A 72,089-nucleotide genomic window follows, 5' to 3' on the forward strand; every position below is an offset into this window, starting at 1 on the left:
GCCCTGACCTGGTTGCCAACCTATTCTGTCTGTGCAAACTGCTGTGATACCGTATTGTGAGGTTGACTCCGTCCCTCTGCCTCACCTCCGCAGCTGCTCCTGAAATTCATACTTTCCTACAGGTGGAATTTGCTCTGAGGGGAAATACTTTAAGGCATTGCCCATATGATACCAGTGTTTCAGCAACTGAACAAATATCAGCTTGGAGTGGGTGAGGGGGATGGCACAGGAGGAAGGATTACACCCCATTCTTCCAGTGCCAGAAGCACAATTTAAATCTGAGGCTGCTATTTAATTTCCGAAAAGCAATGGGAGATTTGGCCCTGAGCGATGGTTTCATCCCTACACTCATCACATAAAGGCTGCAAGAGTGAAAATGTGCCCCTCCAAAGTGTCCATAACTGCAGAGCTTTAATCTCACCAATCTTGCTTGTACATCCAGCTGCTCACCATCAACATGCATTGGAGGCTCAGTCTAAGGTAGGATCCTGAAACACCGTGTTCCACCAAGAGCTAGGACCAGTGGTGTAGCATGGGGGGTGCAGGGGGGCCGGCCGCACCGGGCGCAACATCGGGGGGGGGGGGCGCTAATCTACTGGAAGAGACTCGAGTGCTAAAATCCACGGGTTAGGGGGCGCAAATTACTTGCCTTGCCCCGGGTGCTGACAACCCATGCTACGCCACTGCACCATGAATGTTAGTGGGGGCACAGCCAATCCAGGAGTGTCATTGTGCAAGCGCTGTTCATTTTGCTGAAGTCATTCATGGGCCTGGGTTGCTGATGCCACACATCCTGGACCAGCTCAGGCTGGCATGACATAAAGTCAGCCACACGTGTTTCCAGCTTAGTCAATGTCCAAATGTTGCCTAATATGCCTCCAGTTTGTTTCTAAGTATTTTAAAAGTCCAAAATAGAACCTTCCAGCATTCCTCCTTTAGTTTCCCATGCTTCTTGATCTCACACCTATTAGAGTACTGTAGACTTACTTTTCTCCTTCATGGATCACTGCCTTGCCGTGGCGAAGGGGCTTGAATAACTCAGAGAAGCTATGAGCTATGCCGCGCAGGGCCACCCAAGATGGACAGGTCATAGTGGAGAGTTTTGACTAAACGTGATCCACCTGGAGCAGGAACCGGCAAGCTACTCCAGTATCAATGCCAAGAAAACTCCATGGACAAAAACAACAGGCATATAAAAGACAGGAGTGCCTTGCGTGCTCTGGTCCATGGGGTCACGACTTAACGACTAAACAGCAACAACAGACTTATTATCAGACATGTCCTGTCCCCTTATAAGCGATAGACTCCAACATCTAGTATATATTTATGTAGTGCACACTTGGTGAAGAAAAAGGCATGCAGTAGAAGTGGATGTGCACCAAACGTTTTGTACGTGCTTGTTGGAAATAACCCTAATAGATTGCAATAGGTGAGGGGAGAGACTTCATCAGGCAACGTCTTCTTCCACCTGCCTTGCTCAACCCTCTAGTCTCTGCTTCTCAATTTGTACTGTATTATTCAATGTACTGAGGCTTTCCGTTGTTTTATTTATTGTAGTTTAGAAATTATTTATTGTTGAAGGCTCAGAAAAATATGGAGGCCAAATGGCCGAAATATTGGGAAATTTTGGAACAAGAGGGAGATAGATTAAAACTGCAGAGTTTTGAAAAACTAAAAAATAGAGTGCATTATTACCAGATAATGGAGGCATATAATTTGGACAAAAAAATTGGCTTCCAGGTGGAAAAATCAAAATTGGAAACAGAACTGCTAGATCCCAAAATTAAGAACTTGTCAAGAATGTATAACTTGCTGTTGAAATGGAACACTCAGGATGAAACGGTGAAATCTGCTATGATTAAATGGGCACAAGATGTTGGACATAACATTCTGATGGCTGACTGGGAACCGTTATGGACCACAGGTATGAAGTTCCTGGCATGCAATGCCTTAAGAGAGAATATAATGAAAATGATCTACAGGTGGTACATGACACCAGTCAAGCTTGCAAAAATTTATCATTTGCCCGATAATAAATGTTGGAAATGCAAAGAGACTGAAGGTACATTCTTTCACCTTTGGTGGACTTGCCCAAGGATTAAGACTTTCTGGGAGATGATCTATAATGAAATGAAAAAGGTATTTAAATATACCTTTCTGAAGAAACCAGAGGCCTTTCTCCTGGGCATGGTCGGCCAATTGGTGCCAAAGAAGGATAGAATTTTCTTTATGTATGCTACATGGAGCTTTGCATGTTCCTTCGGCCCTAAAGGTGTTCAAGGCAAAAGTGGTTGCCGTGCTTGCTTATGCTGCCCCGCTTTGGGCCGTGATGACAGATCTTGCTCCTCTTGAGACACTGCAAAATCAATTCCTACATCGGCTCCTAATGCTCCCCCTGTGCGTAAGCAACGCAGCCATGCGACTAGAACTGAAGATCGCATCCTTAGAAACTTGCCTGTGGAAGCAAATCTTCAATTATTGGTTATCATTGTGGCATAGATTACCAAACCACTACCTTGTCCAATGCTTATGGCAAGATGAATTCTCTAGCCTTTGGACTAGTAGAATTCATGCCAAACTCCTGAGCTATGGAATCTCTCCTTCAGATTCCCTAAAACTAGACCAAATTACTGCTCAAAGACTGATCCGCCAAAGACTGGATGACATCGATCTACAGCGAAATTATATGCTGGGGGGAGGTGTTTGTTCGCCCCAGAACATTGGTATCACCTTAACTTACTGCGTTCCATCATACTTCTCCTCCCTTTCGACTGTTGCCCATAGACTGGCCTTCACCAAAGCGAGGTTCAACGTTTTTCCCTCCAACATTCTGAGACATAGATTCTCAAAGGGCCAAGCCCCCGCCACGTGCGAATGTGATAAGGAGACGCCGGAGTCGCTCCAGCACATCATATTCACTTGCCCCCTGTTCAATGTGCCACGGGCAAATTTGTTGGGATCAATCATACAGAAACTAGAGGGTACCCCACCAAAATTCCACCTTGCTCAAATCTTGCAGGATAAGGATACTCATACGACCCTGAAAGTGGCCAGGTTCCTGGTCGCTGTCCTTACCCAAAAGCGACGCCAAGGAGCTCTACAAGCTAACTAAGGCGTAGTATGCCATTCTACTTTATAGTATTTTATTGTTATAGTGGTGTTTTAGCGGCTGTTTTTTTTTCCCCCTACGTGCACAAGCTGTTATTTATGTGTTGTTTTTAACCTGTATGGGCCTACGGCCGTAATAAATATTGTTGTTGTTGTTGTATGCTACAACAGCAGCAAGAATACTATTGCAAAGTACTGGAAGACACAAGATCTACCCACCCGGGAAGAATGGCAGATGAAGGTGATGAACTAAATGGAACTGGCAGAAATGACTGGCAGAATCCGAGACCAGGGAGAAGAGTCGGTGGAGGAAGATTGGAAGAAATTTAAAGACTATTTACAGAAACATTGTAAAATGAATGAATGTTAGAAGGATGTTGGAATGACGTTATGTGGTTTTAGCAGAAATGTTATAAAGGATTAGGAAAAAACAGACTGTTAACTGGTGAAAGGAGGGAAAGTAAAGTTACATTGTATTAAGATAAATAACAGGACAAAAATTGGAAAAGATGGAAAGGATTTGCTGAAATAGTTAACTAAACTAGAATACAAAAAGGGAGGTGTGAGGAGGTCAAGGAAGCAAGCAAATGAAAGATAAGTTATGGGAAGATTCGCTATGTTTTTTTAATGGCTTTTATTTTTCTGTTTTCTTCTTTTTCTTTCTCTTTCTTTTTTTTCCTTATTGTGATGTGTTGCTTTGTTTTTGTTTAATATGGTGTTTTTACTTTTTCTTTTTGTAACTCTTAAAGCTTTAATAAATATTATTTTTAAAAAAAAAATAGAATTTTTTTATTGTAACTGTTAACAGTGAATTTCTGTTTAATTTTTATATGCTGATATTATTATTTTATACTATTCTAATGATTGTTGAATGTTACTTTTTGGATGCAGGGTGCTTATTTTAAAGTTATGTTTTATTATCACATTTTTGTATTGCATGAGATTGTTATAAGATGTACATTCTTTGTTTCTTCAGCTTGTAAACCGCCTTGAGTATGGTAAGACAGAAAGGCGGTATACAAATTAAAAATGATGATGGTGATACGGATAGGGAACAATTAGGTCAAAGCAGTGCTTTAGCAGCAAGTGTTCTCTGAACTGCAGGCTAAGTTTCTTGTTGGCCTCCATCATGCAAATGTTAAGTGATTAGGGGTCTGCTTTCTATGGTGTTTTCGCATAAAGCTCTGGTGCATAGGTGGATAATGCAACCCTGTGGGTGGGCATATCATATACCCAAGAGGCAGTAATTTTGTACATACACTGCAGCCATGTACACCACAAGGGATGCAACTTTCCCTGCGAGAGGGAGAAAGAGAGACGATTGCCTTTCAGCTTAGCTCTCATCCAAAGCAACAGGATATAATGTCTCTCCTGGCAATATTGTGTGCAACTGTTTCTTGTGGGGTGCAACATAAATAAATAGTTCTGTCAAGAGGGGCACGCCCTCCGTTCAGTAGAATAGATAGGCAGACCTATGGTGGGGGCGGGGAAGGAAGCTGCCTCCCCCCCCCCCTTCAAAGGACAAGCTGGCGGAAGAGAAATGGCTGGGAATAATACCACATGGCTAATTGCAGTTGGCACTCTTGTTATCGCACAAATGCAGTAGGGTGTTATTGTGGGAAGAGGAGGCAGGGCTCTAATTGAGGGATTACAGGGGGTAATCCAGCTCGCCTTGTTAAATCAAATTTGTTAATTTACTACATATGAGGGGAAAGGACAAATGGGAAGGTGAATTCCTCTTGTTAAACACTTACCAAATGTTGGGCTATTTGAACCCTGGGGAGAGGTAAATACATTCATTCGCCACTTAAAGTTTGGAGCATTTGGTCCTCTCAGTGGGGCTTTTATTGTGGTTTAGAGCTGAATGCCTCTTCCTCTTCATACTGCCAGCTGAGGTTTGATACAAGGGGCCACAACTGCAACTGGATTCCTGTAGCAATGGATTGGCACTGTTATAGTTAAAGCCTCAGCCGAAATTTGCAGTATATGCTGCTCTTTTACAACTCGGCTGTAAAAATTTACTCTGGAATGAAACATGATATACAAGATCTTGGTCCATAAATACCTTTCAGAAGGGAGGCGGGGGGGGGGATGTGTGGTTACAAGTAAGAGGCTGGCCAATTTTCTGTTGTATTATTATTAAATAGAAACTATATGCACTTGTCAGCTGTGCCTCAGTATGTTTGCTGCACTCCCAAATGTTTTAATGCGTTTTGAAAAATCTCATGTGGCAAACTTGCTACTAGTGCTTGATGGAAGTATTGTTGCATCCAGACGTGGACTGTGGCATGCACAGTCAATGCACATGGGTTAGGGAGTGGAGCATGGTTGCACAGTGCCATTTGCATTAGTAATTTCAATAGCGCTAATGAAACGATGGCACAGTATGGGATAAGAAAGCCTATATATTAGACAGAGAATGCATCGTCAGTGCCCTAAGAGAGAATATTATGAAAATGGTATACAGGTGGTACATGACCCCAGTCAAGCTTGCAAAAATCTATCATCTGCCCGATAACAAATGTTGGAAATGTAAAGAGACTGAAGGTACTTTCTTTCACCTTTGGTGGACATGCCCAAGGATTAAGGCCTTTTGGGAAATGATATATAATGAAATGAAGAAGGTATTTAAATATACTTTTTTGAAGAAACCAGAGGCCTTTCTCCTGGGCATAGTCGGTCAATCGGTGTTAAAAGAGGATAGAACCTTTTTTATGTATGCAACACCAGCAGCAAGAATACTTATTGCAAAGCATTGGAAGACGCAAGATCTACCCACCATGGAAGAATGGCAGATGCAAGTAATTGACTATATGGAGATGGCAGAAATGACTGGCAGAATCCGAGACCAGGGAGAAGATCTAGTGGAAAAGGACTGGAAGAAATTTAAAGACTACCTGCAGACACATTGTAAAATCCATGAATGTTAAAATGATGTGAGATATTAAATAATATGGCATTAGTGAATAAGTGATGATTATGTAATAAGGAATGTAATTGGGATGAAAATATGGAAATAAGACTTACTTAAATATCTTAACAGATAATGAGATTTGAAAGAGGATAGCGATTTGCTGAATCTGATGGTAAACAGGAACACAAGGAAGGGAGGTGTGGGGAAGCCAAGAAACAGGGTTAAGAAACTCAGAACCTTAAAGGGAAAAATGCTTATTCTTTCTTTTTTATGTATTCTTTATTTTCTTTGCTTTATGTTTTGTATTGTTTTATGTTCTTATGTATCTCTCTAAAATTTTTAAATAAATATCTTATATATATAAAAAAAGAATGCATCGTCAGCTTGTTTGTTTAGGAAGTGGTCCAATTTCACTTGTAATGCACAGCTCCACCATTACAACTTTGTCTAGATTGCCCCCCCGCCCCCCAATCTGCTTTATTTTCTTGATGCATGCCAAATTACTTCTCTTGCCAGTTTGCTATTACCCCGGAAAATGGCTTTACACAAATGCAGAACAAATAGTTCATATATTGTGGATGAGTTGATGTATCTAGCTAGCTATTGCTGAAAGATGTCATATGCATTTTCTGAAACTTACAATCACTCAATTGTTTTTGATTTTTACTGTTAGATCGAAATTCGGCTCTCTGTTGCTAACATGCAAACCCCATGCCTCCACTGCCGTGAGAAAGGCAGATCAAAGGGGAGACTCCTGTTAAGCAAAAAGGAAATATACATATGAGATAAAATCTCCAGCTGGTGCAAATTGGCGCAGGCCTGGTGAACTTTTGCAATTCTGATGGAAAACCTTTCCAAGGCATTAACATACCCTGTTACAATGGATTGTGCATACCCAAGAAACAGAGCAGTGTCTCAGCACACACAGAGGGAGAGATTGTGCCCCTTCTAAGGCTGCAGCTCTGTGCAGATTCATCTCACGGTATGCTCCATTGAACACAGTCTCATATTCAGGAAAAGTGTCGTGAAGAAGGTGGCATGAATAAATAAAAAGTCTACTTTCCCCAACCATTGATGAGTATTGAAAAAAGAAAAACCTTGTAGTCGAAAAGTTTAAATAATAATAACGTAGGAGGAGGAGATGCTGATGGACCAGCGAAGGAAATGAGAAGAACTTTGGTTTTTTTGCACCTGGTCTGCATGTCAGATCTGTGCTTCCAATAGCAGTGCCCATTTTTTTATTCTATAAAGAACCTATTCAAACCTATGCACTTGACATAAGCTTGCGTTGATAGTTGCAATGATGTCGGCCTGGAACAAACAACTGGAGAAGATGCATGTTATAAATTTCCTGGTTCGTGTGCTCCAATACTGGGCGGATGCAATTTGCCACAGGGTAAACAAGAAAGGCTTAAATGTTGAGCCATACGTAATTATACATGTAATTATAGCCATTGACCTTATAGCCCAATCCCATGCAGCTAAATGACCTAATTCCCTTGAAATGGATGGGCTTTGGTGTGCCTAACTCTGCGTATTTGCAGCCTTACCCATCTTCTTCCACAGATACACTTCTTCTTCTCCCCCTCCCTCCAGGTGTGATTGCATCTGTCCAGGAGTTTTGCTGTCTCCCACAAGACTCAGCAGAACAACATGGTCTGCACATCTCATCAATTTCTCATTAGTGCTGACCGTATAAGCGTCTGTCAGTGTCACCTGCTAGTGAGTTCAGAACTTAAATCTTTTGGCACTGAAACAGAGAACTAAAAATCCTGGATGTCCTTTCATCCTCGTTTCCAAAAGTCCAACTTTCTGAAGGCTACTACACTGTGTCGTACTTGGGGCTACCTTTGAAGACTATGGGGGAAATGCGACAGCAAGGGCACTGACTGAGTGATTTTATCCGTTATTTTCTGCCTGACTTCGTTTTCATTGTCAGTTTTGATTGTAAGCCACATCGAAAACTTTTGTTTAAAATGGGGACAGAAGGTTTTAAAGATGCACATTATCATATTATTTCCAGGGTTTCCGTCCACTGTGAAATAAAGAGATTGTGTAAGAGGGTGGGTGGGTGGGGAATCTTAGCTCATTATAGCAAAGGCTGTTGCTATTAGACCAAAATTCTGCTTAAGTTCTAAGGACGAAAGTGGCTAATTCTCCATGACGGGGTGCTGAAACCTTGTAAGTCTGAGGGCCACCATCTTTTCAGGGCACCCTTTCAAGCGCCACAAGATTTGTTCAATTTTATATTGTTCACAAGGCAAATATGTGTGAAAAATTCTGATTTCTTTCAATTCCTAGACAGATAAAATATTACCAGAAGAGAACCAGAAATTATAATTATTCCCCAGAGAACAATAATTTCCCAATAAATTCAAAAACCAGCATGATTTCGCAAATGAAGCTGAAAGCCAAAGACACTAAGTACGGGCAACATCTTTGAAGCCATTTATATCAAAATTTATTTCTGATTGTGTTCTGTAGGTTTTCATTTTTTGGGTGAAAAGGACAAATGTTGAGTTCTTGACAAGGGTTGGAAGTAGCAAGAATCTACAGTGGTGCAGAGAAATGTTCCTCTCAGTGGCGTTACAACTGCAATTTGTCTTTCTGATATATTCTGGAAGTTTCTATTGCTGTTAACTGATAGATGAGTAGAACATCTTGTTCAAAGAGCAGCATGCTTGCATTTGTTATTCAGATGTTGATCATTCCATGTGCACAACTCATTTTTCATGTTGACTTCATAAGTTTCCCCCCTGTTTAATTATATAGACTATTTAGGATGCTGCAACGGTGAAACGGACCCACTTTCTTTAGCAATGTTATTATTTTGCCAACATGCATGACCAAAGTTAGCCTGGCCCCCCCCTGCACCCAATCTCTCTCACATACACGCAGACATAGTGCGCTCTCTCTCTCTCTCAAACGCACACACACACACACACACAAACACACTTGCTCTCCACCAAGTTCAAAACTGGGCTTAGAAGAGAGCTTTAAATCTCTCCACCAAGTGCTGGACTTGGTGGGCAGATTATCTATCACTTAGAAGGTTGAAAATGTCCCCCCATTCCTGCTCTACTGGAAGTGCTCCAGCCAGTGGAGTAGTGTGGGGGGTGCATGGGGGGCCGGCCGCACTGGGTGCAACATCTGGGGGTTAGGGTTAGGGGGCGCAAATCCACGGGTTAGGGGGCGCAAATCCACGGGTTAGGGGGTGCAAATTACTTGCCTTGCCCCAGGTGCTGACAACCCACGCTACACCACTGGCTCCAGCCCAGGGTTCCAGCCAGCCAGCCAGGTCTCTCCCCCCCCAGGATACTATAATCTCTGCTCCTTTCCTTTTGCCTTTTCCAACTGCGGCTGCAAAAACACCGTGCATTTAAACCACATTCTCCCCGTCTCCCAAAGAATCCTGGGAACTATGGTTTACCCATGACAGAGCTACGGTTCCCAGGATTCTGCAGGGGGGTGGGTTGCACTTTAAATGCATGGTGCACACACAGCCAGGGACTCAGCATTCTGTGGCTACAGTAAATGACTGAGCACATTCAGTCCTCATTGTGCTTAGTTTCCTCCTGTACTTTTTTCTTTTAATTTGCGAACTTTTGCTGTTCTGTATACCTATGGAGTTCCTCAACTACTACATTAATTTGGAAGTGACCCTTTTTCACTTCTAAATTGACAGTAAGCTCAGGGGGGTCAAATGCCTGTTAGAGGGAATGAAGTGTGCCAGTCTCATATTTTCTGTGATCCTGAAATGAGTATAAAATTCACCACGTTATTCAGTACAGATGTATCCTTTTCCCGAAAGTGAGACCGAATGCTATTCTCTTGGAAATGTTTGTCGGCCGCCAGAACAGAATTGCTAGTGAGACCGATTGGTGTGAATGGTTTGCAGAATATACATTTTAGAAGTTTACATTGTGCATCCAAATCCAGTATTCAAAATACTGCTTTTATTTAAATAAAAGCTTTAATTGTGCAGAAGTTAAATCACCTTCAAAGAAAAATTAGCAGCTTCTTTGAAGTACACTACAGAAAATAAGACTGCAGCTGCTTCTTAGCCACTGCAAGTAAGGCATAATAATTTCTGAAAGCACATGGAGAAATAGATAACCACTGCCTTCAAGCCTGGAAATGTATTTTGCTGAAGTCACGGTCACAAATGTTCTTTTGTAAAATATCATAGCAATACAATGCCACTGGATATGAATGGTTAGGTTAAAAGGAAAATAAGCAGCATATAGGAGTTTTACAGATAACATTCTTACCTATTTTTAAAAAAAATTGTATCCCATCCTAACTATCTCCAAAAGTACCCAAGTTAAAATATCTCAATGAAAACCAAAATAGAAAGGGATAAGGGGGGAAGTGCAATCAGAATTACCTAAATATAAGAAGTAGAGATGTTGTTGTGTATTGTCCAGAAGCACACAAACCTCAATAGTCCCATACAGAATGAAGATTCCTCTCCCATGTATTTCTAAACACCTGTCTTCGAACCAAGAAAGGACTTCTGTATCTTCAGCACTGGCAGAGAAGGTTTTGATTATTTCTCCCAAGTCTGTCAATGCCCAGCCTCAAGGCTGATGTTGCAAACATGCCTATAAGCTTGTGAAACATGGACCACATATAAACGCCATCTCCAACTCCTCGAAAGATTCCATCAACAGTGTCTCCGAAAAATTTTACACATCACTTGGGAAGACAGGCAAACTAATGCCAGTGTATTGGAAAAGCAAAGATCACCAGTGTTGAAGAAATGATTCTTCAACATCAACTCCATTGGACTGGTCATGTTGTGCGGATGCTTGATGATTGTCTTCTAAAGCAACTACTCTATTCCAAACTTAAAAATGGAAAGTGTAATGCTGGTGGTCAACAAAAGATGTTTAAAGACTGTCTCAAGGCAAATCTAAAAAATGTAGTATAAACACCAACAATTGGGAAACACTGGCCTGCAAGCGCTCTAGTTGGAGAACAGCCTTTACCAAAGGTGTCATGGGCTTTGAAGACACTCAAACTCAAGACGAAAGGGAGAAATGTGCTAAGAGGAAGGCATGCTTGGCAAACCCTCACATTGATCATCTCCCACCCAGAAACCTATGTCCCCACTGCGGAAGGACGCGTGGATCCAGAATTGGCCTCCACAGTCATTTACAGACTCACTGTTAAAACCGTGTTTATGAAAGAGAATTTTACTTGGCTACAAGTGATAGAAGAAGAAGAAGAAGAAGAAGAAGAAGAAGAAGAAGAAGAAGAAGAAGAAGAAGAAGAAGAAGAAACTGGGCACACATTCCTGTATACCTGTGCTGCAGTGCTTTTACTGGTGGTACTCAGTGCCCCCCCACCAAATACATAAGAAGAGAAAGAAGGGAGGCAGCCAGGCACACTTTGCAGCCTCTCTTCTCTTTTCATGTCTCTGCGGCCACCTGAGGGCTATGAAGGAGATGAGCTGGACATGGCCTGCAGTTCATGTGGGGCAAGCTGAGCCCAAATGTTTTGGAGGCAGCATGGCCACGGTGTGGGGGGACGACGCCAATGGAGGGACAGTGAGAGCAGGGGCGCGGGGCAAGGAGAGAGGCAATTAGGGTAGGTCTTTCCCACCGACCCACAATGTCTGTGCAGGGCGAATGGTGCCCTTGGCAGCTGCTCCCCACTTTTCTGTGAGAGGTCTGCTTGCCTGCGAGTAAGCCCTGTGGATTTCAGCAGGACTTGATTCTAAGTCAGCAGAGCCAGGATTGCACCCCCCTCTTCTGATTTGCATGTTTTTGTTTTCATCCTCCAGCTTTCCCTCCCCACTTTCTGCATAAGGCTTCCTCCCCCCCCCCCCGATACTGTACACACGCTGAATACCTTTAGTACACAGCCTAAGACAAAAACCTTATTTTCCCCTCCTCCCAAGATTTATTTATTTGCAGAAAAGTTGGAAGCAGTGAATTCAGAAGCAGCACCAAGAGTGCAATGTTGTGCCTCGTTTTATTGCTATTATTACTTCACATTTCCAGAGAGGTAGCTTATATTACAGCCTGGCCATGTCTACTCAGAAATAAGTATTCTTGAGGTCAGTGGGCCTTTGAGGTTGGGGTTAGGATTGCATTTCTAGGCTGGTTTCCTTTTGGGTTAAAAAAAAGAAAAGGAGTAGTGTTTATGACTTTAAGTACTTCTGTCTTAAAACGCAAATGAAAACAATATGTTCACATGGATAAAATTAAAACTATATCATCTATTTATCTCTATTCCTAGCTATTTCTTTCTCTCTCTCTTCTATTAAAACCACACCAATAAACATCATGGTGAGTACCGGTACCTTTTTTCTAGAAAAAAAAGTACTGCTGTGCTGTGTTCTGACCACTGTGATTCCCCAATCCAAAACTGTGCTATGTAAAGCTCATTGTGTTGCTCTGGTGCAGAGGATGAGCTAGCATATAAGAGCTTGGCCCAATTAGACCAAAGTTCCATCTTCTCCAGTATCCTGTTTCCGCAGGAGCCAATCAGGTGCTACCATAAACCCCAAGCAGGGCCTGAAGGCAAGAACACCCTTCTCCTGTTTTTGCTCCCCATCAGTTCATATTTGGAGGTGTTGTCGCTATGGACATGGAGTTTACATATAGCTATCCTATCTAGTAGGGACACGGGTAGCGCTGTGGGTGGTGCTGTGGCTTCCTGATCAGAAGGTTGGCAGTTCGAATCCCCGCGACAGGGTGAGCTCCCGTTGCTCAGTCTCTGCTCCTGCCTACCTAGTAGTTCGAAAGCACGTCAAAGTGCAAGTAGATAAATAGGTACCACTCCGGCGGGAAGGTAAACGGCATTTCCATGCACAGCTCTGGTTTGCCAGAAGCGGCTTAGTCATGCTGGCCACATGACCCGGAAGCTGTATGCCAGCTCCCTCGGCCAATAAAGCGAGATGAGCGCTGCAACCCCAGAGTCGGTCATGACTGGACCTAATGGTCGGGGGTCCCTTTACCCTTTACCTTTATCCTGTCTAGTAACCACTGACAGACCAATCGTTCATGAATTTGCATAGCCCACTTTCAAAGGGTCTCTTCCTGATTCCTTGCATGGGATCTTCGAGCTGCTTGTTTCACAAAAGCCCATGTTAGCACTGGCCGCATATGAAGGGTGGATATATTCCTAGGAAGCTGAGCTTTGTCAGCAAACTGCACTCTGATTCCCCAATACGTGATCACCCTTTTGGAAGGGCCAGGCTGTAAATTCCAAATGTGGTTTGGGATACTTGTTTTCTATTAATTCTCCTCGCCCTGGACAAAGTGGATGCTGGAAGCCGCATTAATTTACAAAGTTTCCTGAACTTGTGGATAATTAGTAAACTCACTACAGAACTGACTCTGAAGGTCTGAATCTGTGGCACATTTGAAGAAGTGGCTTTGCCAAACCACCTGAGGAATAAGCACATACACACAGCACTATTCCTCCAGTCAATGGGAAAAAAAAATCTTGTTCTTTTAAGTCCAGGCTGCCAAATTTATGAACAATTAAAACGCTTTCTGCACCTTCCTAGCAATTCCAAATGTTAACTACATTTCCGCGCTGGTATACAGAGAGAGAATAATTAAGAGGAAGCAAGCAAGTTTATTCTTTGAAAAAGCATGAAAAGCAAAGTTAAGGAGGGGGAGGTTTGTGCCTGAAAATCCTTTCATTTCTAAAGAACCAGCATGATAATAAATTGTTTTTGCTGAAAACAGGAAGTTTGGCAGTGCTGCAAAAGGACAGTTAAACTTTGGCTGGGTGACCCAAAACATTGTGTTCCACTTTGAAAGTATTTCCAGCAACAACAGCAATGAAAAAAGAGAGAAGGAGAGGAGGAGAAGAAGAAGAAAACCACGAGTGCCTGAAATCCATAGAAAGCAAAGGAATTGCAAAGGCATCTGGCAGCTGCTGTCGCTTGCCAAGCTTGTGGTCATGTTGTGTTGGCTCGCAAACCGCTTTGCCAGTTTTCAATGACTTTTACTGAGCACAGCTGGAAATCTACATCTCAGAGACCTCAAAAGTTGCAAGCAAAGAACCCTCCCCCCTTTTTTCTGGAGCCTTTTCATTTGCTTTTCATCTGACCTGGACTGGCTAAATTAAAAATAAAATCACAATTAAACAAGGGCTCCAAAATATCTGGCTTTCAGTAAACAAATAAACAAACTAACAAATGAGCTGATTTAACTTGCACGTGACGGAGGCCTGGATGAAGAGCCTGGAGGAGAGCACACCAGGCAGGGTGCAGGGTCGCTTGCTTAAAAGGGTTTAAATAGTAATCATCACCAAGAGCCTTTCATTTAATTGATTATGTAGACAAGATGATTTCTGCGGGTTTCTCCCCTATTTGCAATGCAGTCAAGGATAGCTTAAGATGACATGGTCAAATGGCAGTTGAAGGCAGCATCCAGCCCACCACAATTTTGTTCACACCCCCCCCCCAATGTGCCAGGCTGAACAACATGGGTGCTGTTCATCACCTGGAAGCATGCAGGAAATTAGGACTTTATGTTGGATGGCTGCTAGTCAGGTGGGAAGAAACGCCACACCTGCAACTCTTTGGCCAATGGTGCTGCTTGAGTGATTGCTCTCTAGCCAATCCAAAAGGAGCACAGGGGAGTCACATGTGCTGCCCCCCCCCCCAGCTCACACATGCCTCTTCTGTGCACCCTTACTTTACTGGCTCCAGGTTCTAGAAGACCCTTCTGTGGCTTTGATCCCCCTGTAACACAATCCACTAAGATATGACATGAGGATGATGAGGGAAGAACATTGGGTGGCATAATATAGCGTTACAGTAATACTAGAAGCAACCTAATGTTTAGTAGGAATCTCCTTTCTTGCAAATTGAATCCATTGGTTTGAGTCTCCTACGCTCTGGAGCAGGAGGGGAAAAAAGTGTGCTCCATCTTCCATGTGGCAGCCCTTGAGATATTTGAAGATGGCTATCATAACTCCTCTCACTCTCCTCTTTTCCAGGCTAAAAATACCCAGTTCCCTCAACCACTCCTCAAAGGCTTCATTTCCAAAACCTTGATCATCTTGGTTGCCCTCCTCTGCACACGTTCCAGCTTGTCAATATCTACAGAGATGTACTCCATATTCAGGGAAGGACAACCCAAATGATCTAGGTGATGGAGTGACTCCTGGAAGGGGAAAGGTTACAACATTTGCGACGTTTCAGTTTAGCGAGAAGGCAAGTAAAGGGGAACACGAAAGAGGTGTATAAAATTAGGCATAGTGTAGGGAGAGTGGATAGAGAAATATTTCCTGCCACGCCTCTCTCATAACACTAGGACTCATGGACATCCTGTGTTGGAAGATGCAGGACAAGAACTTGTACCTTGGATGGCTTTTTAAACAAAAAGAGTAAACAGTTCATGCAGATTAATAATAATACTACTACTAATAATAAAAAATTTATTTATATCCCGCCCTCCCCAGCCGCAGCCGGGCTCAGGGCGGCTAACAACAATAAAATAATGCAACATTCTAAAAATATTTCATTATAAAAATTAATTAAAATCCAATTGGTAGCAACCATTAAGCTTAAGTTCTGTAAAGATTGCCAAAGGAGGGAGTCAGGCTGCGCCCTGACCAAAGGCCTAGTGGAACAGCTCTGTCTTGCAGGCCCTGCAGAAAGATGCCAAATCCCGTAGGGCCCTAGTCTCTTGTGGCAGCGTTCCACAAGATTGGAGCCACAGCCGAAAAAGCCCTGGCTCTGGTCGAGGCCAATCTAACCTCTCTGTGGCCTGGGTCCTTCAGGATGTTTTTATTTGAAGACTGTAAGTTGTTACGATAATGAAGCAATGCAGCTGCAAAGTCCTAGCTTGAAGTGTAAACATGATGGGAATGTTGGGACTGCTGTGGGAACAGAGGGGCAGTCATTTCACAGCACCGGAATTACCTCACAGTGTAATATGAGCTGTACAGGATGTACAGGGAGTGTTTGTCATAACACTGCTGGAGTATGGAGAGAGCAGTCACGTTTTCTGTAACGCTGCAAAGACAGAAATAAAAGCATGTAAATATGTTTCTGTCTATCTCTTTCCCCTGCCTGGGGAAGGCAGGAAAGAGGGGTGTGTTCTTCTCACGTTTGAGAAGAATCACCGATCGAGACCTTGCCTGCGTCTGCTGGGGAATACAGCCAGGGAGGTCAAAAGGGAATCAAGCTGGGTGCCTGGACTGTTGCCAGCTTCTCATGAGAAGGGCTTGAATTTCCAACATAAGTTCCTCTGTGGGACACACCAGGAGAGGCGGTCCCGTAGGACTATCAGTGGCTCCTAGCCACGATGGCTGTCCCTTGGTCAGATCAACAGTTGCTTGAAACTATAGGAGGGGATAATGCTGCTGTTGATGTTGCTGAGGTGAGGCTTACCTACAGTTAAGTCCAGTGGGCAAATGGTAGAGGAGTTCACCTAAGAGAGGACATGTGATCTCACATAGCCCACTTGAAACTGCAGTTAAAAGATCACTGCCATTACGTCAGCACTAGACCAATGGTGTCCTTCCTCACATTGATTCACTTCTGCCTTGAACCCAGTGCAATTCTTTGCTTCCATTATTATTTCAGAAAGACAACTAGTCAAAAACTACAGTTAATTAATTTTTTTTAAAAAAAAACCTTCTGCTATTTGGAGTGTGAGGCTGCACAAATGTAGCAGGAGACCCCTCTAAGTTGCCTTTGGTGCTACTGTCCACCAGACAAATCAAGTTGACACTTGGCTTCCAAACTGAGCCTGTGAAAAGAAATACGCAATTTCTTCAGGAGTGATCTCCCTTGCTCTGAAACAGTTGCACCATGATGCCAGTACTCCTTATAAAAAGCCTTCAGACAAGCCATGATCTTTAGTTCGCAAGGGGAAAACATACAGGAACAATGGTTTTAATTAAGCGTTCTTTTTCAGCCCTCCTACTAGGAACAGAGAGTACAAGAAATAAAAGATACAATTAATAGTGTCATGTAAAGAGAGGGGCTAAATATAGCCAGGCACTTGCTAATAGTGAAGGCACAGGGCGGGTGACGAGAACCCGTGTCACAAAATATTGTTGCACATTCATAACAGTATGCTTCAACCCATTTGATCAAAGCTCTGCACATGGAACCCAAATATCCAGGCTGCAATACTATACATACCAATGTCATGGGAAAGCCCCATTGAACTCAGTGGGACTTGCTTTGGGGTAAACAACAAGATTGCCCTGTTAGACATCTAAGAACTGCTATATGGTGTTCCTGAGCATTCAGGAAATCCTACTCTCAATATTATTGATGCTGAACTGGCTGAGACCAAAGCAGTGGCTATCTGTTCAATAGGATAACTATTCTTCATAGTGAAGAAGAAGAAGAAGAGTTTGGATTTGATACCCCGCCTTTCACTCCCTTTAAGGAGTCTCAAAGCGGCTAACATTCTCCTTTCCCTTCCTCCCCCACAACAAACACTCTGTGAGGTGAGTGGGGCTGAGAGACTTCAAAGAAGTGTGACTGGCCCAAGGTCACCCAGCAGCTGCATGTGGAGGAGCGGGGAAGCGAACCCGGTTCCCCAGATTACGAGTCCACCGCTCTTAACCACTACACCACACTGGCTCCTTTCTGAATCTAGCTTATGCAGGTAAGTACTTTTTATTTTAATATTCATACACCAGCTGTCTCAAGACGGTAGCAAACTTTTAAAAAACAAAACAAAACATAAGACTATAAAAGCAATAATCAATATTAGCTAATAAAAATTAGAAATGAGCATGAAACAACAGACAAAACACCAGCAAAAGCCAGCATTAATTATTTTAACATACTCTATTTACAGTTGCCTTGGAGAGTTATTGGAGAGTTCTTGAGAACTATCACTGATGCAGAATGTGGTTATAAGGTTCCTGGATGCAGTGGGTCATTCAATATGGTGGTTTTTTTTGGGGGGGGAATTCTTAGGCTGCTTATTGGCTTCTGATCCCAATTCAAAGTGTCGGTACTGTTCTTTACAGTCTTTAAATGGTTTAGGTCCAAGATACTTTAAGGCCTACCTTCTCATCTATTAAACTAACCACGTTTTAAGATCTTCCTTGGAGGCCCTGTCAAAGGTGTATTTGAAATACAGTGCTGGGTTAAAGGTAAAGGTAAAAGTACCCCTGACCGTAAGGTCCAGTCCCGAATGACTCTGGGGTTGTGCGCTCATCTCTCTCTATAGGCCGAGGGAGCCGGCGTTTGTCCGGGTCATGTGGCCAGCATGACTAAGCTGCTTCTGGCGAACCAGAGCAGCACACAGAAATGCCATTTACCTTCCCACTGGAGTGGTACCTATTTATCTACTTGCTTTCGAACTGCTAGGTTGGCAGGAGCAGGGACCGAGCAACGGAAGCTCTCCCCATTGCAGGGATTCGAACCGCCGACCTTCTGATCGGCAAACCCTAGGCTCTGTGGTTTAGACCACAGTGCCACCCGCGTCCCATAGTGCTGGGTTAGCCAGGACAAATCTATCTCAACAGTGACTCCAGAAATCCCAGGGGACATTTGCTCTGTCCTCTCTCTATTAGTGTTTTATGATTTTTCAGATGGCTTTGTGGAAGTTCTGCATGTGACACAAAGGCAATAAAGATTTCACCTCTTTGTGTTCCCCCACACCAGCTGGTGGCAAGAGAAGGAAGACTGCATGGGACACAAAGAGGAGAAAAACTTTTCTGCCCTTCTTTCCCACTAGCACCCCTGCCCCTGAGAGAAGGAACCTTGTGGACAAATTTGCAGGAGATGAGGGTGGCAGTGGAAACTTTTGCTTCCTAGGGTGAAATTTGTAGCTCCAGCATTGCACACTACATGTGACATCAAGCATTTATTTAAACCAGTGTTCTCAACCTGGCTACCTTTATTTTAGAGAAAATCTAGCTGTGGGCTGCCAAGCTGGAATGTGCTTTTGATTTGTATTTGGAAATGGGTTTTCTGTTGAAAATCAGTCCCGCCTTGCTGCTTCCTCCTTCCCCCCAAGTAGCAGCAGTGTGCATTTGATTTTCAGTAGAAAACTGGTGCGTGCCCCTGATTTGGACTGGGAGCACATTCTGGATCATGGCACATGGCTGTTTTCTTCCTTCCTTCCTTCAGACTAAAAGCAGCCAGGTAACATACATGTGCAATTGTTTAGAATAACACACCCCTTGTTCTGGCTAGTCTTAGGAGAATTTCCTATGTTATATGTGGCACCAAAGCAAAGTTTGAGATGAGCACCTTTGCTAGGAACCTGAAGCCCACGCCAGTTTTCTGGTAAGTTTTGTCTATAAAGGCAGATATGCTTTAAAATGTGGCTTTCTCTCAGATAGATAGATGATTGATTGATTGATTGATTGATTGATAGATGATTGATAGATGATGATAGATGATAGATTGATAGATAGAGATAGATAGATAGATAGATAGATAGATAGATAGATAGATAGATTGATAGATAGATGATAGATAGATGATAGATAGATAGATAGATAGATGATAGATAGATAGATAGATGATAGATAGATAGAGATGATAGATAGATAGATAGATAGATAGATAGATAGATAGATAGATATAGATAGATAGATAGATAGATAGATAGATGATAGATAGATAGATATAGATGATAGATATAGATAGATGATAGATAGATATTTTAGAAAATCTAATTCTCATGAACTTACGCATGATTTAAAAAGATAAAGGACCCCTGACAGTTAAGTCCAGTCACGAATGACTCTGGGGTTGCGGTGCTCATCTTGCTTTACTGGCCAAGGGAGCCGACATTTGTCCGCAGACAGTTTTCCTGGGTCATGTGGCCAGCATGACCAAGCTGCTTCTGGCAAACCAGAGCAGTGCACAGAAATGCTGTTTACCTTCCCGCTGGAGTGGTACCTATTTATCTACTTGCACTTTTACGTGCTTTTGAACTCATGATTTAGTTTCTGTTTAATGCATTACTCAAGTTGTAAGCGTATGTTGAATATTTGTATTAAAACTTTATATACAAGCAACAGTATCTCATAAAGACCACATGATTCAAAAGTGGCAGAGATGGGACCACTTTTTCTCAGTTGTAGTTTTTCCTGCCTTTGAGGTTTCTTAAGTTGTTACAAAGCCTGTTGGGTTTTATTTAATCCACAATATTTTTTTAAAAAAAAATTGTTCATCTCCTCCCTATGCATTTGGATGCCTCTTAAGATAGTGTAACCAAATTTGACATGGCAGTTCCTGAGATTAAGGAGCAGGCTTTCATCTATGTTTGGATACAAGTGGACACCATTTTGAATCCAGATGGCAGACCGAACTTTTCAAAACTGCACTTTTTGGTTCTTAGATTTCCTGAGCAATGTCAAGTCACAAATAATGAAATCTAGATTTTTCTGTTTCCAAACGAAATTGGTCCCCATGGAATTCAAAGAAGCATCACTCGTTGGTTCCTCTTCTAACTCTTCTAGGGCAGTGGTTCTCAACTTGTGGGTCCCCAGATATTGTTGGACCACAACTCCCATCATTCCTAGCCAGCATGACCAGTGGTCAGGGGTGATGGGAGTTGTAGTCCAACAACATCTGGGGACCCACAGGTTGAGAACCTCTGTTCCAGGGCATCATCACTTAGGCTATATACTGTAGTTACAGATAGGTAGCCGTGTTGGTCTGCCATAGTCAAAACAAAAGAAATTCCTTCCAGTAGCACCTTAAAGACCAACTAAGTCAGTTCTTGGTATGAGCTTTCGTGTGCATGCACACTTCTTCAGATACAAGTGTGCATGCACACGAAAGCTCATACCAAGAACTGACTTAGTTGGTCTTTAAGGTGCTACCGGAAGGAATTTTTTTTGTTTTGGCTATATACTGTAGAAATGTTACCTCTTTGACATACCAGGAACAAGCACTTACTCAGTCTTTGTCTGGGTTATTTAAATTACTCTTTGCTACAATAATTCTTCCTTTGGATGCCTCTTTGATTTCATTCATCCCTTCTCCACCAAATTTTATAAGGATTATTTATGCTTCCAACTAAGACAAAATCCACGTGATAAAAGTTTATTCAGATTAACTATCAGCCTTTAGTTCCATGCTTTACAATCAATAATACAGATTATAATTTTAACCACATGCATGTGGTTACAACGGTAACAAGAATTATCTGTTTAAAACTTTCCAGTCACCTTGATTGATTGAACAGGGTGGTTAAGTGATACACATCCTAGGATGCTGCTCTTCAATAATTATACGTCTGTCTTTGACAGCTTTTTTCTCAACCTGATACTTAAAGTTTTTGACTTGCCTTAGGCATTAATCTCCATGTTTCATTTAGAACCAGGACTACAGGTAGATGTAAATTTACATTTCCAAAGAACAAAACAAACCCATAATGTGGATTTAATATCTCTTAATTTGGATCCAGTCTTTCAGAGTTTTTTCAACATGGATTTCTATTCAATGAAAGCCTCATTCCTTGCCTTAATAACTTTCTGTTATAGAAAATGTAAATGAACAGTGTAGAAAATGATGACGTTATGTTAATAACAGGAACTTTCACAGTTTTTTTATACGGCTGCGAAAATGTTGTTAAATTTATGGCTTGATGTATATATGAAAGGAGACCAGGTTATTGAAGTTTCTTGGGGAACTGATTTTTTGTTTGACTTTTGCATGGTTTAAATTATCAACTATAATATTGTATTAAACAATTTGATTTGCTCCCACCATAGATGTTGTACCATAAAGCTTTCTGTTTGATGCTTTAACAACATTTGTATCCATGGGTTTCATTTTAAAGGTCCCTCTCCGATCCTGGGGCAATGTGATACAAACATTGTCTGCTGAACTAAAAGGATCCAAATATTTGAAAACATTCTCAAATTGGGTCTATAAAGGTGAGTCTATCTGGGTGGGGTAACTTGGGGATTTAATAATGTGAAAGCTTTTGGCTCTCAGTCACTATTCAAATTATTTCTAGATGGACAGAAACCTGTTAGTTACTTTTCCACAGGACTTTTGCAAAATCCTTTGCTGTGCTCTGTCCAGCCGATGGCAAACTGGTCATATACACATTGCACAAAACACTATGACAATTGTCCCTAATTGCTTCCCTTTTGGGGGGAAGCTCAGCAGAAGCAAATGAGTACCCTTTCACCTCAAGCAGTGGTTCTTGAAGTCAGGGTCAAGTCTTATTGATAGGGCGGTTCAAGGAAGCTGCTAGTGGCTTAAAACTTCTGTGGAAAAAAAGGAAGAGAAAAAGCGCTTCAGACTTCTGCAGCAATGCCTCTGTCAACTTGCATGGGCGTCACAGTAAGTGGGAAATGTTCTTGCACTCTGGCATAATTCTAAAACCATCTTTAATATATTTTACTCTCATCAGTTTCTAAACACACACACACACACAAATCTTTTCATGAACTATACAACAGCCAGGATTTTTTTTTAATGAACTATATGCCAGTCATAACATTTTACCCTTCACACAGACAGAATATCAGTAAATAAGTCAAAGCAACCTGGGTAACTCATTCTATCCTAGCTAGAGAAAAAAACAGCAATGGCCTGACTCAGATTTATTGTATTTTATTAGCCATTTATTAGATGCCTTTTTTGCTTCAGAGTGGCTTAACATTGGGTATAAGGCAGCTCCTATGTTCCAAAGTCGTTGTTGTTGTTACTGTTTATTCCCACCCCATTAAGTGAGTCCACCAATCCCTGAAACTCTGCCAGCCAAGGGCAAAAAGCCTGGTAAAAATGAAAGATTTTTTCTGGCATCTAAAAATAGATAAAGATGGTGTCAGACATTACTCCCTAGGGAGAGCATTCCACAAGTGGAGAGGCAACCCTACATGGCCAGCCTCCAGATCTGTAGAGGGACACGTGAAGAAGGGCCTTTTCCCAGCTCTGACTGGTTCACCACCAGATAGAAATTATTTGGCTACTGTACTCCATGCTCTGGTAACTTCCATACTGTATCATTGGAACACACTCTATGAGGCTGCCCTTGACGACAACTCAGAAATTGGTCCAAAATGCAGCAGCCAGATTACTGGCTGGAGTTCTGTTTAGATATCATATAAGCCCTGTTTTAATAAACAGCTGTATTGGTTGCCAATTTTTCCAGACCCAATTCAAGATGCTCAAATTAGTGTTTAAAGTCCAATATGACTTTAAAAAGGTAAAGGACCCCTGACAGTTAAGTCCAGTCGCGAACGACTCTGGGATTGCTGTGCTCATCTCGCTTTACTGGCCAAGGGAGCCGGCATACAGCTTCCTGGTCATGTGGGTAGCATGACTAAGCTGCTTCTGGCGAAACCAGAGCAGCACACGGAAATGCCGTTTACCTTCCCGCTGGAGCGGTACCTATTTATCTACTTGCACTTTGACGTGCTTTTGAACTGCTAGCTTGGCAGGAGCTGGGACTGAGCAATGGGAGCTCACCCCGTCGCGGGGATTCGAACCGCCGACCTTCCGATCGGCAAGCCCAAGAGGCTCAGTGCTTTAGACCACAGCGCCACCCGTGTCCCTCCAAAATGACTTAGGCACCAAATATTTGAAAGACACACCCTCTTGGGTGCTGAGGTAAGCAGAGAGAGCCCTCCTGGTAGTTCCACTGCCCTCAGAAGTTTGGGGGTTATGATCCAGGAGGCAGCCGCTGTGTTGTGAAATTCCCTCCCCCCAGAGGTGTGTCAGGTACCTCCATTATGCAGTTTTGGGTGAATGCTGAAGATACTCCTCTTTACCTGGCTGACGCCCGAGATGTATATTTTCAGGACCCCGGGGACAGAACTAAGCTTTCTTTCTCCTGGGTCAAAGACTCAGTTCGGCACCCCCCCATGCGCAATTGCATACACATGCACACATGTGCATACGTGCCTCAATGCATTTGTTTTTAAAGGGCATAAAAAGTAGGCCATATTATCTGAATACAAAGTTTCATTTTTTATGAACTTTTTTTTATCGATCACTTGCGTTTTTTCTAGCCCCCTCCCTCTTATGTTAGGAAGGCAGGCACGGTAATATGCACTGAACCAATTGCCCCCCCCTCCCCAGAAAAGCAGTAAAGAGCACACAAATTTGTCAAGTTCCTTTCAGCCTCTGAAGTGGCTTTTATTTCAGAGCACATTTTGGGTAGCGCTATTGAGCTAGAGAGACCATGTTTTCTGACACAGTATCAGGCAGTTTCATCCGCGGGTGCGCATTTCCCTCCTTCACACTCTCCTGTATGTGAGTGTCTGAGGGCCCTGCTCCTTCCTGCCACTCACCATCTGGCCTGGGGCGGGGCCTGAAGCCTCATAAAGGACTGCTGGACTCTGCTGCCCGGGAGGACTCTCCTGTATGTGAGTGTCTGAGGGCCCTGCTCCTTCCTGCCACTCACCATCTGGCCTGGGGCGGGGCCTGAAGCCTCATAAAGGACTGCTGGACTCTGCTGCCCGGGAGGACTCTCCTGTGTGAGTGTATGGGGTCCTGCTCCTTCCTGCCACTCACCATCTGGCCTGGGGCAGGGCCTGACGGGCCTCACTAGAACAGTTGCTGTCACTGCTGGAGGGCTGCAGAGTGCTTTTAAAATGTTTTAAAATTTTTATTTTGAATTTTTTGTATGTGGGGGGGTGCGCGGTGGATGTTTATTGGGCCTGGGAATTTGTTTGATTTTATGTTTTTGTAATTTTTATTGTTTTTTGTTTGTATTGTTGTATTTGTGTGTTTTTTTTGTTTTTTTTTTAAAGGGGTTATTTTGCTCTTAAGGGGAGGGGTCAGGGCTGCCGGGGAATGGGCCCCAGCCCACAAAATGGCTGGGATATGTTTCACAGGGGGGAATGCACTGGGACAACCGATCTCAGTGATCACGGGTAGGAGGAGGAGTTACGCTAAGACCAGACCATGTCATTACAGAGGAGGCAGGTTTAGTCGTTGTCTGAGGACTATCCCTGCCTCTGGGTCTGGTCCTGACCGGATGAATACTAGAATCAGCAAGGGATACCCACATGACCTGAAAGTGTTGCTGTGCAATGCCAGGTCAATGATTCATAAGACCACTGCCATCCATGACTTGATCATGGATGGAGGACTTGACCTGGCATGTGTAACAGAGACTTGGTTGGATGAAGCAGATGGGCCTGTCCTTGCCGCTGCTTGTCCACCAGGTTTCTCTTACGCACAGCAACCCAGGTCATGTGGGCGGGGAGGGGGGGTTGCAGTGATTTTTAGGAAGTCATTAGTTTGCACCAGGCGTCCTATTGGGAAGACCCAGTTTTCTGAGTGCATGTTCTGGAAGTTGGGCAATAGGGGCAGTACAGGATTCCTTTTGGTGTACCGACCTCCCCGCTGCACCAAGGATTCCCTGCCCGAGCTGCTTCAGGTCGTGGCGGATGTTCTCCTGGAGACACCTAGCTTGGTCGTCCTAGGGGATTTTAACATCCATGCCGACACGACCTTACAAGGGGCCGCTCGGGACTTCGTGGAAAGCATGGCCTCCATGGGGCTGTCCCTGAATAAGTCTGGCCCAACCCATAGCCGCGGACATGCCTTGGACCTGGTGTTTACCTCTACGGATGTTGGTGATCTGACACTAAGTAAAAGTGAAACGAAAGAAGTGCCATGGTCAGACCACTTCCTGGTGCAACTAGACTTCTCTGCGACCCATCCCCTCTGCAGGGAGGTGGGACCGATTCGGATGGTCCGCCCCCGCCACTTAATGGATCCAAATGGTTTCCAGAGAGTGGTAGGGGATGCTTTATCCCATGTTGATGGCCTTTCAGCCGATTCCCTGGTGGCCCGCTGGAATGTGGAGTTAACCAGGGCTATTGACTGTTTGGCTCCGAAGCGCCCTCTCCGATTGCATGAAGCCCGGAGAGCCCCGTGGTTTTCCACAGATCTGAGGGCAATGAAACAATCGTTGAGACGGCTAGAGCGCCGGTGGCGGATAACTCATTCTGAATCTGACCGGACACGGGTTAGAGCTCAACGTCGAGCCTACCAAGTGGCGATAGCGACGGCGAAGAAGACTTTCTTCACCGCCTCTATTGCATCTGCAGAAAACAGCAGCAGGAGACTCTTTCAGGTGGTTCACAATTTAGCGGAACCACCTGTAACATCGGGGCCCAGTACGGGCCACATGTTCTCCTGCAATGATTTTGCAAATTTTTTTGCAGATAAAATCGCTCAGATTCGGGAAGAAGTAGACTCCACCGTGGGAGCAGGGCCGGGGCGGGAGAGTGCTAGAGTCCTGTCTGGTCAAGTTGTGTGGGATCAATTTCAATCTGTTACCTCCGAGGATGTGGACAGGCTGCTTGGACGAGTGAAGCCAACCACCTGTCTCCTGGATCCTTGCCCATCCTGGCTTATAAAAGCTAGCCGGGAAGGACTGGGCGATGGGCTTCGTGGGGTGGTGAATGCTTCCCTCCGTGAGGGAGCCTTCCCAGACCCGCTGAAAGAGGCGGTTATCAAACCGCTTCTTAAAAAACCATCTTTAGATGCGGCCACGATGGCCAATTATCGCCCAGTCTCAAACCTTCCATTCTTGGGCAAGGTGATTGAGCGAGTGGTTGCTGAACAACTCCAGGCACGCCTGGAAGAAGTGGACCATTTGGATCCCTTCCAGTCGGGATTCAGGCCTCATCATGGGACTGAAACTGCCTTGGTCGCACTGGTTGATGATCTCCGGCGGGCTAGGGACAAAGGTGAGAGCTGTTTCCTAGTTCTGATGGATCTCTCAGCGGCGTTTGATACCATCGACCATGACATCCTTCTGGACCGTCTTGAGGGGCTGGGAGCTGGGGGCACTGTCATACAGTGGTTCCGCTCCTTCCTCCTGGGCCGTGTTCAGAAAGTGGTGGTGGGGGATGAGTGTTCAGACCCCTGGCCGCTCACTTGTGGGGTGCCTCAGGGTTCTGTCCTCTCCCCCATGCTTTTCAACATCTACATGCAGCCGCTGGGAGGGATCATCAGGAGGTTTGGGCTGGGTGTTCATCAGTATGCAGATGATACCCAGCTCTACCTCTCTTTTAAATCAGAACCAGTGAAGGCGGTAAAGGTCCTGTGTGAGTGTCTGGAAGCGGTTGGAGGATGGATGGCGGCTAACAGATTGAGGTTGAATCCTTTTTTTTTTTTATAAATATTTATTAAGGTTTTTACAGAAAAGAAAAGAACATCCAATAACAATAAACAGTATTCCTTTGATTAACAAAATTTCATATCCTCTTTGAACTTCCTCACGCCTCCCACCCCCATTTGCATCATTAATAAATTTTGTCCAGCAAATTATCATCTTATTTCCCAGATTGAGGTTGAATCCTGACAAGACAGAAGTACTGTTTTGGGGGGACAGGAGGTGGGCAGGTGTGGAGGATTCCCTGGTTCTGAATGGGGTAGCTGTGCCCCTGAAGGACCAGGTGCGCAGCCTGGGAGTCATTTTGGACTCACAACTGTCCATGGAGGCACAGGTCAAATCTGTATCCAGGGCAGCTGTTTACCAGCTCCATCTGGTACGTAGGCTGAGACCCTATCTGCCTGCGGACTGTCTTGCCAGAGTGGTACATGCTCTGGTTATCTCCCGCTTGGACTACTGCAATGCGCTCTACGTGGGGCTACCTTTGAAGGTGACCCGGAAACTACAACTAATCCAGAATGCGGCAGCTAGACTGGTGACTGGGAGCGGCCGCCGAGACCATATAACACCGGTCTTGAAAGACCTACATTGGCTCCCAGTACGTTTCCGAGCACAATTCAAAGTGTTGGTGCTGACCTTTAAAGCCCTAAATGGCCTCGGTCCAGTATATCTGAAGGAGCGTCTCCTCCCCCATCGTTCTGCCCGGACACTGAGGTCCAGCTCCGAGGGCCTTCTGGCGGTTCCCTCCCTGCGAGAGGCCAAGTTGCAGGGAACCAGGCAGAGGGCCTTCTCGGTGGTGGCGCCCGCCCTGTGGAATGCCCTCTCACCGGATGTCAAGGCGATGGACAACTACCTGACATTCAGAAGACATCTGAAGGCAGCCCTGTTCAGGGAAGTTTTTAATATGTGACATTTTAGTGTATTTTTCATTTCTGTTGGAAGCCGCCCAGAGTGGCTGGGGAAACCCAGCCAGATGGGCGGGGTACAAATAATAAATTATTATTATTATTATTATTATTATTATTATTATTATTATTATTCTGAGGAAAGGCAGCCCCCACTTTGCCCCACAGCTACGAGCTCTCCCCACAGGAAAGGCTCTCCTCAGTGCCGAGGTATAAATATAATAATAATGGAAACTGTGAGAATGATCAGGCACATACCAGAGAGTAAGTCCTATTGAACTCAGTGGGACTTACTTCTGAGTAAAAATGTTTACGATTGCAATATAAGACTCCACAGTGTTTACACAGTTAACTGGGAGGAAGCTCCACTAACTTCAGTGGGACTTACTTCTGAGTAGATATGTTGCGGTGTAAGGCTCAATTTACAAGAAAGAAATAAGCATGCCACATGTTTCCTAAAAAATTGCTGACTGTGGAACCCTTGCAATTAAATAATTTGAAGTGGATTGGCTACATTTTTCTTCAAAATTGCAGGAAGGGATAAATACAAAGTGCTTTAACATTTCTTTCACTGCAGGTATTTTATTATCAGTATAAACAGGACTCAGTTTTCGTAGCTGATTGCATGCAGCAGTGCCCTCTTTAGTACATGGTGTAAACATGTAAGTTGTCCTCTAGATCCAGAGAGAGAGAGAGAGAGAGTGAACACATATTATAAGCAAGCGAAACTCCAAAGTGCTTATCTTGTGAACTTGCCATTTAAATTGTTTCATCATGACCATTGTTTAATCTTTTGCCCTGAATCTTTCTCTGCAGAATCCTGCTCTTTGGCGCTCAATCGGAGCAAATGGCAATTCAGGTTTTCCAGACTGCTGTTTGCTTCAATTGAGCTTTACAGAGCAGTTTCAGGTTTTGTTTTTTTGTTTTTTGCAGGGAAAGCATGAGGTGGGGGAGGCGCCCAGACACAGAGCTTTAAAGTGCAGGCCATGCCTGGGAAACGTAGAGGAATGGTAAGCGTGGATCAGTCCTTAGTTACTCATATTTAGACTGTAAGCTCCTCGAGACAAGGTAAAGTAAGGAACCGTGTGCATTGGGTTTGGAAGCTGCAACTCTTCAGAAGCTGTTGACTCCAAGCAGCCATAGCCAGCATGGCCAATGGTCAGGGATGATGGGTGCCATAGTCTAACAACATATATGGGAGAATTATGGGAGTTCTAGTCTACAGCACCTTCAGGGCACCATGGTGATTACTCCCAAAAGTGATCACAAAGCCTGGGCAGGGGAGAGAGGGAGCATAAGGGGGGGGGGAGTACTGATTTTGAAGAGGAAACAGTTTGCCTCTCAAAAGCCTCCATTCCCAGAGTTTAATTGACCCAAGAAAGAGAGAGGTGAGAAAGAGAGGGGAGGTTGTTCAGGAATCATCCTTTCCTGTACCCAATTGTGTCCATGGATTAGAAACCATCCCAAGCCTTATTGATCCACAATTAACATTGAAAAATAGCTAACTACATCATGTCCACATAAATGGAACACAGCGGGCAATTGTCACATGCCGATGTGGCGGCAAATGCTTGGTTAGTGAAGAAAGATTTTCCTTTGAATTTGCATCACCTAAGGGCAAAAGCAAGGACATCGGTTTCTGGGAGGGGTAGGGATAAGAAAAACTGATTGGCTGGGAGTTGCATACACCACCTCCTTATTCTAGACAGTTTTGTAGATATGAGAGCAAACTGTGACTATAATATAGAGGATTGGGCACTAAATTTCTATTAATTCATAAAAACTAAAATAGAATCCATTAAGAGTAGTTTGGAATTGGTTGAAAGGAGATGTAAATTATCTACTATCATGCTTGAAACGCAGCCCCTAATCATGTTTGGCACCAGGCCAGCTACCATTAAAGTAATTATTTTTAATCATCAGCACTTGGTGACATGAATACTCATATTTGTTGATTTACTGGGGAAAGCACTTTATGTTGTAAATAAAAAAGCAGAGAAAATATACATTTGGGTTTTAGTGTGAATAATAATTATTATTCCTCTGAAAGGCATTTGCTTTTCTGAAGCCAGACTTTTTAAAAAAAGGGGGGGGATGAATGTTGAGTCCCTCCTATTATAACTGACAGTGGTTGAGTGGTTCAGAATCCTAAACATAATCTCAAATCACATCTCAGTATCAAGAGCCACAAGCATAGCATGGGGTATGCCAGGGGTGCCATGGCCCCAGGTGCACAATTTTTGAGGGTGCGTGAAACTGGCACCCTCATGCAGTCACCCCCTGGCACAGCCCAGCTCAGTGGCTCAGCGTGGCCCCATTTTGCTCTGGTGGGGGCGGGGTTGCTCTGGTGGTGCTAGCAGCAAGGACTGGGCTGGTGCACCTGGTTCATGCACACCTGTCTGCCTGCCCTGGGCACTGGCAACCAACGCTACGTCACTGGCCACAAGAACTATATATGAAGCACAGTGAGAGGACTAAGGCATTCCTCTAGGACTTGCTTGCATCCTGCTCCATCCTACATATGCCAAAAAGCCACCCTTGGCCTGTTCCAAAGGGTGGAGAGGGAAAACAGGACCCTGAACCCAGCAGGAGGGGCCCTGGGAAGATCTGAGGAAGCTAGACAAAACCTTCAACGAAAGAAAGCACTCTAGAATTTTCTCTTAGGGGCACCATTCATAGTTAGCAATTGTGTTAATGGCTCTTTAAAGGTAAATAACAAGCCACGCCATATTGGAACAAGAGCTTGGAGGAGGGTGTGTGACTTTTACTCTTTGCCCCTAATAAAGATTGGAGCCCTCATGCTGGCTGTTTGCACTCAAAGCAGAGGCTAGAAAACTCCCATTAATACTAAAAAGCAAGAAGTGAGAAAAGGGATATACAGTGGTACCTCGGATGATGAACAGCAGCCTAGTTGACGAACTTTTTGGATTATGAATACTTCAAACCCAGAAAGGAGTGTTCCAGGTTGCGTATTTTTTGGGGGTATATGAATGTACTCCGTTTGGGGGTGCACTTCCGTTTTGAGTGGCACACTTCCATTGTCCGGCAGCGGAGAAGGGAGTCGTCACGGCGTTTCCCGCAGCTGTGAGGGAGGGAAGCTGCGCACAGCAGTGTGGGGGGCAGCGGTGGATCTGCGTGGATCCCAGTTCAGCTACTGATTGATTGATTGATTGTGTGACTGCGGAAATGGATAAAAGCCCCCCCTCCAAACAATGACTATCATCAGTGCAGGTAAGAATTTATTATTATTATTTTTATCATCTACAATACTTTTTTATTTATTTTATAGTACAGTGCATTGATTATTGCTTTCATTTTATGGATCAATGGTCTTGTTAGATAGTAAAATTCATGTTAAATTGCTGGTTTAGGGCTTGTTTTTAAAAGTCTGGAATGGATTAATCCATTTTGCATTACTTTCTATGGGAAAACATGCCTTGGTTTAAGAACGCTTTGCTTTAAGAATGGACTTCCAGAACGGATTAAGTTTGTAAACCAAGGTAACATTGTAGTTTCATTTGGCACAGAACTACCCCCATACCTGCTCTATTCTGTCTCCAGAACACATGACAGAATTTCACTAACATCAGTGGCAATGTGTCCTCTGGTTTTCCCAGTCCTGCCCAACCCCACAGCCACACGTATGTATAGCTCCACAGAGGCAGCAACACCCACACTCACTCACCTCTAGAAACCACTGCTATTTGGAAACACTCTTACAGATTTAATTGTTATTGTTGTTGTTGTTGTTTAGTCATTTAGTCGTGTCCGACTCTTCATGACCCCATGGACCAGAGCACGCCAGGCACTCCTGTCTTCCACTGCTTCCCACAGTTTGGTCAAACTCATGTTCGTAGCTTCGAGAACACTGTCCAACCATCTCGTCCTCTGTCATTCCCTTCTCCTTGTGTCCTCCATCTTTCCCAACATCAGGGTCTTTTCCAGGGAGTCTTCTCTTCTCATGAGGTGGCCAAAGTATTGGAGCCTCAGCTTCAGGATCTGTCCTTCCAGTGAGCACTCAGGGCTGATTTCCTTCAGAATGGATAGGTTTGATCTTCTTGCAGTCCATGGGGCTCTCAAGAGTCTCCTCCAGCACCAGAATTCAAAAGCATCAATTCTTCAGAGATCAGCCTTCTTTATGGAATCACTTCATGTATCATTGCCTTGTCGTGGCAAAGGGGCTTGAATAACTCAGAGAAGCTATGAGCTATGTCATGCAGGGCCACCCAAGATGGACAGGTCATAGTGGAGAGTTTTGACTAAACGTGATCCACCTGGAGCAGGAACCGGCAAGCCACTCCAGTATCAATGCCAAGAAAACTCCATGGACAAAGACAGATTTAATTAGGGCCAAAATAATCCCTGCTGAAACTACATACCAAAGCCATTGACATGCCGAAAACAAACCATTCTTTTTGCTGCCACCAGCATTGCTGTCCTAATAATGGCCTGGTCTGGGAGAAATTCACTATGACAACACGACTATGATACCTTGCATGCATATGCCCCCTCCGATATTTAAGTGGGAAATCTGTAGATCAGACCAGAAGAATTTGTTAGATGCAGCATGCATGGTTGTCCAAATTTCCTTGGTGTCAATTTGCACCATGGATAATTCTGTCTGCACATAGCCCATGGTGGTCTAGAGGGGATCAGGTGTGCATCTGTGTTCGCCCGCACACACCGGTGATTTCAGTTTACGAAACCTCTGCTTGTCTCCCAACCGTTCATTCACACACCACACACAGGAGGGATTGTGGCTTTCGCCTATGTGGTGTGATCTGCACTGCAAGGTCTCTTGCAGGGACAAAAGTAACCATTTTCTTTTTAGTAGCTGTTCATCAATTTCCCACACTTTTGGCTTTGTGCTAAAAATATGCTAGAATGCCTGACCCATGCAAAAGAGGCCATCAGCTGCACTGCATTTCAAGCCTGGACCCATGTGAATTCCAGTTTGTTTAAACTGCCATTATTTACCAGCTGCTTAGCATTCTTTCAAACAGCATTTGATTGCAGGGCAGAAGGGACAAATCCCAATGACTTTAGCTCAAAATAAAGGAAAAGGACTTTTACTAAAATCTGAGGGATTGTAAAAATTCCCCAACACTGGCCACAATGCATTGTTGTGTGTTCTGTATGCACATTGCATCAAGGTATTCAAGCTGCTCAGTTATGGGTTTTGCACTTACATGGATCACAGCCTCTTAGTGTGCTAGTCCTTCATAAACTACAGTGCTGGACTGTTTGCATAGTGCGTGCTAGTAGCTGGGATTCTTGCACGCTATGAAACATTAGGTGCTTTTTGTTCTGAACTTGAAAGTCATTTTAGGTTCTTAAGGCCTTGAGAGAAAGTACATTCTTAGGATTAGCTTTCCTTTGTAAATTTAAAACACATTAGTAACTCCAAGACCATCAGTTGTATTTAAATTGCAATACAAGTGTGAGTTAAAATAATTCATTATTGCCTCATAATAACCAGCAGTGTTATCAACACAGTTCACTTTCAGTTTTGGGTGTCTATATATTTTCTATGCATAGTATTAAAAGCACAATCATATGCCTGTCTACTCAGAAGTAAGCTCTACAGACTTTAAAGGTAAAGGTACCCCCTGACCGTTAGGTCCAGTCGCGGACGACTCTGGGGTTGCGCGCTCATCTCGCTCTATAGGCCGAGGAGCCATCGCTTGTCCGCAGACAGTTTTTCCGGGTCATGGGGCCAGCATGACTAAGCCGCTTCTGGCAAACCAGAGCAGCACACGGAAACACCGTTTACCTTCCCGCCGGAGTGATACCTATTTATCTACTTGCACTTTTGAAGAAGAAGAAGAAGAAGAGGAGTTTGGATTTGATATCCCGCCTTTCACTCCCTACGTGCTTTGGAACTGCTAGGTTGGCAGGAGCAACGGGAGCTCACCCCGTCACAGGGATTCGAACCGCCGACCTCCTGATTGGCAAGCCCTAGGCTCTGTGGTTTAGACCACAGTGCCACCTGCGTCCCATTCTACAGACTTTATTGGGCTCTTTAAACTAGCCTCCAGTCTCAGATCGCTTGATTCTAGCTAATAGATCTCATTCTGCTACCCTATACATTTTAATTTTAATTATTTAAAGGGATATTTACAAATTTCATATTGGCCCCCATCCAACCCACCGGTTTGATTTCAATAGGAAAAGTGTTCTAGATTATTGGTGCCTCTATGCCAAAAACATTGCTTTGCTTTAGAAACTCAAAAAATATAAGATAACTGGGGGAGAGTCGGGAAGTAGAGAGCGGCGACACACAAACGGGAGTTCCCACAGGGCTTTCTGAGCAGTTTTTCTTAATATGTCTTTGGTTTAGCTCAGCCTGCCTGCCAGTGAAGTTACAGATAGGTAGCCGTGTTGGTCTGCCATAGTCAAAACAAAAAAAATTCCTTCCAGTAGCACCTTAAAGACCAACTAAGTTAGTTCTTGGTAGAAGGAAGGAAAATTTTTTGTTTTGCCAGTGAAGTGTTTCCTAGCAGCTGCAGAGATCCTTTTCGTAAAAGTTAATAAAAAAGCTGATAAAACTAGTAAAAAACTAATACAAACTAATAAAAGCCGCACAACTAACGTGGAGCTCAAATCAATGCTTCCTCTAACGACGCCATCTTGTGGGAAAGTGAGTCGGGAAGCCTTCTCAAAATGCTTGCAGCTGGTGTATAAGGAGCAAGATGGTCCTTCAGGTGAACATCTTTGGTATTACAAAATTACAGATATCCATAAGCAGGGGTGCTGACTTGAGCCCCACACTGTGGGTGCCCAGTGCCCCCCACCCTGCGCCGCAATGTCATGATGGGGTGGGGCGCATGCTGCAGCACCGTGGTGGTGACTGGACTGGGGCCTGCACCTCTGCCATGAGCACCAGAGGTAAGGCAGCACTCGGCTACAGCGCTGTGGCCTCACACATCCTCTGCAGCCCATCGCTGCAGCTCACACGCCACTGCCGCAGCCCTGGGTGCCCTGGGAGTCCACAACACTGGGCCATGAAGGGGGCAAGAGGCAGGAGGCTGCAATGGTGGGCAGGGCGGTGGCTGGGCACCCACAATGAAAACATTGTGGGTACTCAGGACCCTAGGGCCTCCCGGAGATGCTGCGCCTGTTCACAAGCACCTCTCGGTATCTAGTGTTTAGTGTTTTGTCTTTCTTTCCTTGCAATCTTATTTTCTACAGTAGGAAACTTTTTGAATATACAGTGGTACCTCTGGTTTTGTACTTAATTCGTTCTGGAGGTCCGTTCTTAACCTGAAACTGTTCTTAACCTGAAGCACCACTTTAGCTAATGGGGCCTCCTGCTACTGCCGCGCCGCCGGAGCACGATTTCTGTTCTCATCCTGAAGCAAAGTTCTTAACCTGAGGTACTATTTCTGAGTTAGCGGAGTCTGTAACCTGAAGCGTATGTAGCCTGAAGCGTATGTAACCCGAGGTACCACTGTAAACTGCACCGTGCTGAACTTGTAACCTGTTTTGTCTCAACTGAATTCATTGCTACAATCTGTCACTCGTTGCAAAACGGCAGAATTTGCGTTTTGTTTGGCAGAGAGTGCACTTCAAAAGAAGGAATCTTATATGCTGCTCTGTGCTGCTGAGACATCTCCTGGCTTCATTTTTGTGTGAATGGGTTCAGATTTAAATACTATTTATCCAAAACCTGGGGAGGGGGGGCAACTAAAACAATTTGGCTGGGATTCTAAGAGCTAAACAGGTCTGTGTCTGGACGGTTCCTGGATAGGGCAACACAATGTGCACCACCTTGATGGCAAAAAAAGTTGGATGTAATACATTTGTTTAAAAGATTGATAGGCCATCTTTCCATGAATCATGCCCAATCAATTGTCTGACAATAACCAGGGACATGTGGGTGTCACTGTTGACTCATCAAGTCTCATCTGAAATATGGATTATGTTCACATAGGGGCCCTGGAGTCCCAGGCACCCAAAATATTTTTGCTCTGGGTGCCTGGCCTCCACCCCCTGCCACCCTCTGAGGCTGCCGCCACTCTACCTGCTGAAGCTGTTGCAGCCACCAAGCATCAAGGCAGCCAAATGGTGAAGTCATGGTGGTCACTGAGCGCTGCAGCTGACATAGCTGCCATGCTGGCTGAGACTGCTGAGGCCATGGCTACTGAGGCCATGTGATGTCGTTGGACACCCACAGTGTGGGATCCAAGCTGGAGGCCCTGGGTATGTTGGAATAGGAAAGGGAATTCCTCCTTCCTAACTGATGCTTCTGGTGAAAGTGTTTTTATTTGTCCTAGAATCAGCAAAGCCCAAAGCTATGCAAATCCAGGGAATGCTTTTGTTTGACAGTGGTTCACACATTACATAGAGGTGTTAGTACAAGTTGCTTTCATTTCTGCTTTGATGGGAGGATGGGAAAACTCACTAGAAGTGAGACCAAACTGGCCAGATCCATGAGTTCCACTTCAGACAACAGGGAAGGTGAAAAATTGTCACTCATGTTTGTGCTTTCCCCATTTCTGCCAGTAGTGTGGTGCGTCACTCTCACGTCTGCAGAATCTAAAGACTTGTAGCAGCTTGCCTAGAGAAAAGCATTCTTTTGCAGGGAATGAGTTGGTTTCTGCCAAGGTACTTAACATGGAAATAACCATTCTTGAGAGGAACCGCAGGCCAATATTTCAATACCAGTTAGTTCCATTCTTCCTCATAAAAACTGGTAAAGAAGTTCAGGATACAACCTGCATATTGTTCATACGTGTTGATGATTTCCTTCTAAATAACATTTGTCATGTCTTAAATTTGGAAGTAAATTCTGTTGATTCAATAGATCTTTCAGTACAGTGGTACCTCGGGTTAAGTATTTAATTCGTTCTGGAGGTCCGTTCTTAACCTGAAACTGTTCTTAACCTCAAGCACCACTTTAGCTATTGGGGCCTCCTGCTACCACCACGCCTCCGGAGCACGATTTCTGTTCTCATCCTGAAGCAAAGTTCTTAACCCGAGGTACTATTTCTGGGTTAGTGGAGTCTGTAACCTGAAGCGTATGTAACCTGAAGTGTATGTAACCCAGGGTACCACTGTAATACATTTAAGAATACGAACATAACAGCAAAGTTGAACTACACATTTTCTGTAGATCCTTCAAGAATTTGTTTAGAAATAGGCAGAGTCTAACTACATACTAGACACAAATGTATGTCATCAAATGCCAAGGAACTTTTTTTCTTCAGAAAAGTTACCTTTGAAGAGGAAATTCAGAAGTGGCAGAACAACCTTTTCCCTGCGTAATTACCACTTCTCCATATCACCCACCAAAGCTCCTTTCCCCTGAGCGTTATAGATGTAAGCTTTCACAAAGGGAAAAGCAACCAAGGATCAATTTGGAGTGGGAGCAGAGGCCGAGGTAGAAAAGGATAAGCACTCTCTGCTGCGATTAAGGCATAAAACACTCATCAGGAGCAGAAGGGTGGTTCTATTTGCCAGCACACACCTTCCAAATACGAGCTGGGCATAATGAAGCTTCTTTGTTCTGACCCAGATTATATTTGTCTGGTATGGTCTGCTTTGACAAGCAGAGGCTCTTCGTGCTCCTGGGGAGTGGGTTATTTATTTTATTTTATTTTTTAAAATTCTACTGCTGCAGTTTAATCTTGGGGAGATCTTGGGGACTTCTGCATTCAAAACATAGGCTCTATTACTTAGCTGTGGTTGCCCAATCCTTTCACTGGTTTGTGCAAATGTACCAAATGCGACATCAAAAAAACTAAGATCATGGCCACTGGTCCCATCACCTCCTGGCAAATAGAAGGGGAAGAAATGGAGGCAGTGAGAGATTTTACTTTCTTGAGCTCCATGATCACTGCAGATGGTGACAGCAGCCTCGAAATTAAAAGACGCCTGCTTCTTGGGAGAAAAGCAATGACAAACCTAGACAGCATCTTAAAAAGTAGAGACATCACCTTGCCAACAAAGGTCCGTATAGTTAAAGCTCTGGTTTCCCAGTAGTGATGTATGGAAGTGACAGCTGGACCATAAAGAAGGCTGATCACTGAAGAATTGCTGCTTTTGAATTATGGTGCTGGAGGAGACTCTTGAGAGTCCCATGGACTGCAAGAAGATCAAACCTATCCATTCTGAAGGAAATCAGCCCTGAGTGCTCACTGGAAGGACAGATCCTGAAGCTGAGGCTCCAATACTTTGGCCACCTCATGAGAAGAGAAGACTCCCTGGAAAAGACCCTGATGTTGCGCAAGATGGAGGGCACAAGGAGAAGGGGACGACAGAGGACGAGATGGTTGGACAGTGTTTTCGAAGCTACCAGCATGAGTTTGATCAAAGTGCGGGAGGCAGTGGAAGACAGGAGTGCCTGGCGTGCCCTGGTCCATGGGGTCACGAAGAGTCGGACACGACTAAACAACAACAACAACCAAATGCGAGTTGAGCAGTAGGGTGCAAATGTGTGATCTGTCAAACCTCATTCAGACGGAGGAAAGCTGCTGGTGACAAAGGGAGCAGTAAGCCTGAGTTCATGTGCGAGGCTGTGGTGGTATTTACTTACATGATACATTAGTCTCTTAAATTAGTTTCCCCTCCAGTGATCAATTCTTCATTTGTGTTCTAAGAAAACGGGAAGAAACTTTTCGTTGTTGCAGCTGCCTTCGGTTGTGTGACCCTGCCTTGATGACTTTGTCCAGCTGGTTGTGTTCCCCTTCATTCTTGAGGAACCCCTTCTCCGCTGCAGGAATGGCGGGGGACAGTTTGCCTGCCATTCATTAACATTTCACTCTCGCCATGTTTTCTGCATGTTTTCTTTGTGCATTTTGGACTGAATAGTTCACCATTGTTTGGATAATTTTTATGGAAGGGGGAAAAAAATACATATATTTAAAATCCGGTGACTGTATGTGGTGACTGGGCTCCCTTGCTTTGCTGTTTCAGATTAGTGCAGTCCTGGAGCTGATAAATACTAACAAAGTGTAACGAATGATCAAAGCTGCATTTACAATGCACTGAGCCGCAAATGATTGATCTGGATGACATAATAATGATAACCAGCGAGGTGAGGCATGCAGAGGTTCCCCTCTAGGTGCATGCCAGGATAAGTAAGCAGGTACTACTCTTAGGTCACTGAGTTTACTCTGACGCTGATATAAGCAACCTACATATTCAGGAGGCACTGGTTCCATAAGAGAAGCCCTCCAGCGGCTTTGAACCAAGTGTATCCCTTTGATAGTAATTTGTTGTTTCTTTCTACGCAGATGAGGAGATCTGGCCTGACTATTGCATGAGTTTGTGCTTGCAACATCGGCTAGTCTGTTTTGTATTTGTTTGTTTTTAAACTCAGGCCCACTCGATGTTAACTGCTTGGAATTCAATAACTGGCAAAGTTGGGTCTCTTTTGTGGAAGCCATGGGCAATGGAAAGCGGAAATCCCTTATTTTGGCCTGGCTTTGTAGTACAAGATTCTCAGGATATGTTTGGCTGGCGTGGTTGCTAGACTGTTGTAGGAAAAGAGCTGGGGGGGTTGCTAATCATGTCAGTCTACTGCTACACAATTAATCTGATGTGATGGAACATGTGATGTAGAGATTGATTTTGGAAAAGTGCATGCTGTAGTGTTTTCTCCATTAACCATAGCCACCACATGAACGTCTGAGATGTGGAAGAAGGGCTCCCAGATTGTACCATATGACTTCCAAGTGGATTTGAGCCCTCAGTTTAAAAATTAACCATTATATGTTCTCTAATGTCAAAACCCCACCACACTTGGGAATCTAGCATATCAGCCGGGGAAGGAGGTCACACACAGACAGTGGCGTAGCGTGGGGGGTGCAGGGGGGGCCGGCCGCACCGGGCGCAACATTTGGGGGTTAGGGTTAGGGGGCGCAAATTACTTGCCTTGCCCCGGGTGCTGACAACCCACGCTATGCCACTGCACACAGACCTCTCTCTTATGTGCTAATTTTCAATCTGCACGTATCTTTTGATATTTCACAACATAACACTCTTGTTTTCATGCTGAAGATTAGGCCTCCTGATAAGGTAGCAAAATATGCATTTCAACACATGTGTACATAAAACAAGATGCACCTTTCCCCAGTAATAAATGTTGCTCCTGGAATGCTGATGGGTAGATCTGCAGAGAATGGCAACTGTTGCCACACACATAAACTAAGCATGGCTTAAGTCTGGATCTGACCCAATAATTTTTTAGGAAAGAACATGGCCAGTGATGTACAAGGCAGAAGAACCAGGAAATGGTATTACTCTGGTTAGACAAGTCAATGCAGCGTATGTATGCAAAGAGTTATTTCTATATGAGATAATACTTATGCAGCCCCTTGTCTTCATTCAGCTACAGTACAGCCCTAGAAAGACAGTAGTCTGCTTCCCTTTTCTGAGTGTGTACATCACCCTTAAGCTGCCTGCAAATGGAGTTGGCTCTAAATTCCCTTCGCCCATCTTGAAGCTACCATTAATAACATTACAAATGAAACGACTGATTTCAGTGAAAGGAAATATGGGTCTGGTCAGCCCAGACTTCCTGCATCTGCCAATTGTTCTAAGTGTACGTGTTCATTGATCCCATCATTCCCACAAAATGCTGATCGCTGCTACTCTGTCATTTTAATCATGCAAGGAATTCATTAGCAATGATAAGCATATCTGGGCAGGCATTAGGCTTCTAAACTGTCCAGAAGTCCATTCTAAACTGGCCAGCAGCATTCGGTCAGATGGAGCACTGGCTGAGGGCCCGTGACCCTCAAGGGCCCACCATGCTTGGGAACTGACATCAAGGCACCACCCTACCACCAATCATTGGCCGCCCTTCTCCTCATAAGGACATGTGTGACTGGCTCTCTCCTTGTCCTTCTGTTGGCTCCAACAGCCTTTTCAGAAGAAGAAGAAGAGTTTGGATTTGATATCTCACTTTATCACTACCCTAAGGAGTCTCAAAGCGGCTATCAATCTCCTTTCCCTTCCTCCCCCACAACAAACACTCTGTGAGGTGAGTGGGGCTGAGAGACTTCAGAGAAGTGTGACTGGCCCAAGGTCACCCAGCAGCTGCATGTGGAGGAGCGGAGATACGAACCCGGTTCACCAGATTATGAGTCCACTGCTCTTAACCACTAAACCACACTGACTGCACTTAATGAGGAGGCTTGTGCCATGCTTGTTTTATTGTAAATATTTGTATATTATTAATAGAGCTTTGAATGTTTAATTGTTTTTAAATTATTCCCTCCTGTGTTTTTAGCTGATTTTATTTTATCAGGTAGGTAGCCGTGTTGGTCTGGCACGGTCGAAATATATATGAAAATTAAAAAAATTGTCCAGTAGCGCCTTAGAGACCAACTAAGTTTGTTCTTGGTACAGTGGTACCTTGGGTTACATACGCTTCAGGTTACAGACTCCACTAACCCAGGTTAAGAACTTTGCTTTAGGATGAGAACAGAAATCATGCTCCAGGGGCAGCAGGAGGCCCCATTAGCTAAAGTGGTGCTTCAGGTTAAGAACAATTTCAGGTTAAGAACAGACCTCCAGAACGAATTAAGTTCTTAACCCGAGGTACCACTGTATAAGCTTTTGTGTGCATCCACACTTATTCAGATACCAATGGACTTCCATTTCTTGCAGCTCAACGTGGTGCCTTCCATGGTTCTAGATTGAGGTAGGTAGCTGTGTTGGTCTGACGCAGTCAATACATATGTATCTAAATATCAATATCAATATATAAAATTGTCCAGTAGCACCTTAGAGACCAACTATGTTTGTTCTTGGTATAAACTTTTGTGTGCATGCACACTTCTTCAGATAGGACATTTTATCTTGAGTCCCTGTCAGGGAAAAAGGTGGGGGAATAACAACAACAACAACAACATTATTAATATGGGTAGATGAGGGTGTGGAAGTGACTGACTTGCTTGATTGTTGGCAGGCAGAGGCGAAGGAGCAACAGGCCTCTGGACTTGATTGTCCATTGCCTACCCAGCCATATGCTGTCCCCCAGAAAGAGTTTCCTGAGTGTCCATGAAGGAAGAGGAAGTAGGGGCAAGGCCGCCATCTTGTCTCCTTGATGCCTTCTGCCAGTCACATGCTTCACCTGGTAAAGAGGGTTTCCTGAGTGTCGTGGGGGGAAGTGTCACTCGATATGGGGTGTGTGGTGCACATGAGGGGAGAGGTAGGTGTGGGAGAGATGGGGCAGAGGGAGAGGGAGGCAGTGAGGCAAGTGTTTCTTGTTGTTGTTGTTTAGTCGTTTAGTCGTGTCCGACTCTTTGTGACCCCATGGACCAGAGCACGCCAGGCACTCCTGTCCTCCACTGCCTCCCGCAGTGTTTCTTGTAGTTATGAGATAACATCATTGTGTATGGGAGAAATGTGATCTCCACAATCTGGATCAGCAGGGTGTGGGGGGTGTGGGTGTGCACTGTCTGACACAGAATTTAGTAAAGGGACTTGTCATTTTCTGGACACGTTGAAAGGATTAAGAGGGTACAGGGAGTTATGCATTAATCCAATCTGATAAGGTTTCACTGTTCTTCGTTGCAATTTCTAATCTCAAAACAGAGAGCCAAATTTATTCTGCTGGTTACTTCTTGATGTGTGCATTTTGCTTCTACCTTTAAGTTATGTGCCTCTCAGGGTCTACCTCTGACAGAGCAATTACATATATGAATGCCTACTCAGAAGTAAGGCCTGATGCATTCAATGAGACTTACTCCCAGTAGGTGTGTGGAGGCTGCCTGTAAGCTATACTACTGACAAAAATGTTTAAAGGGCAGCTACTGAAATACTATAGTAAAGTTTGTGTTTTTCTTTGAGATGAGTGTAGTTTATTTAAGTTTAAATGGTGGGGTCAAGAGGAGGGATATGTTTAAGGAAGAAAGGGAGGGGCCCCAAGACCTGGAGCCAGCCCTGAACAGCAATACAAAAGATATGATAGGCTACTGCAGATTTCTTTTTCAAAGTATAGGGTTCAAATAGCTGCAATACATTCAATATTTAAATAGTTCATTACAAGCCAATGGGATCTTGGGGTGCAGTAAAGTCTGGTAGCCAGGGACGCGGGTGCCACTGTGGGTTAAACCACAGAGCCTAGGACTTCCCGATCAGAAGGTCAGCGGTTCGAATCCCCACGACGGGGTGAGCTCCCGTTGCTCGGTCCCTGCTCCTGCCAACCTAGCAGTTCAAAAGCACGTCAAAGTGCAAGTAGATAAATAGGTACCGTTCCGGTGGGAAGGTAAACGGTGTTTCCGTGTGCTGCTCTGGTTCTCCAGAAGCAGCTTAGTCATGCTGGCCACATGACCCGGAAGCTGTATGCCAGCTCCCTCCGCCAATAAAGCGAGATGAGCACCGCAACCCCAGAGTTGGCCATGACTGGACCTAATGGTCAGGGGTCCCTTTACCTTTATATAATAATAATAATAATAATAATAATAATAATAATAATAATAATAATAATTTATTATTTGTACCCCACCCATCTGGCTGGGTTTCCCCAGCCACTCTGGGTGGCTTCCAACAAAGATGAAAAATGCACTAAAATGTCACATATTAAAAACTTCCCTGAACAGGGCTGCCTTCAGATGTCTTCTGAATGTCAGGTAGATGTTTATCGCTTTGACCTTTTTACCTTTAAAGTCTGGTAGAGAGAGGGAGCCTTGACTGGTTCCATGCTGAAGAAATTGTAGAAGATATTAGATGGTGTGCTGCTAAGGAAAATAACTTGCTTAGAGCCAGTGATGAGTTTTCTCCTCTTCTTCTTGGTGATATTCTTTTGCCAGAAGGAGGAGGAATGCTCACTGTTCAATTTCTAAATAAGTTTTTCAATCACAACATGGCTGAAATAAGATTTAATAGTAAAACCACGTTGTTGCTGCTCCTCTTTTTGTGTGTGAAAACAAAAACAAAAACAGAATTGCTGTTGAGGCAGAACAATTTTCAGAGCAGACTCATAATGCACAGCTTTTTTCCGAAGCTGTGGACCCATTCCAGAAAACACAGCATGAGATGAGTCAATGCCCCTTTGCTGCTTTGGAAGTCAGCCTCCAAGGATTCAAGCCAGGGCCTATGGTTCCATGGGCTTCTTGAAATGTAATGCTGAAGGCTCATAATTCAGGGATGGAGAGCTGCCCATACAAACAGGGATCTCCTTGTTCTAACTTGTCAGCAATGGCTGCAGACAATGCAACATGTACTCACGGCACTTCATCTTATATAGACGGCAAAGGGATCCCTAAGCGTGTATGTGGAGTTGAGGGACAATGTCTGGAGCTCAGCCATATATATACAGTGGTACCTCGTGGGTTGCGCTGTGGGTTAAACCACAGAGCTTAGGGCTTGCCGATCAGAAGGTCGGCAGTTCGAATCCCCACGACGGGGTGAGCTCCCGTTGCTCAATCCCTGCTCCTCCCAACCTAGCAGTTAGAGTGCACCTCAAAGTGCAAGTAGATAAATAGGTACCACTCCAGCGGGAAGGTAAACGGCGTTTCCGTGCACTGCTCTGGTTCGCCAGAAGCGGCTTAGTCATGCTGGCCACATGGTCAGGGGTCCCTTTACCTTTACCTTTTAGCTCAGGTTACATACACTTCAAGTTACATATGCTTCAGGTTACATACGCTTCAGGTTACAGACTTTGCTAACCCAGAAATAGTACCTCGGGTTAAGAACTTTGCTTCAGGATGAGAACAGAAATCGTGCAGCGGCAGCGCGGCGGCAGTGGGAGGCCCCATTAGCTAAAGTGGTGCTTCAGGTTAAGAACAGTTTCAGGTTAAGAACGGACCTCCGGAACGAATTAAGTACTTAACCTGAGGTACCACTGTATATTAAAGCACCAGGTCTATTGGAGTGTATTTTTGATGCTGAAAACATCACCATGGCTTTGGCAAAAAGCGTGCAGCTAACTTAATACAGGAGGCAGCTTTCTGCTGTGGTTTTAGGAGTTCACCAGACCAGTCCATGTTCCAATGACAGCACATTGGAAACTAGTCAATACAGCCAGACTTCTGCAAGGATGTGTACATCCCTAGCTGCCACTGGAAATTGCCAGTCTGACAATTTTTAAAGTGCATGAAAACAGACACACACACCCATGTCCTATGTGATGCTTATTCCACAATCAGACCTATATTGGCACTGTAAATTTGCCTTCCCCCAGTCTGTGTGATCCATCATATGTGATCCATCCAGTCTGATCCATCATATGTGTGGTTTCATTTACTCTCTGCTGAAGTAATGGCTGCCATTATGAAATATACTTCGTGCTCCTTGTAAAGTCCAGTTACCATACTTTTCTAACAATCTGGACAATGTGTGAACCAGATTTAGGTTTCTGTCTGTGGTGGTGTTACTAATGAGTGTATCAAAACTGTTAAGGTAACACCACCATAGACAGAAATCTAAATCTGGTTCACAAATTTAAGCTTGGTTCACAAGTTTGCGTTAAGCCCAGCATCCTGATATTTATGTATAATTATACTTTGTGTTCTACAAGTGTATGCACATTCCTGGTTGACAATGCAGTTCATCTAATCTAAACCTGGTTTAATTTTGTGAAGGAAAATTCCCAGACCCATCTAATTCGTTATGGGTGTCGTTGGGCCAGTTCTCTGGTCCTAGTAGCTGTTACAAAGTAGTGTTCATGTTCCAGGTTTTGAATGAGAGGTAAAAAAGGCTTGGGTTTAAGAGTTTCCCAGTGATCTAAATCATATATATCTTATGTTCTCTCTTTTGTGGAAGTACTCTAATCAATTTGATAATTAGTGAGGCTCAAATATCTTGGTGTCAATAATAATAATAATAATAATAATTTTATTATTTATACCCTGCCCACTCTGGGTGGTTTTCAACACATAATAAAAAAGTCAATTATATATTATATTATATTATATTAATAATTAATAAAACATCAAACATTAAAAACTTCCCAATACAGGGCTGCTTTCAGATGTCTTCTAAAAGTTATGTAGTTCTTTAGCTCCTTGACAGCTGATGGGAGGGCATTCAATAGGGAGGGTGCCACTGCCAAGAAGGCCCTCTTCCTGGTTCCCTGTAACTTCACATCTTGCAGTGAGGGAACTGCTAGAAGGCTGGTCCCAGAGTCTGAGCTGAACAATGGGGTGGGAGATGCTCCTTCAGGTATACTGGGCCATTTAGGGCTTTAAAGGTAAGCACTAACACTTTGAATTGTACTCGGAAATGTACTGGGTGCCTGTGTAGATCCTTTAGGACCGGTGTTATATGGTCCCAGTGGCCACTCCCAGTCACCACTCTGGCAGCCGCATTCTGGATTAATTGTAGTTTCCAGGTCACCTTCAAAGGTAGCCCCATGTAGAGAGCATTGCAGTAGTCCAAGCGGAAGATAACCAGAGCATGCACCACTCTGGTGAGACAGTCTGCGGGCAGGAAGGGTCTCAGCCTGCGTACCAGATGGAGCTGGTAGACAGCTGCCCTGGACACAGAACGGAACTGTGCCTCCATGGACAGCTGTGAGTCCAAAGTGACTCCCATGCTGCACACCTGGTCCTTCAGAGGCAGAGTTACCCCATTCAGGATATGATAATTTGTTAGTACAGAGTGTGCCTTTCAGGGAGAGTGCAGAAGAAATTATTTCCCAGGTTCTGATTTGAGAGAAGGCTTGGCATTTTTGACAGAACGACATAGATGCAGTGAGTTACTGAACACACTTTCAGATACTGCAAGCTGCACCCTGTCACATTCAGAACAGCAACTGGAATAAATTCAACTTCACACACATGTGACCGAGTTCAGGTCACTGCAGCCAAATGCATTTTGAAATGGCCTCAAAATTGTGTGGAAATTTAATAAGAAAGAAAGAAAGAAAGAAAGAAAGAAAGAAAGAAAGAAAGAAAGAAAGAAAGAAAGAAAGATGCTGGCATTTCACACTAATCTAACATTGAATATGGAATATTGCAATGGAAAGTCACGTTAATCTGCCCCCATGCCTCAAATATTCCTCCTCCTTGTTTGTAGGATCCCTATTTTGAAGGCAACTGACACTTGTGAGGCAATCCTCTACCTACTTGCTAGTCATAAGTCCCCTTGAACTCCTTGGGTCTTACTTCTGAACAGACTTCTGTTTCAGTGTATCTGAAGAAGTGTGCATGCACACGAAAGCTCATACCAAGAACTAACTTAGTTGGTCTTTAAGGTGCTACTGGAAGGATTTTTTTTTTGTTCTGAACAGACAGTGAGTGTTCTTCTAATATTGCACCACCATCACCACCAAGCAGGCAAATAACCATGTATTTGTAATATTTCAAGGTCAAGTATGAATACGAGGTTCTCACCCAGCAAACTTCTAGAACCAAACCTTATTCGGAGTTCATGCAGCTTGTATGTGGATCTGACCTTTCTGATATTACAGATGCGTATGGCCATTTTCCAATGATTCCCCCAAGATTCATTTTTATATGGTCTGATCCTAATGTAGCTTATTCAGAACTAAGTCTTGCTGAGTTCAACGGAAGTCATTGCTAAGTAAGTTTGTGCTGGGTTGAAGCTGGGAGGCTACAGTGCTATGCACACTTTTATTGAGAGTAAGCTCAGTTGAACAGAGAAGGGCTTGCTTTTGAGTAAATATACTCCAAGTCAACATTACATATGTTACTTCTTTACTGGATGAAACAAAGGACCAGAAGAGAGCAATTCAGTATTTATTCAAATCCAGTAAGAAGCCATGGTAGATCCAATCTTTCCTTTTGCTCAAACTGGTTGATTCTTGAGTAGCCATTTGAATGCCAAAGCAATTAATGTTTAAATGGAAGAAAAAGTTGCAGTTGCACTTCCTAATGGTACTATTTTAGCATAACGTAGGAGTCTATGAAATTGCATAAAATAGTACTATTGATGTTGCATCTTCCTAAAAAGGATCTCTATATGTACTTAGTACCTGACAGCAGTGATGATCCTGTCTTCTATATTCCTCCAATGATCAATTGATTCAGATCAATACCATTCACATTAACGTCTCTTCATCTTCTAGGTACTAAAGAAAATGGAGTGGAAACCCCTTACATATTTTATAAGACACTAAGCCAGATCAGCAACAGACAGCACATGTTTGTTCAGAAGTAAGTACCACTCTGATCAACGGGACTTACTCTTAAGCAAGCGTGCAAAGGACAGCAGCCAAAACATAGGAACCACCATACCATGTGTGTGTAATGAAAAGTGCAATGGAGCATAGTAGAATGGTTAGAAGAATATTATCTTCAATACCTTTTTATAAGCTTTACGGCACAAAATACCTTAGTTTCCCCCACTTTCAATTACGGCTTGCTTCAGCGTTCAAACATGAGTATGAAAAATGGGCTGGGAAAGTGAAAGCTTTGCTTCTGTGTGGAGTTCCCCACAGTCAGAATTGGATGGCCAGAAGAAGAAGAAGAAGAAGAAGAAGAAGAAGAAGAAGAAGAAGAAGAAGAAGAGTAGTAGTAGTAGTTTGGATTTGATATCCCGCTTTATCACTACCCGAAGGAGTCTCAAAGCGGCTAACATTCTCCTTTCCCTTCCTCTCCACAACAAACACTCTGTGAGGTGAGTGAGGCTGAGAGACTTCAGAGAAGTGTGACTGGCCCAAGGTCACCCAGCAGCTGCATGTGGAGGAGCAGAGACGCGAACCCGGTCCCCCAGATTATGAGTCCACTGCTCTTAACCACTACACCACAGCGGAAGAAATAACTCCAGTGCCATATGTTCCATGGACTGTTGTGCAAGAGTGAGTGGAATACATTCTGTGACATGTAAGAGACGGCAATGTCTTGCACAAACAAGGATCCAACGCTAAATAATAGATAGGATTTTACTAGCCTGTGCAAGGATATTAGCAAGTCATTTGTGACAAATTAAATAGCCTGGAAGGCACTGAGGAAAAACTAACTCCTCCTGGTTTGCAAAAGATTCCTTGAGTGAACACCTAGAATAAATTGTATAACAGCAAGTGGCTGTTATACAAGGAAGCCAGCCATGTTTGGGTCTTCATCTCCACAGTGGCCCTGAAGCAGTTCAGCCATTTGGCTCAATGGAGATCAGGAAGGCAGTTGCCCTTATTAGCCCCTGGTCCTTAATTAACAGAAACTACTTTTTAAAAGAAGAGGGCATGGGTGGTGCTGTGGTCTAAACCACTGAGCCTAGGGCTTGCCGATTGTAAGGTCAGTGGTTTGAATCCCCACAATGAGGTGAGCTTCCATTGTTCGGTCCCAGCTCCTGCCAACCTAGCATGCCAAAAGTTCGAAAGCATGCCAAAAAGTTCAAGTAGATAAATAGGTACCGCTCTGGTAGGAAGGTAAATGGCATTTCCGTGTGCTGCTCTGGTTTTGGCAGAAGTGGCTTAGTCATGCTGGTCACATGACCTGGAAAAACTGAATGCGGACCAACGCCGGCTCCCTCAGACAGTAAAGCGAGATGAGCACCGCAACCCCAGAGTCGTTCACAACTGGACTTAATTGTCAGGGGTCCTTTACCTTTTTTTTTTTTTACTTTTCTAAAGACAGGGTGCAATCTTTATACTCTCCCAAGCACCACCAGGGCAGGCAGTCCCTGTGCTGTCAAATGGGATGATTGGTCTGTCTGTGGAAAGTCTAGGTCAATAAAGAGAGCTATAGGCCAGTCAGTAAAATTATGAGCATCCTTCTTGTTCCCATTCCCAGAGTGTTCTTATACTCCAGTGCTATTTTAAAATTACTTTTCACCTAGTGGATGAGGGAGAATATTATACTTTTACAAAAACAAACCCCTCCTTTCTAAGTGTTGCTTTTGAGCTACTAAAGCAAAGTTTCACATCTATTATTCTCCTGCGGGGGAGACAGACTTTTCAGATTTCCAGTGACAAACATAACTTTGTCAAAATAAATTGAGTGATGGGGACAGGTAGGTAGGTGGGTTTGGGTTGTTTCTGTTTTAAAATATATAATCTGAAACAAGTAAATCTGAGCAAGCTGTTCCTAAAAGTGCCACTTAGGGTCATGGGTGAGATCACATCTGAGAGAACACAGCTTTGATATCAAATATTTCCCCCCCCCCCCACAAAATGATGACATCAATGGCTTTAGAATGCTGGAGAGAATGCGAGCTTTCTGATTGGCTTTCAGTGATGTCATTCCTATGCCTGTAATGCCCAGTAAATGAGTCTCACTTGCTCTTTATTTTTAGCCATACATTCCATTTAATAATAGCAACACTACACTCCAGGTGGTGTGCTTCAGGCTGATTATCACACATTTCTAAGTAGTAAGAATTTAAACCTTAGGAGAACGAAAGATTAATCTATCAGGATTGCCCAAGGCTTTGCAGAGCCCTGTTCTCATCACGCTAGCCAAATGAAACTTAGAACCAGGCTTATATGGCATTTTGATTTCGAATCTCCTATTCTCAGATGCTGATGACACCCAGACCTATTTCTCTGTAATGCCTGAATCAGGAGAGGCTATGCATGTTCTAAACTGGTGCCTGGAAAGAGTCATGGGTTTGATAAGGGTTAATAAGCAGCGACTGAAGATGGAGACCCTATGGATGGGTAGATTCAGATCCTGGAACTGGGTTGTGCACTAGCTCTAAATAAAGTTGCACTTTCCCTGAAGGAACAGATTTGTAGTTTAGGGATGCTCCTAGATCTACCACTGTCACTAGAAGCCCACGTAAGCCCTGAGTGCCCATTATCAACTTCAAATTGTGCAGTTGTTCAGAGATAACCTTACCATACATTGGTAACCTTGTGGTTAGACTATTATAATACGTTTTATGAGGAGTTATCTTTGTGGTGGATTCTGAAGCTGCTGCTTAGTGTGACACTCCTCTTTACACATACACCCTTGTGCAAATTAATTGAAACAATGTTGTTTATTGTACAAAACTCACATATACATGTACAACACTCACATATAAATGTACAAAACTCACATATCTTAACAGCATTTGAACACGGTTTGGCATGGAGCCTACTAGTTTTGAATAGTCACTGTTGATTTCCGGATCCCTGGACCACACTTGAATCAGTGCCTGAATGAGCTTCTCCATAGTCGTACAGTCTACAGCACGGAGGCGACTTTTGCATATAGCCCACAAATTCTCAATGGGATTTACGTCCGGGGAACTCCCTGGCCAATCAAGTACCTGTATTTGCTGCTCTGTCATGAATTTCTTCACCAATTTCGATGTGTGACAGGGGGCTAGGTCCTGCTGCAATATCCAGTACTGTCAGGATACCTCTTTTCCAGCTCTGGAATAACTCTCTTTCATAGAACCTCAATATATTGTGGCGAGCGCATCATTCCTTCGATTGGCTGCAGGCTTCTGACACCATAATGATCAACTGACTTTTCGTGTTTGTTTTGAGTACAGGATTACGAGAAAGGTAGAAAACATGCTTTGTTTCAATTAATTTGCATAAGGGTGTTGTTATGTACTGAGTTGAATAGGATCCAAACTGCAGCAGTCTGATTGGTCCTAGAACAATAGGCTCCAAAAGGCAGCAGTCTGATTGGTCCTAGAACAATAGGCTCCAAAAGGCAGCAGTCTGATTGGTCCTAGAACAATGCAGCAGTATGATTGGTTAGCAGGAACCACCCAATCATGCTCCAGATAGAAGTGAATCCACAACCTGATTGGCTTACAGTAGAATTCCAGAATTAGCCAATCATGTGCAGCCCATTGTGTAAATAATGTATATAAAGCAGATACTTTGAGGGGACATTCATTCATTCCTCCTCACCACTATGAGCTGAATAAAGAGCATGAAATCACTTTGCGACTCTGAGTATATTTCAGGTGTATTGCACTATTGCTGAATGATCTGTACTGCCTCCTGTGTAGTTACTAAACCAAGTTCAAGGTTTTGTTGCTGACATTTAAATCCCTAAACAACTTGGGGCCAAAATACCTAGCAGGCCACCTCTATTGGTACAGACCAAGCTGAACTTTGAAGATTTTCTGAGGAGACCCTCCTGGTCATTCCATGAGCAACAGATAGCCATTTGGTGATGCATACACCCCCCATGCCTTCTCTCAGGCAATCCATGTGGCAGTGAGCCACCTCTTTGAAACATAGAATTACCAAAGCTTTCTTGGACTCAGACTCTAAATATTTAATTCTATCTTCTGCACACTACTCAGTTTTAATTATGATATGATGTTTGGTTTCCATCTAGTTTTTTAAAAAATAAAATAAATTGAATGATATTGGGGTTTTAAAATGGTACATAAACCAAAGGCATCAGAATGGCAACAGACATGGATGAAGTAGGAGAGCAACCCTAGTCTCTTCCTGTTAGGACACTGGCTGCTATCTGGCCAGCTGTCTGCAAAAAAAGTGAACTGTTTGCTTTCTCTTGGATATTGTTACATCACTGCCCTCAATCTGGTCTGTGCTGCTGTGCGATGCTTTTGGGCAGGGTTAGCCAAGAGAGCCAAACTCATAGGTATGAGAGAACACATAGAAGCCCACCTCCACTGAGACTCAGCCCTGTAGACCTGAAGGAGCATCTTCACCCTCATCGTTCTGCCCGGACACTGAGGTCCAGCTCCGAGGGCCTTCTGACAGTTCCATCACTGTGAGAAGTGAAGTTACAGAGAACCAGGCAGAGAGTCTTCTCGGTAATGGCGCCCAACCTGTGGAACACCCTCCCATCAGATGTCAAAGAAAGAAACAATTACACAACTTTCCAAAGAAATTCTAAGGGCAGTATCCAATCTCCTCATTCTGTTACCACAAGGATTCATGCTTCTGCAATAAACCCTCCTCATGTAAATGGCCTGCACCCTCCCCTGCTCTAGAGGGTTGGGGGAAACCCCCAGAACTTATTTAGGGTGTTTGCAAGGGGCAAAGGTCCATCGTGTGTGGATAATCCTTGTGCTAACTTAGCACTGCTTTGAATAGAAGTCTAATAATAATAATTTATACTCCGCCCATCTGGCTGGGTTTCCACAGCCATTCTGGGTGACTTCCAGCACATATGAAAACATAATAAAACGTCAAACATTAAAAAGTTCTAAGTACTGGGAAGTTGATTATTCATATTACTGTAATATATAATCAAAGTTACAAGCTGAGCTACAAAGTAAATTTGCTTTAAATTCAGCATCAGTCACTCAGCCGCCTGAACCAAAATATGGTTTCAGTTTTACAGGTGAAAATTTAAATTTTGCAGTATTGCTCCATATAGCCATAAATCCTGTTTAGTTGGGGTGCTCCTCAAACTTTTATAACTACATGCTTCTAGAACTTTGCATTGTGCCATATGGGGTTGCTCTAGAATCTGTGGCAAAACCCCTCACTGGCTTTAATAGGCTGGACTGTGTTACGTGAGATAAACTCGCTTCAATGTCTCATTTACTTATGAATGAAATACCACTCCTGAATTTATGTGAAAGCTAAATCCCTGCAAACTCTCAGTTATCTACACCTATGTTTGCACAGGTGTAACAGAGAAAGCCAACTGTGTATCATTAACCGCAGAAAACCATTCACCAAAATCTGCTTTCAGTCTTATGGATATAACAGCTGTCGATGTTAATGGGAATTTTATATATCTATCTATCCAAGACCAGAACACTGTCATTTTCAAGTACCAATTAACTGTGTTTGAGGAAGGAATGAGATTTTGATATTGGCTAAATGTAAGTTCACCTAAGCTTGTGGTAAAAAAAAGAAAAAGGCAAGAGGGAATATGGAAACACTTTTTTTTTTTTTTACTAGAGAAATGGGAATAAAGGGGGCTATTTATATCAATAGTTGTATGTTCTTTTGAAATGCTTTGATAAAATTTTATTGTGTTTTATGTGCTTTGTTCTTACTGGTCACTGACCAAAATATGTGTGTAAAGTTTCAAAACAGTCAGAAGGAAGAATGAAGAAGGAAGCATTGATGAAACAAGGTGCAAGAAATTTATTCTACATGTGTAGTATTGTTGATGTTAATTAAATTTGTATACTCCCCTTCGATCCCAGGGCAGTTTACAACACAAAAATACAAAATGAGAACACAAAATACACAATAAAACCAAAAATCCTCCTCTCGCAAACCTATTTAAAAGGTCACAGAAGGTTAATCAGCCAAAGGCCTGGTTGTAGAGAAACGTTTTCACCTGGCGCCTAATGATATGCAATGAAGGTACCAGGTGAGCCTCCCTGAAGAGGGCATTCTACAAACAGGGAGCCACAGAAGAAAAGGCCTGTTCTTATGTTGCTACCCGCCAGACCTCTTATTAGTTCACTTATTCATACACTTATTCCTAAATTCATTGGGCCATGTCAGATGAACGTAGCAGGACAGTTACACCTACACGAGTTGAACTGCTCATATATAATATGCTTCTGGATACTTCCTCCAGGTGTGTATACTATACAGTGGTGCCCCGCAAGACAAACGCCTCGCAAGACGAAAAACCCGCTAGACGAAAGGGTTTTCCGTTTTGGAGGCGCTTCGCAAAACGAATTTCCCTATGGGGTTGCTTCGCAAGACGAACAAATCTTGCGTCACCCCGTGGGTTTTTTCCGCTTTTTTCACCCTTTTCTTAAGCCGCTAAGCCGCTTATCAGCTGTTCCGCTGATAAGCCGCTTAACAGCTGATCGCTGGAAGCCGCTTGACAGCTGTAGCGCTAATCCGCTAAGCTGTCAATGGGCTTGCTTCGCAAGACGAAAAAACGCTAGACGAAGAGAATCGCGGAACGAATTCTTTTCGTCTAGCGAGGCACCACTGTATAGGGATGGCATATCACTTTCCCCCTTTTCATGTAAGTAATTGAAATTTGCAATCAAATGAGCCCCTTAAGAATGCCAACTACTGCCAACTTTTAGGCAGACCCATCCAAGGATTTCATGCCCTGCTCCCTCAAAATCTGATGTCCAGTGCAGACACACTTGCCCCTTTCTGAGGGAATGAAGCCTGGAAAAAATTCAGAAGGACAGCTGCAGCGCTTCCCTTGCAACCACCATTTTGGGGTGGGAAAATATAAATAATGTTCCCTCCCATAGTTTTCTTAAATGTGGAATCAGTTTGAAAACTAGTTGTATGAGGGATGTGTCCCTCAGTAAGAGGCTATCGTGCTAGGAGATTTTACCTTTGTTATAAAAAATGGGAAAATTCTGCTTTTTCTCACCACACCTTTCCTTCCTGGAAATGCCCTCAAAGGAGAATAAAGAGATAAACCTAGGAATTTTATCTGTTAGGGGAAAGAAGAACTATTGGAAAAGAAGCAGGCCTAACTCTGCTGCTTACTTCCTGCTCTTAAAGCCAAAATCTGAAGAAGGAACACCCATTACTGTACTTCAACATACTTCCCCATCATGACTGTGATTGGTGTGGCCTTGGGCAATAATTCACTATGATTAAAATGACTTCTTTACTCCCTTCCCTCTTCAGTTCCAAGCATTTTCCCATTCATCTTAGTTTTGTTTATTTAGGGCAGAGGGGCACACAAAGCCATGCATATATTTTATGGAGACCTGAAGCTGCCAAAGCAGCTGAGGGAGTCCTTGATCCACCTTGAGATACCTTTTTAATAGAGCATTCTGACTCTGAAAAGTGAGCATCTTCCACAAAGCACTCTGGTTTTTCTTGTAATTTGGGGAACACAGAGCTGATGCACACGTGTGCTATCCATTGTTTTTTTTAATGTGTCTGCCCTAGTCACTTCTAAAGCAGGTTCTTAAAAATTAAAATAGTATGGTGTGCATCGTTGCCCTGGTACATTATCCCATCCCATCTGGGAAAAGGGTCATAAGTTGGCTATTAGGCTCCTTGGAAAAATGGCCTGTGGTTTAGCAGCAAAGTAGCGAGAAGAAAAGCACTTTGCCCAACATAATCCAGGTTGCACATGCTATTGTTCATGGAAAGATTCAAAAACCTCTATGGATCAGAGCTCATGTCCTGCCATTAGGGGCATAACAAGAACTCTCAAGGTCTGGGTTTGTCAAAAGTCTGGCTGTAGAGCTCATAATGTGGGCTTTTTGGATTCCATCCATGAATGAGATTCACCAAGTTTGTACAACAAGACTATACAGACAAGGATTCCATTTATCTAGGGAGCTTTAAAACAAAACAAAACAAAAAAAAACACAGTTTTGCCATACTTAGGGGAAAAAACCCACTCTTCTGCTATAATTTCCTATATGCTTTATGCTAATTATACTTAATCAGAATAATACTGAGAAAAATAGGGTAGAGGTAGAAAGATGTGATTAGAAGGGTTAGGGGTGAGAACAAGCAATTTGAAGTACTGTTGATTACCCTGTTATTTTTCATATTCTATCATTGCCAGCACCTTTTTTTTGTTTTTTGCTTACATTATTGTTATTTATTCCAAGAAAAGGGCTCTGGTAGACCAAGGAGCAAAGGAACCAGCAGCTCATTTGAATGAACCACCACAGCAGAATCACAGAGTTAGGACAAAAGCCCATTTCTAGGCCACCTCTCTGTCTGCAAGGCCACCTGTTCATCAGTTTACCCTGAAATCGTGCCTTCCTCCCAGAGAACACACGTTGCAGTGAGATAATCAAGATTGACCTCACTACTGTTGTGGGTGGAAACGATTGGATAGTCACAACAACCCAATTGGTGTTCCCTCGAATGTTGGGGTAATTCTGGCCAATGGGATCGTTTCATGCATTAACCGAGGGACCTGTATCTACTGCTACACATTGTGTTGAGCTTCCTCTTTTTCGCCTCGTTCACCGGATCACCCTCCCTCCCTCCTTCCCTATATTTAGGGTCCTGCTATGACCTTGCTATGCCATCATGGGTCATCTGTTTTTGGGACAGGAGTCCGGTAGGAATTTTCCCATTTGGTTGGTTCCACTTGGGTTTCGCCTGCCGCGTAGCAAATCGTCACAACTTTGTAAGGTTTGGCGGTTAGGCATTGGTTCAAGGTGGAGGGGAGGGCAGGTTGTCACATCCACCCCTCCAATGAGCGAAAGGGTATTCCGTTAAAGGAATCCAGGGGCTCGCCCTGCTTTTGTCCGATCCCCTTCCAGGGCTTAGGGCCTCACCAGAGCCCCTGGGATCATTTGGGGCGAGCTTGAGTCTGAGCCTGGTTCAGTGCTCTCCCAGGATGTTTACCTGTTCTGACCTCTGCTGGAGTCCAGTTGTCAGTGTTGGCCTGCCAAGGTCAGGTGCAGCTAGTCGGGAACCAATGCCTAAGCCAGTGTTTCCCAACCTTGGGCCTCCAGATGTTTTTGGCCTACAACTCCCATCATCCCTAGCTAGCAAGACCAGTGGTCAGGGATGATGGGAATTGTAGTTCAAAAACAGCTGGAGGCACAAGGTTGGGAAACACTGGCCTAAGCAAACCACTCACGATCTGTAATCAATAAAGCTGTAGCCAAAATTATGCCAATAACCTTGAACTAAATTATGTGTCAATTGTGTCTTTATTTATTAGGGGAGGTCTTGGGATCTTAACATACAAATGTAGGCTGATGAGAAGAACACATGCAGGAAGCAACAGCGTTAGAATCCAGCCAGATCAAGCAGGTGAGTCCAACTAGGAGCCAAAAGAGAAAGCAAGTTGATAGCTAATATAAAGGGTTGAGGAGAGATTTCCCCTGATCCGAAATCCAACACTCTGTTGAGCCTCTCAACCAACATTCTTCTGTTTGCAGCAGTGTGTGAAACTGGCCAACAAACTGTCTCCCCCCCCCCAACAATTACTCTGTGGTCAATGGCCACAAAGCATGCTCTGTCAGGGTTTGGGGTTTTTTGCCCACTTTCTCCCCAAAGGTTATTTTTTGTGGGGAGGTGTACTTTTACAAAGCTTGAGATTCCTCCAAGCAAGTTGATACCTCCCTCTTGGGTGTGGTTTTGTGCTGTTTTTACAACGTAAGGATCCATGCTCAGAGAATGAGATCACTGTTTGTATTTACAAAGGAGGGTGATAAATCATAGAGCAACACCCTGATTAGGGAACCCCTCCCTTAAGAGAGTCAGGCCCAGGCATAGGCCAACTCGGCCCTCCAGATGTTTTGGGACTACAACTCCCATCATCCCTAGCTAACAGGACCAGTGGTCAGGGATGATGGGAATTGTAGTCCCAAAACATCTGGAGGGCCGAGTTGGCCTATGCCTGGTCAGGCCCCATCTCCACTGTATTATGCTTCTTTAACCATCATGACTTTCGCCAAAGACAACTTTGGGGAAAGGCCAAAGTTTATTTTATAAAGTTTTAGTTGATTAAGGGCACCAAGAGTTGTTGAGACTCCCCCCCCCCCACATTTCTCTCACACAGCTACCGTTTCCTGAGGGAGAGGTCTAACAACCAATAACTCTGGAACTCTGGGAATTGTATCTCTGTGAGGGCTATAGGGGTCTCCAAACAATTCTCAGCACTTTTATCAAACTACAGTTCTCAGGATGCTTGGAGGGAGGGTGAGTCTCACACTGTTTAAAGCAGTGTAATACTGCTATAAAGGTATAGTGCGGACAGGCTCATTTTGTCCCCTCAAAGCTGTGTGCACACTATAACTTCCAAGAATTCTGGGTGCTGCAGTTTCTTGAGGGCTGCTGAGACTTGTAACTCGCTAGGGCTAAAAGCGGCAGCGCCCAGATTGTTTTTGAGCGAAAGCTGCAGTGTGTACACAGCCTGAGTTTTAGGAAGGTGCCAATAGGCTGATCCTTTAAACTTCGTACTGTAGTAGTGTTTTCAAACTGACCCATTCTTTTCACTTTCCTCTCTTGCTTCTCTCTTAATGCGGAAGCTGCTTTGGGTGCCCTTTTAGGGCCAAAAGGTGGGATACAATTTTTCCAAAATAAATCATTGACCAGGACAACTCTGCCCATGGAGGACCATCTAACTTTGGCCTAATTCATATCATGAGATCGCAGTCATGAACACATCCCTTATGAACCTGATGAGCAGAGTGCTGGATGAATAGTTCTGTTAGTTAAGTGAATCCGTGAACTGACCTCGGCAGTTTTTAATTGGTACCATTTCTCCTTCTAAGTGTCAGGAGGCCCTATTTTGACCAGTATTTGGCAAATCTAAACCCTTGGGTATTTCCGAAGGGGGAAAAGTACAAGCAAATTATCACGGGAACGGCAGAGTTGGCAAGAGGCAGAATGTTGGCTTTCTGCTCCACTAGACTCCTTCAGGGCATGTTCATACTAGCAGAGGAGGCAGTGAAATACCCAACCCTTTTGCGGCAGGCAAGGTGATGCGCTTAGAGTTAAATACTCACCCTGCCCACAGGCCTCTCTGCACCCTTCTTTTCACAGGCTCTGCCCATTTTTAATCCTTCCACTCCACAATTCCCTCGGAATCAGTCATTGATTAAACTTGCCGTTCTTCACCTGCTGTCACAACCACCACTAAATCCCAAAGCAGCTCCACCCTCCCCAACAGCCCCACTGTGGAAAGGCATCTTTCACAGGAGCCAAAGCCATAAATTACTTTTAAAAAGGAATGAGCTTGCTTGCACAGAGATGCCCAGAGAAATGGCACACACCCGGTGCTTTCCTCACTCAGTATAAATTGTTGGTCATGCGAGCCACCAGGTGAAATCAGTGTCCCATTTATATTATATACAAAAATAAATGGCAGTCAAAGGAGGTTGTGTGCAAGACAGTCCCCATATAAGCCCAACTCTGGCCTGGGCGCACAATCCTTTGACTCCAGCAAAGTAGAATAAAACCTATTTGAAATATATTATTTGATGAAAGCAGATGTCAGCATATACTGCTTATGTAATTGATATTTGATTTATTCAAGATTTATGCATGCTGTGCCTTAGATTTATTAATGATAATCCCCTGCTCTTGTGTTTAATATAGTGGAACCAAAACATAATTTGCTGGGATCAGTCAGAAATGCATCAAAGTGATTAACTCTACATGCAAACCATTATCCAGTGACATCCCTACTGTGCATAGTGCAAAAGGAGGCAATAATACTATAATTGGCTTCACTTAAGCAAGTTGGGTATTTGCTGTGATTGCTGGTAAAACTTGGTCCCTTTAATCTCTGCGGCTCTGTAACTCATCATCCTTCATCATCAAGCCTTTCTTCCCCCACCCCACCACTGAAGCCTTAGAATAATAATAATAATAATAATAATAATAATAATAATAATAATGTTATTGAAAATTGTATTGGATCAAGCAATGAAATGCATGAAATGCATGGATGTGCTTGAATAAAGCTCAATTAAACCATTGTCTTGCTCTACATTAGAGCTTCCCGCATGCCTTCAAGTATGCATATCAAAAGTGTGTGATTTGCTACACAAGCTATTCTAGGCTTACACAAAAAGTTATTGTAAGAAAACTCATGAGCCTACCTGAACTTCTAATTAGATAGTGAAAAGCAACTATGTTCAGCAAGACAGCTTTTGATTCACTTCTCCTTGCTGGATACATTATCATGCAAAACAAGAGCTGTGGTGTCTATATATCTCTTAGATAGATTCTCTCTATATAGGAGAAGAAAAAACCCACAGAATGACCAGTGAATAATGAGCATGAAGACGTGACTCCCAGAAAACCCACCCCACCCCCCAAACCCTGGAATATCTTGTGTTCTCAAGCTTTTGTTGTCTCCGGAAGACAGAAACTCCAGATCTTGAACCTGGAAACACATCTGGAGAAGGATCAGGCAATGTTCTGCCACAACTGCTTCTACACTTCTCTCTCTTGTAGCAACAAACATGACAACCTTTCCTCAAGTAGGTATCTCTGGCAATAAAGTTAATTCTCCCCATTAGCTTGATTAAGCTGCAGCTGGAGTGGACAAAAGCATCCTCACCCTTGAGGGGAGCATTGCTTTGGCTGCTGGGATTTGGGTATGTAATAAAATGCAGGCTTTTAAAGATTCTTTTCCCTCATATCCCCCACCCCCAACATTCCAAGGAAAAGAACCGGTACCTATGGAAATCTTGACCAGAGGACTGGAAGAGGGGCAGTGGTGCAGTGGGGCTGCTTAATCATTTCATGGAATCAGAGTTGGTTGGGACCTCAGGAACCAACTACCCCAACCTCCTGCAATGCCAGAATCTCAACTAACAAATTTACCCACAACGTAACTGGCTGTGTTTAACTATATAATTTCTTTATACATCATATAAACTCTTTTCACATTATTTAATTGATAATGCAGTTCAAAAGCACCCCCGGGTACAAGTAGATAAATAGGGACCACTTACTAGCGGGAAGGTAAACAGCGTTTCCGTGCGCTGCGCTGGCTCGCCAGATGCAGATTGTCACGCTGGCCACGTGACCCGGAAGTGTCTCCAGACAGCGCTGGCCCCCAGCCTATAGAGTGAGATGAGCGCACAACCCTAGAGTCTGGCAAGACTGGCCCGAACGGGCAGGGGTACCTTTACCTTTACCTAATTGAGTAGAAGCAATTAAGGACCAACATAAAATAAACGCTGCATACAGCAAGTGCATACAACAACCATACTTTGCACAGGCAGATGTGGAACATTACAAAGAAAAGTTCATCTTTTGCAAGCACTGCTCCTGAAAGTTGTTACGTTTGACACTTGTATTCGCTAAGACACACAAAAGCTTCTATTTGGACATCACGTATAGAAGAACTGATCTATTTGTATTTCCTGTTCTAAATGTTGGTCCTTAATTGCTTCTACTTAATTAGATAATGTGAAAAGAGTTATGTTTATATGATGTATAAAGAATTTATATCGTTAAACACAGCCAGTTACGTTGTGGGTATATTTGTTAGTTGAATTTACGTAACTATCGGTTTGACGGTGTTGTGTAAGGAATCTCAGCTAAAGCATCCATGACAGTTGGACACCCAACCTCTGCTTAAAAACCTCCAAGGAAGGAGAGTCCACAACCTCCTGGGGGAGACCGTTCCACTGCCGAACAGCTCCTGCTGCCTGAAAGTTTTCCCTTTGAACCACATCAGCAAGGCCAAGAGGGGAACTTGCTATATGGACAGCCCCACTGCCCAGCCTTGTGCCCTGGGGAGGTCACTTGGGTGCTGCCAACGCAGCAAAAACTATGTTGAAGGCAGCAGTCATGAGTTGCTGGTCTCTGCAACCACAGCAGGCGCTGAGATTCTCCAGCAGTTTGGCTTCACCACTGTAGACGCACATCATTGCATCTCGAGGCAGATGGAGGACAACAACAAGAAGTATGTGGCATTGTCCTCAGCCATGTTTGGCTTTGCCCTGCCCACCATTGACATGTGAACCCTGGAAATTAATTACAAGAGGATGTGGAACTTAAGGTGAAAAAGCTTATTCACCCTGTACTACAGGGAATAATAATAATAATAATAATAATAATTTGTTATTTGTACCCCACCCATCTGGCTGGTTTTCCGCAGCCACTCTGGGCGGCTTCCAGCAAAGATTAAAAATACATTAAAATGTCACACATTGAAAACTTTCCTAAACAGAGCTGCCTTCAAATGTCTTCTAAATGTCAGGTAGTTGTTTATCTCTTTGACATCTGATGGGAGGGCGTTCCACAGGGCAGGCGCCACTACTGAGAAGGCCCTCTGCCTGGTTCCCTGTAACTTTGCTTCTCACATTGAGGGAACCGTCAGAACCTTCAGGTATACTGGGCCGAGGCCGTTTAGGGCTTTCAAGGTCAGCACCAACACTTTGAATTGTGCTCGGAAACATACTGGGAGCCAATGTAGGTCTTTCAGGACTAGTGTTATATGGTCTTGGCTGCTGCTCCCAGTCACCAGTCTGGCTGCCGCATTCTGGATTAGTTCTAGTTTCCGGGTCACCTTCAAAGGTAGCCCCACGTAGAGTGCATTGCAGTAGTTGAAGCAAGAGATAACTAGAGCATGCACCACTCTGGCGAGACAGTCTGCGGGCAGGTAGGGTCTCAGCCTGCGTACCAGATGGAGCTGGTAGAAAGCTGCCTCTCGATACAGAATTGACCTGTGCCTCCATGGACAGCTGTGAGTCCAAAATGACTCCCAGGCTATGCACCTGGTCCTTCAGGGGCACAGTTACCCCATTCAGGACCAGGGAGACCTCCACCCCCGCCCACCCCCTGTATACTTAGGGTATACTTAGGATAGTAATGAGGCAGAGCTCCTTGGAAACAGAACCCTGTATCTTTTCCCTGGTGAGCAGGAAAGTGGTTGGGGAAGGATTCTGAGCAGACAAACGCCTGCTCAAAATGCATTATTTTTTAGTAATGCATGCATTTAAATGCAGACTTTTGCAAAGCATATGCAACTTTGTAAACATGACATCACTGGAGAACTACATTGTAAAATCTGGAGAAGTGTAAATTTCAAAGGATAAGTTTACACATTGCTCTTATTGTTTCAAAAGATGTGGATTTGGAAAATTCACCTCTAATTGCAAACTGAATCGAATTTCTCCACCAACCCTTGTCCAGAGTCCAAATTCATGCCCCGCTTTTACTTGGGTGCAGCCTGAGCTACCTTGTATTTTAACACGCAGAAAACAGCAGTGGAAAGAATTGTGGAACTTGATGAAAAGTGCCCTTTAAGCCTGTTTCTAGTAGTGGCAAAGGCAAAGGGAAATTCACACCTGAGGCCCCAGTAAAGAAGGCTAGAAGGTTAGAGCCAAGTCCAGACAACAAACTCACATGCTCTAAAATCCAAACCATTTGTTTACATCAAAGCACTAGTTACTGGAGACTGAGAAAAGTCTGTTTATGTCTCTCGTGCTTGTCCCTTTGGCTATAGGAACCCAGCTCCTAATTGACAGTTCCCTTGGGATCGTTCAGCTTTGACTAAGCTATAGTTGGCCAGGCAACCAGGCACATACCTTAAAGCAGCCGTATTGCTGCCTTTATGGCTCCCCGAAGCCCTTGGCGCTGGTGCATTTTGCTATTATACCTAAATGTCATGGAACCTCCTTTTCTCATAGGGAATGTCAAAGAGGGAGATTCTCACTGGGGGAAAAAAAAGAATGTCACAAACAACAGCAGTGACTTCTCTGTTTGCTTTTCAAACCTGAAATGCTTTTGAATGATTGCAGGCTTTCCATGCCGAAAACTGAGGATAATTTTGTTGAGCAGACGCAGGATTGCTTGGGACTTGTAGGTTGGTGTTAGGATGTGACAAAGAACAACCTGAAACCACACTAGCAAAACCTGGCCTAGTTACAAGAAAGCCCCATTTTAAACCACAAGACTGTGCAATGCAGAGAATCTCACCAACTTTCCAAGAGCTCTGCTTGGTTAATTCATCCCGTATGAAGAATGACCACTACCCTCTAGAGATTAGCACATGAGGAGGACATATGCAGTAGGAATGTAGGCTTTAACATTTTGGGCATTTTCACTGGGGGCAGGGAATTAAGCTGGTTATTCTGCTTCACTGTACTTCTAATAGGCTTTATATTAACCACCCCACACATCTGGGGTTGTAAGTAACCAACCTCAAAGAGACAAATATGGAAAGATTTCCCACCCAACCTGCCCAATTCCCTACTCCATTTATTCTCTTGTTCCATGGTGTTCCAACCCCTGCTTAGGTCTTTGTTTTTGCTAGCTTGCTTGTTTGTTAAATCAGATCCTCCTAATTGAGGGTTCGCGTAACGTGCGGGCCCAAGATACCCCTCCCCCCACTATCCTTGAGGGGGTGTGGGATTGAGCCCGGCCCATGCAATAGCCCCACGGTCACACCACAGCCTTTTGGCCAATCAGAGATTGGTGGCATGATCGTGGGGGCATATAAAAGGTGACGGCGCATTGCTGGGGCTTCACCTGGCTTCGCGCCGCCGAACACCCACCCACCCTTTATTTTAGGTGCTTGCTTTGACCTTGCTCTGGACTTCAGTTGGTAGCCTGTTTTGGAACAGGGGCTGGGTAGGATTTTTTTTTCCATTTGGCAAATTGGCACTGGCCATTTGGTTTTTGCCTACCTCTTAGCAATCGTCACAACTTTTGTAAGGTTTGGCAGTTAGGCATTGGCTTATTGAAATGTGGGGGAGGGGAGGTGCGGTCATCACCTGTCCCTCCAGGTACAAGGGTATTCTGGTAAGGGAATCCGTGGGTCTGGTTCTCGTCTGAAGTCTGCTTGGGAGGCTAGGGCCATCCCAGGACCCAGTGGGAACCCCAGGGTGAGTTTCACTTGGTCACCATTGATGGAGCTCCCTCTGTTGGTGGTTTATTCTTCCGGACTTCCTGCAAGGCGGGCAGGAGTCAGATATAGTTATTGCCAATGCCTAAGCCAATACCACTCACATTGCTGTAATCAATAAAGTTGCGGCCTAAATTTTTGCCCATTAACCTTTAAACTAAAATTCTGTGTCACTGTGTATTTATTTACCCTTGCGGGTGCACTGAAGAAGTGTGCATGCACATGAAAGCTCATACCAAGAACTAACTTAGTTGGTCTTTAAGGTGCTAGTGTAAGGCTACAGTTAGGCATTGGTTAAAAAATTGGTTGGTGGAGGGGTGAGGATTGGCGGTGCCTGCCCCTCCAATGCTGCTGCTGTGAGGGAATTCCATTAAAGGAATTTGGGGGCTCGCCATGCTTCCGTCCGTACCCCTGAATGGGGCTTAGGGCTGCTCAAGCCCCTGGGAGCATGTGGGGAGGAATGAGGGTCTGTTGCTCGGCTCCACGCTCTCTCCAATATTGTTTTCCCTTACTGGCTTTTGCTGGAATCCGGAGGTCAATTCTATCCCTGGGCGGGGGACAGATAGTCATAACCAATGCCTAAGCAACCACTCACATTTACCATATTTTTTGCTCTATAAGACTCACTTTTTCCCTCCTAAAAAAAGTAAGAGGAAATGTGTGTGTGTCTTATGGAGTGAATGCAGGCTGTGCAGCTATCCCAGAAGCCAGAACAGCAAGAGGTATTGCTCCTTTCACTGCGCAGTGATCCCTCTTTCTGTTCTGGCTTCTGAGCTTCAGAATATTTTTTTTCTTGTTTTCCTCCTCCAAAAGCTAGGTGTGTCTTGTGGTCTGGTGCATGTTATAGAGCGAAAAATACGGTATGTATTTTAATAAATTTGTGGCCAAAATTATGCCAAAAACCTTAAACAAAAATTATGTGTGAATTGTGAATTATTTAGGGGTGGCTTGGGGGACCTCAACACGCAACTGAGCTGAACTCGTGGAAACGTAGGTCTTCACTACTGGAGAAGACTCCCATAATTTGGGCCCAAAACTGGTATCCATGATAATAAAGCTTTGTGGAGAAAGATGGCAAACCCATTTGTCTGCTGCAGCCTGACCTCTGCTATGTACTTTTGAAAGGAAACCAACTGTGCAAGAATCAGGATATAGCCACCGAGAAATCCGCTCTTATATGAAGTCACTAGCAACTTTTAGACACCATATCAAATGCCTGCTTCCCCTTAGGGAGTCCCATTGACTTCAGTGGAGCCTATTTCTGAGTAGACATGCATAGGAGTGAACTCTAAGCCCTTTTGTGTGATTTCGAAAAGTGCTGTAATGGGAAAAGGGGGCTGCTCGTGCGTAAGCGTTTAAAGCCTCCAAGCTTTACCATCAGTTCCTAAACTTTCCCAGTCCGAGGAGCCATGGGTGCGTGGCTACCTCAATCGCTGGCAGAATCCATCAGTGGGCGTTTCCGGAATTTACTCCAACATAAGAGTTCCTTGACGGAAACTCTTCTTCTGGATTCTCTGCGTGACAGTTTCCTCCGCGGAGTGGGCGTCCCCAGCGGAGGTCCTGAGCCCTCCCCGCTATTCTCACTGGAAACATCTTGGAGCCCTTCCTCCGATTGAGTTTCTGCAGGAACTCTCCCTCTCCCCCTACTGGTTCCTTCCTCCGCATCCGAGGCTCTCCTAGCCTCCTTGAGCCCTTCCACCACCTGACTCTCCGATGGCAGTTCCCTGACATGTGCTTAGTCTGAAATGTATTCTGTCACTACCAATTCAACATGGCAATTATGATCAGGGGCCAGGCTGTGCCTTCTCCCCCCACCCAAAATGATCCTCAGGCAATGTTCAGAGGCCCAATGCCATATAGACTCCCCTCTTCCGAGGTCTTTACATGAGACAGGAGCTTCTCTTCACTGCTGATCAGGTTTCAAACTTTCTTCCTCAAGGACATCGGCAAAGCGTCAGCCTTTGTAAATTTTAGGCAGCCGATGAAGACTAATCCTTTTTGTAGTTTTCAAAATTGCAGATAGCAGCAAGCAATAAACATCAGGCTGTTAAAAAAGCAGCAAGCAGCAAAAGCTACTAGGGATAGACAGAGGCAGCTATTTCTGATCTGTAGCAGTTTTGCACGTGTTCATTCATAAATGCAATTCTAAATGTAGAATAAATACGTCCGATTTCTGCATTATTCTGCAATTATTATTATATTTTTTTTAAAAAAAGATGCACAAAAATCATATTTAAATATGTATCTTGTTTTAATGTATACAGTGCAGAATTGGCTTATCCCAAAGCATGCATTAAAATGGCCTTGTGGTATGTTTATTTTAGTTATTTTAGTTTCAGAGATGTGTGATATCTGAAGGGTAATTACAATCCGGTCCACATATTATTCTGGGATGCATGGATCAGGTCAGTTTTCATGAGACCTCACAGAAATCAAATTCCTCAAGCATCCCTCGATGCTATGCCATTTGTATGCTGTTAGGTTTTTATGGCCACTTTTAAAGTTCTTTTATGCCGCCCTGTGGATCTTTCTCTGTTCACCGAAAAGCATCTTATAACCTTAAACAAACAAATATTTCTTTAAAAAATCAACAACTGGATTCTGGTGCTACTGTCAAATTGTAAAAGTTGTGTTGTGAGTGTCAGTGAATTGGCCATTGACAGAACAGATTTAGGATTGCTGGAACAAACCAATCCTAATACTTGCCTGAGGACAGGAAGAGCACACATTGGATAGTGTTTAATCACTTACTAAATAATAGTCTCTGAAGAGGGCTCAAAAGGTTTAGAATGAAATCTTGGTTTATGTTTATAATTTGATTTATTGGTCTTCTATGCTTATGATAATATTTTATTCTCCTCTTAATTATCCTGCGTTAAATGTGCATTCTGTAGTTGACCTCTGTAACATTTTATTTTGAAATCTTCAAGATAATATTTTAGTTTCCTGTTAATTGTGTTGCTCTGGATGCAGACTCTATATTTGACTTTCTTCAGTAATGTTTTATTATTGATTTTTTTATTTGATGTTTTAATGTGTTGAAAACCACCTTGATGTCCCCCCCCCCCTTAAATGACTACTACTAATAATAATTTTACTGGTCTCTGATAGCTCTGCATGAAATCTTCACCAGGTTGTTCATCAATGTCCTTCATTAAAAAAGAATTTCTGAAGACATGTGATTCTTTCCTGTCTTGGGCAGAGTTACTGAGTATTCTAAACGAAAGGATAAAATGTAGTTCAAGCAGATGAAAGAAATATGCACAAAACAGATGAAAATGTTGCACGGTACTGCAGAAGGGACTTAGAAAAGAGTTAAGAGCCTCGGACAGAAGATCTCCAGGTTGATGAACTATATGGAATGGACAGAAATGACTGGCAGAATCCGAGACCAGGGAGAAGAGATGGTGGAAGAAGATTGGAAAAGTTTAAAGTTTATATATAGAAATACTGTATAATTAATGAATGTTAGAAAAATTGTTGGAATGAAATTTTATGGCTTTAGTAGAAATGTTATAAGGAGTTAAGCATAAATAAGTATTTTAGCATTAATGGAAAATAAGGTTAAAAATATGTTAAGATATTTATATGACAAAAAATAGAGAAAGATGGAAAGGATTTGCTGAAACAATTAATAGAAGTGGAATACAAAAAGGGAGGTGAGAGGAGGTCGATGAAACAAGGGAATGAAAGATAGAGTAATGAAATGGTATGATGTATGTTTTTTAAAATGTTGTTGTTTTGTTTTGTTTAATTTAGTGTGTTAAGGTTGTGTTTTGTATTGTTTATATTGTATTGTATTGTCTTTGTTTTTCTTTCTTTTGTTTCTTCTTCTTGTCTTTTTTCTTCTCTTTTTTTTCTTGTAAGTTTTAAAAGTAATAAATATTATTTTAAAAAAGAAAAGAAAATGTTGCACGGTAAATCTGGAGCGCAGTATCGAGTGCCATTTTTTAAAGTGGATTTCTGTGAGGGGGTGGCACTGAAGAAGGTACATCCCTGCTGGTGGTACAACTAGTCAAGGCAATGACCCCCACCTGGAAAGGATAAATCTGCTGGAGAGAATTATGTTTATTTTCCTTTACCTACACAGCCCGCCATTCTAAATATTGCATTATAGCTGACAGCGGAGTCTTGCGGTGCAGCCAAAAGGTTTTCTGAGGGAAGTGCTCTTGGAATGCAAGCTTAATTTGTTTATTTCACCTATGCGGAGTATAACCGAGGATGGAGGAAAGGGCCAGATGAAGGGAGAGATTGGAAGAGGAGAAAACACACACACACACACACACACACACACACACACACACTTTCCCCAGAATAACGCAGTATACTAATTCATTCCGATACTGCTATTTAGTACCTGCAAAGTCTATCATGATGCATTATTAAATTCATGTATTATTGAATCACAATTCTTGTTGCCTCGTAAGAAATGCGGATGATTTCTTGGCTTAAATTAAAGCACTGCTTCCTTATTTGAATAAAACCACATTGCTGGTCTGCCTAGCATGATAATCAGAAAACTGCATTAGGCAGGTAGTACTGTATGAATTAAAAAGTAATGAAACACGACTTTTCAGTCAGACATTGTTCCCCTGCCTGCTTTTCATGACAGCAGACTTCCTCCTTTGAGTTGATAAGACAACGGCAAATGAAGATAGCAACATGAGAGCAAAATCATTCACTCTAATAGGTTCCACCTGTGCAGACTTCAGCTCATTTACATGGCTGCAGAAAAATTAGAAATCATGCAGCAATTAGTCTGTTCTAGATTATGCGCTCTGTCAACTGATACCACTCTAGAGAGCAGTAGTGCTAAAATGGTTTCAGAAGATAAATCTACTAGCCTATACAAACATTTTTAATTACCTGGAAAACTGAATTGCCTGTTTAGAAACCTCCACTGTGAACCCAGGCTGCCCAAACAGGCCTGGCATCAGATGTCAGAAAATCCAAATGTTTATATAATTGACTTTTACAATGTTTGATGACTTGTTGAAACTGAAATTATGTCTTCAATTCTGCTGCTTTGTACAGCTGAGTAGTTAAAAGAAATGTCTGTTCAGGGACAAGGAGGTGTAATACATTAAAAGCATTCTCCCCTCACCCCCCTCACCCTCTCTCCCCTGCCTAAGTATGTTTATTTCTTTCAGCCCTAGCCTGGAAAACCTAATCAGTGCATTCTGATTATTTATTGTAAGATGATCCCGTCTATTCAACAGCATAGGGTTGTCCAGTGGCATTCACAATACAAATTAAAGGCCAGATTGTGAAGTCTCTGGGAGCAATCCAGCGAGCACCACTTTGGCAGCACAGAGGGAAAAGAGGATCTCCACTGCGCTTCAGACAACATGCAATTATTAGCTCTATCCCTATAACTTTGGCAACTGGGCAAGGGCAGCAGCTATACTGGACCTTGCAATCAAATGAGCCTGTACCAGAAACATATGCCAAAGCTGAAACAGCTGTGTGATGCATCATTGAGATGGGACTTTGGTCTGTCTAAAATGTAAAGGTAAAGGGACCCCTGACCGTTAGGTCCAATCGCGGATGACTCTGGGGTTGCAGTGTTCATCTCACTTTACTGGCCAAGGGAGCCGGCGTTTGTCCGCTTCCGCAGACAGTTTTCTGGGTCATGTGACCATCATGACTAAGCCGCCTCTGGCGAAACCAGAGCAGCGCACGGAAACGCCATTTACCTTCCTGCTGGAGCGGTACCTATTTATCTACTTGCACTTCATGCTTTTGAACTGCTAGGTTGGCAGGAGCAGAGACAAACTGGTTCATTCAGTGGTTTTTTAAAAAAAAGTTTCTCATTTTTCCTATCTTTAATTCATTTTTCCAATTCTTCAAATTTCCATATCGGTTTGCAATTTTAAAAAGGGGCATTGTGAAAATTCATCAGCATTTTCCTGAAAATGTCTCCTTATATGCACATTTTTGCAAAGCATCTCTCCTAATTTAATGCATTTGGGCATGTTCTTTTTGCTAATATATTTAATGCACACTTTACCCTAGTATAACCATTTTTGTACACGTTACCCTGCTGCAGAATCACATTGCAAAACTTGGAGAACTACAAAACTTGGAGAATTTCAAGAGGTGCATGTGTTTTGGTTTATCCTGACTTTCCCCCATTAAAAATCTATTTGCCTTTCTCACTTACTGAAATCTGAAATGAGTCCCATTTGTATGCCTAATGCGTTGGCCAACAAGCAGACTCTGCCCATTTGCATCACAGCTCACAATGGCTAGTTGTGAACAGCTTGGGGACAATCTCCTTCCTGCTCCAATCTCATTCATTTCAATGGACCTAATGGAAAAGACCTCCCCACTAAATGGCATACACACCTTATTTAAAGTCATGGTAGAAAACAAGAGGGCCTGTTGGCATTTGTCAGAGTAACCTCCTTGTAGTAATTTTGCCCACTTACATCAGCAGATGATGTAACCCCATGGGTTTAAATAGCTGCTAGTGGGCAAGCCATTTTTAATGGCTTTCTGAGTTATTAAACAATCTGATGTAATTAACACCCATGCAAATATAGCTGGTTCGTAAAATGCAGGGTGTATAAGAAGCAGGGAAAATTGAAAGACGGGTTTCCAGGGACTTCTTCTGAAGCATGTAAAATATTTATATACATCCTTTCAGCCCATTTTTAGCAAGGTGGACCAAGGCAGGAATTTTAGCTGTCTTCCTTTTGATCTCCCTCTGTTCAAATGCCTTGTTAGATTTCCACCGTAATGTGGACACATAGCTGTCATGTGGCCATTTAAATGTAGTACAACATGGGTTTTAAGTTGAGCTGCTTTGCAGTTAAGCCTACCTTTGCCACCTGGCTGTGAGTATGCACAGCCAAGTACAGCTTTCCAACCCCTGAATGTCTGCCAGTCTAGGCATCAGAAAACTTGGAGACTTCAAGCAATCTAGACAGAAGTCTTCATGCCTGTCCTAACAGATCTCCACTCTTAAAGAGCTCTTCTGTTAGGTGGGAAAGGAGGGGCCCCTTGCATTGAAGTCCAGTTGCTCTCTTTTCTTGATGTATGAGCATCGCTGTCACAGTAACAATCAATCAAG

The sequence above is a fragment of the Podarcis melisellensis genome (assembly GCF_964234715.1).
Source record: "Podarcis melisellensis genome assembly, chromosome: 3".
NCBI classification, from domain to species: domain Eukaryota; kingdom Metazoa; phylum Chordata; class Lepidosauria; order Squamata; family Lacertidae; genus Podarcis; species Podarcis melisellensis.